The sequence below is a fragment of the Lactuca sativa genome, chromosome 7, assembly GCF_002870075.4.
Source record: "Lactuca sativa cultivar Salinas chromosome 7, Lsat_Salinas_v11, whole genome shotgun sequence".
NCBI lineage: Eukaryota > Viridiplantae > Streptophyta > Magnoliopsida > Asterales > Asteraceae > Lactuca > Lactuca sativa.
The window spans coordinates 34,364,362-34,436,450 of NC_056629.2; the positions used below are offsets into that span (position 1 = coordinate 34,364,362).

At 34.6% G+C, this 72,089-nt stretch overlaps 2 protein-coding genes, 2 long non-coding RNA genes and 2 pseudogenes across 8 annotated transcripts; 5 read left to right on the top strand and 1 right to left on the bottom strand.

Annotated features, from left to right (window-relative positions):
- Nucleotides 1-27,862: 27,862 nt before the first annotated feature.
- LOC128127115 (uncharacterized) lies at nt 27,863-36,605 on the top strand. 2 transcript variants are annotated; one of them, XR_008225166.1, is made up of 5 exons: nt 27,863-27,960; nt 35,823-35,871; nt 36,065-36,126; nt 36,214-36,298; nt 36,383-36,605. It is a non-coding gene; the product is annotated as an uncharacterized LOC128127115 (long non-coding RNA). The 2 variants fall into 2 exon arrangements; XR_008225167.1 differs by having other exon boundaries at nt 27,883-27,960; nt 35,818-35,871.
- LOC111880733 (uncharacterized) lies at nt 28,472-32,641 on the bottom strand. 2 transcript variants are annotated; one of them, XM_052765482.1, is made up of 9 exons: nt 32,381-32,630; nt 31,976-32,302; nt 31,812-31,911; nt 30,543-31,730; nt 30,322-30,448; nt 29,883-30,236; nt 29,691-29,795; nt 28,818-29,369; nt 28,472-28,721 (listed from the first exon to the last, which is right to left on the bottom strand). In XM_052765482.1, exons 4-8 carry the CDS (start codon nt 30,743-30,745, stop codon nt 29,028-29,030), a joined length of 1,131 nt encoding a protein of 376 aa, XP_052621442.1. In that variant the 5' UTR covers nt 30,746-31,730; nt 31,812-31,911; nt 31,976-32,302; nt 32,381-32,630; the 3' UTR covers nt 28,472-28,721; nt 28,818-29,027. The 2 variants fall into 2 exon arrangements, with proteins under 2 accessions (XP_052621442.1, XP_052621441.1); XM_052765481.1 differs by lacking the exons at nt 28,472-28,721; nt 28,818-29,369; nt 29,691-29,795; nt 29,883-30,236; nt 30,322-30,448 and having other exon boundaries at nt 30,758-31,730; nt 31,976-32,641.
- Nucleotides 36,606-42,940: 6,335 nt separating the features above from the next.
- LOC111880814 (uncharacterized) lies at nt 42,941-46,308 on the top strand. 3 transcript variants are annotated; one of them, XR_002846570.2, is made up of 6 exons: nt 42,941-43,299; nt 43,879-44,558; nt 44,641-45,698; nt 45,790-45,903; nt 45,990-46,045; nt 46,129-46,308. It is a non-coding gene; the product is annotated as an uncharacterized LOC111880814 (long non-coding RNA). The 3 variants fall into 3 exon arrangements; XR_002846568.2 differs by having other exon boundaries at nt 44,641-45,903; XR_002846569.2 differs by lacking the exon at nt 44,641-45,698.
- Nucleotides 46,309-46,529: 221 nt separating this feature from the next.
- Nucleotides 46,530-49,725, top strand: LOC111880653 (F-box/LRR-repeat protein At5g02910-like; annotated as a pseudogene).
- A 782-nt stretch (nt 49,726-50,507) lies between these two features.
- LOC111880654 (F-box/LRR-repeat protein 25-like) lies at nt 50,508-51,553 on the top strand (annotated as a pseudogene).
- Nucleotides 51,554-61,613: 10,060 nt separating this feature from the next.
- LOC111880655 (uncharacterized) lies at nt 61,614-63,271 on the top strand. Its single transcript, XM_023877075.3, has 6 exons — nt 61,614-61,830; nt 61,920-61,964; nt 62,718-62,774; nt 62,890-62,959; nt 63,049-63,090; nt 63,177-63,271. Exons 1-6 carry the CDS (start codon nt 61,624-61,626, stop codon nt 63,269-63,271), a joined length of 516 nt encoding a protein of 171 aa, XP_023732843.2. The 5' UTR covers nt 61,614-61,623.
- Nucleotides 63,272-72,089: the final 8,818 nt, after the last annotated feature.

Consider the following 72,089-nt stretch of genomic DNA (forward strand, 5'->3'; position numbering starts at 1 on the left):
CTTCCCCCCCCCCCCCCCCCCTAAAGCATTGAAAAATAGTCAAAACATTGGGGTATGAACTCACCTCTAGCACGTGTTCGGTTTGGATTGAGAAACTGAAGAGATGATCATCGGGCTAGTGTATGTGGGGAAAACGGTATCCTAGAATTAATTAAACACGTAATAGTATTAAATTTAGTGAAATAATAAATTAAAGTGTTAGACAACACTTGATTTATGTGAGAAATTCCTTGAAAGTATTATCGAAAATGGAAGGATGTGTTGAGGATAGTTTTCGGTCAAGGCTCCACCAAAATCCCTGTCTTCGGTCCTAAACGAGATTTCGGTCGGGAACAGTTCTTGGTCCTAGCGTTTTCGGTTAGCTTCAAGATTTGAATATTTGAAGGTGGCTCTTGGTGTTCTTGGTGAAAAATATGAAGCTTTGAAGGATTTTTCAAGAAGGTGTGAATGTTCTTGGATGATACTTGAGAGAGAATTGGGAGTGTTTTCGAGTATATATATATATATATATATATATATATATATATATATATATATATATATATATATATATATATATATATCGGTTGGGTTTTTGGCTGGAATAGAGTTCTCGACCGAAATATGTTTTCGGTTAGAGGATTCTCGGCCGAAAAGAGGCTTTCGGCCCGAGGGTTTTCGGTTCCAAGGGAAAACTTTGATTTCTAAGTGTATTTTATTCCAAATACTTAAATAGAAACATCATCTATAGAACTTAAATCATAATCTAACCCTCATGGAATTAGCGAAATTAACAAAAACCTCGAATTTTATTTATAGAGTTTGACTTGAAAAATAATGGGTTGTTACACTCTATGTGTTTCATAAAATGCACATGAGATGTTCTATTTCATATCAAACATTGTTACACAATAAAATGTATGTTTCTTATTCTCCATTTTTATAATAATTAATATACTCTATATTTTTCATTTTTATAACAACATACTTTTTGTGTATGTCATTTTCGATCATTATGGTTAAACAATATTAACCGATAACTAAAACCATTACTAACTAATACTCGGTGGCTATTTAAATATGTTAACCGCTTGTAATGGTTATGGTTCATTTTTGGCAAAAAAAAATTGAATTAAACCGCTTCATACACAATAATAGCAAAACAATTCAACTCCGTAATACTTTAAGAAACAAAAATACCACAGGAGCTCGGTTTAGCACTCCCAAGTAGCGAGCTCGGAAAGTACATTGGATGTAACTTTTGGCACATAGAAGTATACAAGAGTTTGAGAATTTTGATATTTTGGCTTGGTGGAAAGAAAAAGAATCCCAATTTCTGATTCTAGCCGCTACGGCCCATGATGTACTAATCGTCAAAGCTTCTGTGGTAGCTTGGGAATCCGCTTTTTCTGTAAGTGGCAGGGTTATATAACCTAGAAGATCAAGAGTCACCCTTCTGTTGGTGGAAGTGTGTATATGTTTGAAAGACTATTTAGCTGGGGTGGAATGAATACAATATGTTTCACCACTTGAAGACGGATTGTTGAGGATTGAACATGAAATATCGATGGAAATGTTAGTACCATTTACCATACAAGAGCTTCAATATGAATCGGAATTACGGAACATGGAGGAAGATGACTAAATCCAAACAACAACGACTACAACTACAAACTATATAAAAAAAGAACAAAAAAGCGACGACTAGGATGAAAATTATGTTTTATGTTTGAAGATGCATTAGTTTAGTGTTTATGTATTTCCATAATCAAAAAACCAAAAAAATGAGAAAATCAAGTAAATTGCTCAAAAAATGTTAAAGCCTTGCAAAAAAAAAAACAAAACAGTTATGGTCTTTTTTTTTGGCTTTAACACTCGAAAAGTAAAACAAATGCATGTACATGTGGGCAAACACAAAAACGAAATTCAAATGAAAAAAAAAGCAGTTTTTTGTAAACCGGTTTATACCAAACTGATCAAGGTCTGTTCTATATTTTCGATTTTTTTGCAGTTTGAATCGTTTTCCAACCGAACCAATTTTTGGCCAATTTGGTTTTGACTATGTTGACTTGATCCGAAACGCTTTTAAAATCTAACTCATTTCTGAAAGAAAAAAGAACAAACAAACAGTTAGTGCACCTCTAATTTCCACCCATATGGTTAGACCCTTGATCGGCTATAGCCTATACGCAAATCCATAAATGTTATCGAGATTTATTATGGGAAATAGACTTATTAAGGTAACTAACTTTTTGGTTTGTTCACATTTGGGTAACTATATTTTTTTGTACACATCTAGGTAACGAATTTTTAGAAGAGTTCACATATGACCTTTATGAACGGTTGTAGCATGTTACATCTGGTCATAACCAGTCATAAAGGTCATATGTGAACACTTCAAAAAAATTCGTTACCTATATATGTACAAAAAATGATAGTTACCTAAATGTGAACAAACCAAAAATATAAAATTACATTACATGAATGGTACCTGTGGTTTGGGTAATTTGTGTGTATCGTCCTTAACTTATTTTTTAACTCGGATGATCCATACTGTTTATTTTTCTTGTGCGTTTGGTCCCTGTCTTACTTCAAAAAGACTATATTGTGCCCTTTTTAATTTATTTTTTTAATTAATTTTCTTATTTGTGTATTTATTTTTTATATATTTGAAAAATTAATAGGCCCCACATATCTCTATCTCCTCAACCTAAACCTAAAATCATATTTGAGAAATTTAAGTTGGGTCCTACCAGTCACCATCTCATCTCTCATCATCTTCAACTTCTATTTCCTTTCCATCTTTAGTGACATCGACGCCTTCACCATTCCTTCTTTTTCGATCCTTCAACTCCAGTAAACCAACACCATAACCCATTGTCTCACTAAAGATGCATGGTGAACCAACACAACAATCCATCGTTAATGAGACAGTGGGTTGTGGTGTTGGTTCGTCGACGTTGAAGGACCGAAAAAGGAAGTGATGGTAAAGACGTCGATGTCACTAAAGATGAAAAGGAAATAGAAGTTGAGGGGGATGAGAGATGGAATGGTGACCGGTGGGACCCAACTTAAAATTCTCAAATATGGTTTTAGGTTTAGGGTGAGCATATACAAATATGTGGGGTCTATTAAATTTTTAAATATATAAAAAATAAATACATAAATAAAAAAAAATTAATAAAAAAATAAATTAAAAAAGGCACAATAGTCTATTGAGGTAAGACAGGACCAAACACACATCAAAAATCCGAAATAAAAATAATTTAGAGACGAAAAGCACAAATTACCAAAACTATAGGGACCATTTGTGTAATTTACTCTTATCTTTTCGGTTTGTTCACATCTGGGTAACTATATATTTTTTTGTACACTTCTAGGTAACGAACTTTTTAGAAGTGTTCACATATGACCATTATGACCGGCTATGACCCGATGTAACCTACTATAGTCGATCATAATGGTTATATGTGAACACTTCCAAAAAGTTCGTTACCTATATATGTACAAAAAGAAAGATAGTTACCCTCTTAATAAGTCTATTTCCCATTTATTATTGCCCACTCTTTTTACCATGGAAATAGTTAGGCATTTACAATTTAAATTTATGGACATATAATTATATATCTTGTAGGAACTGAAATGTAAATGTTTAAAGTATAAAGTATAGGTGCCAATGCAAAACTTCATTCCCTCATAGCCATATGTTTACATCAACGACTGATTTGGGTTTTGGTTAGCATCTCACGGGAAAGCGACGAGAGCTCTATTGCCGCGATGGAAATGGCGGAAGAAGTACCAAACCAACCTAAAATTTCCCCAAATTGGAATAAGTGTCAAGAAATCGTGGAGAATGGGGATATGGATCGAATCAACTTGTTGCCAAATTGTTTGCTTCATGAAATCCTATCTTGTTTACCCTCCACAAAAGATGCAATTAGAACAGGTATTCTCTCCAAGCGATGGAAACATATTTAGACTTCGATTCTTACTCTCATTTTTGAAAGTACAAATGATCATCTGCCGTGTTCCGATTTCATTTCGTTCATCGACAAAACCCTAACTTAATGTCGTCATTTGAAGCTTAAGAAGTTTCTAGTATGATGTTGGATTTGAATCTCAAGTCAAGAATTGGATTCGTTATGCTATAAGTTGTAACGTTGAAAAGCTTCATTTACAGTTACCGAATATGAAATTTGAATATAGGTTTCAGTTAGACCGGTTTTTCTTCATCAACAAATGTTTTACTCGTCTGTCATTACAAAGTTGTATGCTTAATCCAAATGAGGCGATTAGTTGGAAAAATCTTAAGAGTCGTTTGTGGATTTCCTCTATGACGGCTTGATATAACTTCAAAGAACATCAAGAACTTGATGTTCTATGGATATTTTGTTCCATTTGATCAACTTGCGCCCAATATCATCGAAATCAATGATCCTAATATTTTATCACCAGCAATCATTGGTGATTTATGGCTATGTAAGCTTTTGTTGGTAAATGTATCTTCTTTAGTCTAAGCAGACTTACATTACATAAAGGCAAGGCGTTACGAGACAACACGTAAAGAAGAAAAGGAATAGATGCTTAAAGGATTTATACTAGCTCTTCGCCATGTCAAGGAGCTTACGATTGGGGTTTTCTGTTTCAAGGTAAAATTTGTTTTGAGTAATCTTAACCGGAAGTCAAATCATGAAATTATCTAACTATCCATACCTTTGATCAGTTGATAAACTGATTAGTAAATATAATATATCCGTTGCATGGTTCTCATTTTTTTTGACTTCTCACTAGTATTCTTGTGTTGGTAGGTTATGTCTTATTTGAAAGCTAAAGGTTTTGTTTCTCCATCAAATATCAAGTTTCCTCCTGATACTTCTTATGAATGGCTTGTGCATGGTATTTGATGTGATAGTGATTCTCATTTTAGATGTTACTCTGATGTGTTTATTGTATTTTAGAAGCTTTGTTTTTGCTCGTAATCACTTTTTTATTGATTATCCACTCTTGCATATAGTGAGCAGGTTTAAATGATTGTTTGTGCTTCTATGACTTATGGCCTCTCTTTAGCACACAACATAAAGAATGAAGATAAGGCCCCTTTTGTTATGCATGGCATGATGGTGTTGTAGTGTGTTTGACATTCATTGACTTGCTCTAGGTCTCTTGTATGTGCAAAAAACGTGAATGCCGTCATTATCATCTGGATAGTTGTACAAATGGTTGTCTATTTCTACCTACTCCAATTTGTTTAAAAACCACAACCTAAGTGGTATGGTTATATATACATTTGTAGTTTGGAGTGTGAAGTCATGATGCATGTTGAGTTCATATTTCTTTTGTAATTGTAAAACTCTAATATGAATTAATAATCTTGACTTTCTAGATCGAGTATGGTGGTAGGTTAGTTCTTGGCACATGACATTAGTCAATTTTTCTAATGAATAAGTGATTGGTCTAAAAAATCTTATCCTTTTTAGAGGCATAAAATAATGGTTGGAAGTGATTCCCAAGTTGTGTAATTTGTTTTAGATTCTTTGATGATTGTGTATGTGCATTTATAATTTACGCTTTGGTGATATGGTGGTAGTTGTATAGGTGTTTAATAGATACCGCTTAGACTGATTTTTACAACATTGCCCACATTTAACCGTTACCCCACCTACAACCCATTCCTAACCTCCACCGCATCATACCCACCACCTATCCACTATAGCCTACCCTACCTCATCCTTGAATACGGATGGAGGGTGCAGGGTGGTAGTGGGAGTGGGTGTGATGCATGGCTTGGGGTAGGGTGGTGGATAGGTCGGTGGTTTGGCTAGGGATGGGGTAATGGTGGGCTGGTGGGGTGGGGGTAGCGGTAGGGTATGGTGGTAGGTGGGTTGGACAGGTTGGCTAGAGGTCGGTTGGATGGGAATAAGTATATCTATGTTTTAGAAAAAAAATTCTGAGTTGTAAAATTTTGGAACAATATTTATTGGTTTTTCAAAGTTTTCAAGTTCTTAGTGATTTTGGGAAATGGAAATTTTTATTTTTTGGGAATTTTTTTTTTTAAAATTTTAATAAACAAAAGTTTCAAAATTCAATTTTTTCTTAGAAACTTTTTCAAGGAAATACCCAAATTTTTTCGTAACTAAAAGGGTTTCGTTTTCCATCAGATAAGATGTTTCCGCATGTTTTTTATGAATTGTTGAAACTTAATTGGCCAGTGCTCTTGATTAATCATGGTCCTAAAGCTACCGAGCTTAACTGATTGGTGATGCTCTAAATTCATGTTTTGGTATTGTAGCCATCTCCTTTTCTTTGCATTTTTGTAATGTTTAGTTGATTCATGTGGTTATGAAAAATTCATAAACTTGCATTTTATGATTAGACGTGTTGTGGATTTGTCCCTGATGCATATATATGATAACTATCACAAAGATTCTAAGATGTGTGTATATTGTGTTTCTTTTACATGTTTATATGTATTTACATTATTTATATGAATTATGAAGTAGTATTGAATCAAGCTTTTTATATGCAACATTGTGTTTATTTTAAACTCCATTGGAAATATACTACCTCAGAGTCCTCAATAAGAAAACTAGGAATTGAAAGAATGATATCGTTATAGGTAGCTTGATATTACATTCCAAGAGTGTTAAGAACTTGGTGTTCTATGGATACATGGATACTGACAATTATAATGATTCCGGTCATTTCACCAACATTTTCGAAATCAATGAGCGTAATATTTTATCTTTAAAGATCAAAGATAATTTATTTATATTTGTAGAAGCTTGTGTTGACAAATGTGTCTTCTTTAGTCGAAAGTAACTTAGAATATACAAATTTTGGGCATTGGGTGACAACACCTATAGAAATAGAAGAAAAGATGCTTAAAGGATTTACACTAAATCTTCGCCAAGTCAAAGAGCTTAAAATTGGGGTTAAACGTTCTTAGGTAAATTTATTTTCGTTGACAAGTTATGTGTTTGTAAAATTCATATGATCATTAGATGTAGTAATATTTTATTGATTATCTTTCGATAAACTTGTTTCATGTATACTTAACTGAAGTAAAGTTTGTACTTAGAGGGTATTTGGAAGAACCGAATATTGATATAAATATAAAATTACCTAACTGTCCTTCGCTTTGATCAACCGAGTTATGTGTTTCATGATTTTCACTTTTTTTTTCTGTAATATTGTTTGGTTCTGTCTCATTTGGAGACTAAGGGTTTTGTTTTTCATCAAATATGAAGTTTCCTCATGTTGTTTATTTATTAAAGCTTAATTGGGAAGTGCTCTTGATTGATCATGGTCCTAAAGGTGATGAGCTTAATTGATTGGTGATGCTCTGATTTTATGTTTAGGCATTGTAGCCATCGCTTTTTGATTGCGTTTTTGTACTGTTTAGTTAGTTCATGTGGTTATGAAAAATTCACAAACTTGCATTTTATGTTTGCATATTTGGTAGATGTGTTGTGAATTGTCCTTGATTTATAGGATAAATATCACAAAGATTCTAAGGTGTGTGTATATTGTGTTTCTTGGTTTATGTTTTTATAGTACGTATATGAAGTAGTAATGAATGGAGCATTTTATATGCAAGTGCATAATGCAATTAAGGCATTTATTTCATTTTTCCATTGAAAATCTACCCCATAAAGAATGCCTCAACCTTATGCACTTCACCTGCTGAATAATGCCTTAACTTTTGCATTTCCTTCAACATCATTCTCATATTATCTTGCTCAAAATAAGCATCTTCGAATTTATCATTGTCTAACACTTCAACATCATCTAAACCCTTGTTTAACTCATTTCTCAAGCAGTTTGTTTAGATCCAACCTACACAATCATCTCTGTTAACTACATTATTAAAATCTCTCATATTAACATCCACTTCATCAATCAAATTGTCTTCATCCACCATGAAATCACTATCAGTACCAGGATCATCATAATCTTCACTATCTTCTCCATTACCAACATCATCTATCTAGTCCGAAAACCATTTTTCACAGCAAAAGAAGTTCTGTAATGTGAAAATAGTTTGTTAGGTTGAATGAGACTTTTGAGAAAAAAAAATTGGTGACAAATGAGGAAAAAATCTAAAACATTTGAATAAGGAGTAATTAGGCAATGGATCTCAAGGTTCTTTTGAAGAAGTTTTTGATTTTGTGGCTATTTTATTAAATATAGTCATTAAAGTTTGGTTTGAATATTAATTAAAAACCAAAAATGTCTAGATCAGAGATTGTAACAAGAACACAAGTTGTTTAGTAAATAACTATTTTACTGATGAACTATCAAGCAAATATCTAGCAGATTACAAAGATCAAAAACTCTCAAAGTACAAAACGGAAAGCAACTCAGGAAACATTTGGTTAAAAAATGAATTAATAGTTTAATCTATCAATTTTGTGTTAAAAAATGAATTTATGGTTTGATAGTTGAAATTTATATATTCCAAGTTTCTAACGCCCATCTTCGCCCCTTATAGTCCTAGATTCCACTGCAACACTTTAAATCCTCTCTCGTTTACCCTACACAAAATACGCAATCGACAGTTTCATTGATGCAAAACAGATAAAGTTTCAAGAAACCGTGGAGAAGGGGGAAAAGGATAAAATCAGCGTGTTGCCAGATTGTTTGCTTCTTGAAATCCTCTCTCGTTTACCCTACACAAAATACGCAATTACAACAGGTATACTCTCCAAAAGATGGAAACATCTTTGTTGTCTTCTCACTTGTATACTTGGTAGGTTCTTTCTCATTTGAAAGCTAAAGGTTTTATTTTTCCATCAAATGTGAAGTTTCCTGGTATTGCTACGGTTGACTGGAGTAAGCTGAAAGAGGATATCGAGAAGTGAATGGTCAAAAAAGTCATTCAGGTCAAGTAGGGTGTTGATTGAGTGAATTAAGGACATACAAGTAAAACTAAAATTAACGGAGAAAAGAGTTGATGAGGACTGGTGTTTCTTTTTTTTTTTTTTTTTAGGAACAGATTGAACCATTGAAAAAAAAATACTTTTTATTTCAAAATTTTGATCAATCGACAGTTTCATTTGTTCTCTATTCAGGGTCCATTCTTTATTTAATCAGTGCAATATTAGTTATTATATTCCAATGTGTTTATTGTAGTTTAGAAGCTTTGTTTTTTTTTTTTTTCGCAATCTCTGTTGCTTTTTCTTTTTGTCTTAGCGAGCATGTTTGATTTATTGTTTGTGCTTGATTCAGCCTTCTATGACTTATGTATTTTCCCCATCAGGTACAGCCGCCATAGAAACAATGGTGGTAGAAGGATAAAATAAGCCTAAACTGCCAAAATTTGAAGATTCGGTGGATGATAGTAGGGATGAGCAGTTAGTACCAAATCCTCATCACGTTCAACACGTACAGACACGAAATTTAAATATATAGGACGTTACTCGGTACTCTAAAATCACAAAATTTGGGATTTTGTATCGTCAATATCGTTGTTAGTATCAAAAACTGGTACCACTCCCGGTACCGGTACTGGAACTTTTAGCTTGGTTTGGTACTTGGTATCGAGTTTCCACTTATTTCGGTACTTGGGATTCTTTGGCCGGTACCGGTTCCATCCATGCTGATCCTTATGTAAGAGGGATGAAGATCTAATCAGTGTGTAGTAAGTTACTTGCTTATTGAAATTCTATCTTGTTTACCCTCCACAAAAGACACTATTAGAACATGACATATTTTATGAGGAATTTAATTCCATTGGGTTCCTTCGAATCCCATCATTCATGGAATTCAACATTCTTTCCAAGACAAAAGGGAATTCAGCATTCCTTCCAAGACTAAAGAGAATTCAATTTCATTCATTCCCTTATTTGCTAAAATACCAAAATACAATCATTATAAAAGAGATGTTAGCTGTATTAAATAAAAAGAATGAAATCGGACTTGTCCCCAGATGCGATATCTTCCATTAGACATAGAATATATGCCTGCTTTTTCCTTAACAAAAGACAATTCTTTTTTTTAGGGGTGAGCAAAAACCAAACCGCAAACCAAAAAAACCGTATAAACCGAAACCGAAATGAAAACCGATGGTGCGGTTTTTAGTTTTGCAAAAACCGAGAATACTCGGTGCGGTGCGGTTTCTAGTCTCACAAAAACCGCAAAAAAACCGAACCACACCGCATATATATATATATATATATATATATATATATATATATATATATATATATATATATATATATATATATATAATTAGGTTCAAATGTTTTCACTATCTATTGTGTGCATATATGATTAATTCTGGACCAATCATTTTAGTTATTTTAACAAAGTAATTAATACATATTAAATGTTGAAGATGTAATTAATATTCATTATATCTTCAACATGTAATATGCATTAATTACTTTCTTAAAATAATTAAAATGATTGGTCCAGAATCAATCATATATGCATAAAATAGTTAGTGAAAGCAAAATAACCTAACCCTATATATATATATATATATATATATATATATATATATATATATATATATATATATATATATATATATATATATATATATATATATATATATATATATATATATATATATTAAGTGTTGATATTTGTAAGAACCAAGAACTTATGACAATTAAAATTTCTATAAATGTAAATATGTATCTTATCTATCGGAAGATGATTGTATATTTTTAAGCATCCATTTAGTGGTATTTACAATAACAAATAATGTTTATGACATTTTTTTAACATTCAAATATGAAGAGTATTAGTGATATAATATCATTTTTATGAATACATTAATTGATATTATCGTATGTCCTTGTGAAATAAATCTTATATTAAATTCGTATTATATTTAAGCATTAGAAACATGTTGGATGACTGGTTAAGTAATTTGATTTCAAACCAAGATGTGATGGTATCAGTTTATCTCCAATTAATGATTAGCACTCCTCATCTGAGTCAAGGTAACTCGCTGAGTTACTTGAGTTTGAGTAAAAAGGCAAAACGAAAAAAAAAAAAAAAAAAAAAAAAAAAAAAAAAAAAAAAAAACTAACAAAAAACCACAAAAAAAAAACCGAACCGCAAAAAAACGCAATAAAAACCGCAAAAACCGAACCACATAAAACCGAACGGTGCGGTTTCTAAATTTCAAAAAACTGAAGTTGCGGTTTTCTGTTCGGTTTTGGCCAAAAACCGCACCGAACTGCACCATACTCAACCCTACTTTTTTTCACTCCTCTTTTTCTCTCAACAAAATCTAGAAAGGAAGCAAGCTTAAGAACTTAGGGATTTTTTTTATTTATTTATTGTTTGATTGTAAGCAATTTTTTGCTTGTTACAACCAAAATTTGCTGGTGACAACAAACCATATAATTAAAAAAATACTATTTTATTTATTGTTTTCTTGAAATAGCCATAGATTCCATTAATTGTAACGATATTAGTTTATTATATGAAGTTATGGAAAGAAAACCCAAATTAGATTCAAAGGCTGTGAAGGATTGCCTTAACCTCTAAAATTCCAAGAATTGGTTGATAAAAATAAAATAAAGGCAAACACACGAAGGGTAATTGCATTTGTTATCGATAACTATGAGAATATCCGCATGTTGTGTATGCTTATTAGTATACTTATCAAAAAAATATTTATATTTTAAAAGTATACTTTTAGTCAGAGCACTCCAGCCCCATTATATTTATAGTTGTATATCTTTTACTGGTTGATATACTAAGTTCACTATAAATAATGCTCTGATACCAATCTGTCACATCCCAAAACCGAAACGGCAGAAACGTTCGGGGCGGAGGACGTCATGTGTAGTATCACAACAATTGAATAATAATAATCAAAGCAACAACAACCATTGTATTAATAGTATAATGTTTACATTGTATTTGAATCATACACGATTGACTCCAAAAGTAAATAACAAGTAAAGACTTGAAGCTACTACGCTCCATCTTCTTGAAACTGGTGCGTGTACCTCTCTATTAGTGTCCTGAGAATACAAATAGGTTTTGAAACAGTATCAGTATAAAGCTGGTGAGTTCATAAGTATTCGTTTTGGAAAACTGTCCTTTGTTCTTTCGAAAAGTACGTTATGTTTCTCCAGAAAACCTTACATTTTCTAATGTAATAAATGTTAAGTAAAAATGATTCTTACTAGTTCTTCCTGCGAGTATTTAGTGTATACAAATCATATACAATCCAGATCGAACAAACAATTGATTGTGTGGTTCTGCCCCAAGCCCACAACCAAACAAGGAACAGGAAATGAGGCGGAGGCCACACATTCCACTGGTTGTCTGATCCTAATGTACATATTCCTGAAGTACTCACTAGATACTTACAAAGTTAACTGTATTGGTCCTTTGATATCTGTTGAAAGTGTTCCTCAAGAAAATCCAATATTTCTTATGTAAAGTATGATTAACCCATTCCTTCTATGACTTCTTAGCTCATACTAGTTACGTATAAGCCAATATCGGATAGACAGTTAGTTGTGTGGATCTGCCCTAAACCCACAACCAAACAAGGAACAGGGAATGAGGCGGAAACCACACATTCCACAGTCTATCATATATTCTTCATACGTAACCCTGATGCATAAATTGAGGAGTCATGGAATTAATAATGAATATTCGTTAGTTGAATAATGAACCATTAGTTTGTAGAGTACTGATGTTTATCCTGAAAATCCTATATTTTCCCTAGGTATACGTTATTGAATTATCTGTTCCAAATCGTAGAGTACAAGTATCTACCATACTTATGTTGTTTAAGTATTGTTCTGTTTGAAAACCTTTGTACAAAAACCCTGGCTATCACCAGTAATGTATAGTAGTCTTACTACATAAATAAAACTAGTTGACAACGTAGTGTCCTTTATCCTGAAAGTGTTGTTAATACTCTTCTGTGATTACTCATTACATACGAGTTATAGAAATTTAGATCGAACATACAGTCGATTGGGTGATTCTGCCCTAAGCCCACAACCAAACAAGGAACAGTAAATGAGGCGGAGATCACACATTCCCACTGCAAGTTAGATGTTAATTTCATATTACCCTAATGTACATACTAAGTCATCACATAGTTACTAACCCTGTTGACTGTTTTTCAAGTACATTATTATGTGGACGAGTCGTTGTTTCACCTCCGGATTCTTATAACCATACTATGGACGATCAACATTATGACATACTCGGACGTACGTCGTGAAAAATGATGTTTGTCACCCTAGGTTGAGTGTAGCTAATAGTCAAGGTGCGGGATTGTCACTCATGTATAGATCTATACACAAACTCACGTTCTCCCTCCAGGAGACTCTGGTTACAAGACTCTGGTGACCATACGAGACCCTACTGGGGGAGTTCTTACGGTTCATGGCGAGGGTACCCGTCCTGGGTCGGCGTTTTGTTCAGCCGCGAGGGTGAGGCAGAGTCTATAGCAGGGTTGTAGTGGGTATGTGGCTTATGTGATAGATACGAGGGTAGGTGCAGAGAGACCAAGGTCGGTCGATGGGGTCCCGATAGTGAGTGAGTTCCCGGATGTTTTCCCCGAGGAGTTCCCGGGTGTACCTCCCGAGAGGCAAGTGGAATTCCGTATCGATTTGGTTCCGGGGGCGGCGCCTATCGCCAAGGCGCTCTATCGCCTTGCACCTCCAGAGATGCAGGAGTTATCCTCGCAGCTCCAGGAGCTGTTGGGAAAGGGGTTTATACGGCCGAGTAGCTCACCGTGGGGAGCACCAATCCTTTTTGTCAATAAAAAGGATGGTTTACACCAGATGTGCATTGATTACCGGGAGTTGAACAAGCTGACGGTCAAGAACCGTTACCCCTTACCGAGGATCGATGATTTGTTCGATCAGTTGCAGGGAGCGTCTTGGTTCTCCAAGATTGATTTGAGGTCTAGATATCATTAGATGAGGGTGCATGATGAGGATATCCAAAAGACAGCGTTCAGGACTCGTTATGGGCATTACGAGTTCGTGGTGATGCCTTTCGAGCTCACCAATGCACAGGCGGCGTTAACGGATCTCATGAACAGGGTGTGCAGGCCGATGTTGGATTGTTCGGTGATTGTGTTCATTGATGATATATTGGTGTATTCGAGGTCCAGAGAGCAGCACAAGGAGCATTTGAGGGAGATCCTCGGAGTTCTGAGATCGGAGAGGCTTTACGCCAAATTCTCCAAGTGTGATTTCTGGTTACGAGAGGTCCATTTTCTAGGGCACCTCCTCAACCAGAATGGGATATTGGTTGATCCGGCCAAGATTGCGGAGGTGATGAGTTGGGAAGTACCGAGATCCCCTTCGGAGATCAGGAGTTTCCTGGGGTTGGCCGGATGTTATTGGAGATTCATTCAGGATTTCTCCAGGATTGCGGTTCCTCTCACCAGGTTGACCCGGAAGGGCGTGGCTTTCAGTTGTGGCCCGGAGCAACAGGCCTCATTCGAGACACTTCGCCAGAGAATGTGCGAAGCCCCAGTGTTGGCCCTTCCGGAGGGAATGGAGGACTTTGTGGTATATTGTGACGCGTCGATATCGGGACTGGGTGCGGTGCTGATGTAGAGGGGACATGTGATAGCATACGCATCAAGGCAGCTGAAGCCTCATGAGACGAGGTATCCTACGCACGATCTGGAGTTGGGGGCTGTGGTGTTCACCCTCAAGATCTGGCGTCACTATTTGTTTGGGGTTCGGTGTACCATATACACTGACCACAAGAGCTTGAAGTATCTGATGGATCAGCCCAACCTGAACATGCATCAGATGAGATGGTTAGACGTGGTAAAGGATTATGAGTGTGAGATCTTGTACCACCCGGGCAAGGCTAACGTGGTAGCCAATGCTTTGAGTCGCAGGGTAGAGAGTGCCCCTTTGCGAGATGTATGTATGAGGTTGACAGTGATGACTCCGGTGTTGGACACCATTCGGGAGGCCCAGGTGGAGGCCATGAGACCGGAGAACCGCAAGCGACAACGGGTGATTGGGCAGATATCAGAGTTCATTGCCGATAGTCGGGGGTTTATGACCTTCTAGGGCCGGATTTGGGTGCCATTTGAGGGTGGGGCACGTGCTATTTTGATGGAAGAGGTGCACAGGTCGAGACTTTCGATCCATCCGGGGGCCACTAGGATGTATTTGGACATGAAAAGAGATTATTGGTGGCCCTGTATGAAGAGGGATGTGGCTTGGTTTGTAGAGAGGTGCTTGACCTGTCGCAGGGTTAAGGCTGAGCACCAGTGTCCGCATGGAAAGTTGCAGCCGCTTGAGGTTCCCCAACGGAAGTGGGAACAGATTTCCATGGATTTTATCACCAAATTGTCGAGGACCGTGAGAGGCGTCGATGCAATTTGGGTGATAGTCGACCGGCTGACGAAGAGCGCTCATTTTCTTGCTATCAGTGAGAACTCTTCCGCAGAGAGGCTGGCAGAAGTGTATGTGAGAGAGGTGGTATCGCGGCATGATGTGCCAATCTCGATTGTGTCGGATCAAGATGTGCGTTTCACTTCCAGGTTCTAGAAGAAATTCCATGAGGAGTTGGGTACTAGGCTGCATTTCAGTACCGCATACCACCCGCAGACGGACGGTCAGAGTGAGCGGACGATTCAGACGCTCGAGGACATGCTTCGAGAATTTTTGTTGGACTTCGGAGGGAGTTGGGATACGTATCTACCTTTGGCCGAGCATGTTTGTCAGACTTCCCTTTGAGTTATTGTATGGGAGGAGGTGTCAGACTCCCATTTGTCGGGGAGAGGTAGGGCAGCGAGTGATGGGAAACACTGAGATAGTGCTCCAGACTTCAGAGCAGATGCAGCAGGTGAGACAGAGATTGCTGACGGCCCAAAGTCGCCAGAAGAGTTACGCGGATAGGCGTCGATCCGAGCTCTAGTTCCAGGTTGGAGATTTTGTACTCCTGAAAGTGTCTCCCTGGAAAGGAGTGATCCGATTCAAGAAAAGGGGCAAGTTGGGGCCCCGGTACATTGGAACGTTCAGGGTTACTGCGAGGGTGGGCAGGGTAGCATATCGATTAGAGATACCTGCAGAGTTGAGCCAGATTCATGATACCTTCCACGTGTGTCAACTAATGAGGTGCATAGCCGACGGGTCGGCAGTGGTACCATTGGAGGATATCCAGGTGGATGCAGGTCTTAATTATATTGAGAGGCCGATCGCGATCTTGGACCAGAAGGTTAAGATTCTGAGGAACAATGAGGTGTCATTGTTTCAGGTCCAGTGGCAGCACCGGAAGGGGTCCGAGCTGACTTGGGAGCTGGAGTCAAAGATGCGGGAGCAGCATCCGGAATTGTTTATCAAGCAGGACTTCGAGGGCGAAGTCTGATTCTAGTGGGGGAGAATTTTTGATGGGTTTGAGCCATAAGAACTTTCCTATGTGCACATGCAAACCCTAATGCTTGGATCTAGTTTTCTCTAATTGAACATGCAATGTATCCAAGACTTTTATTGATAGATCTAGTGTAAACATTCAAATCATAACATATGAAATCAGATCTAAAGGAATACCTTGAATTGCTTGCTTGAATCTTCTTGTCTTTAGAGCTTAGAGTCACAATTGTCACTCCTCTAATGGCTTATAAACACCAACTAGCAAGAGGATGATAATAGAGAGGGAGAAGGGTGAGAAAATCGGCTCTAGGGTTTCTTGAGAAGCATGAGTTCCGATTTCCTCCACCCAATGGGTCTATATATATACTATGAGCTACTAGGGTTACACCTTAAACCCTAATTGAATAACTTAGGCCCTAAGCAATCCAATGATCCCTATAGACTAGGCCTTGGATGATTTCTAGGTTTCTCTAAACCTTAAAATCGTCCACCCTCTTATCCATAAAGATTCATAGCCCAAAATACAACTATCACACATTTGACAGTTTATGTCCCTTTATTCAATTAACCTCTTTAAGTCACCAAATTAATTCCTAATTAATTTATGACTTATATTAATCAAATAACAATATTATTATTCCTTATATTATTCTCATAATATATTAATAATATTTCTTCTCTCATTATAAATCATCCTGTCAAGTTGCTATGGTGAAGGCAACCCAAAAGGATCATGCTCAACCAGGTCGAATACTTGCCAAATATAGTTACAGCCTTAGACACTATTCCAACAGTCTCCCACTTGGATAAATCTAGTAACTATAAACACAAGCACAATCCGATTAGCAATCGTAGCTCTCAAAGACGCTGTCAAACTCTGATCTTATCAGTCCTGTCCTTTAGATAAGGGATCGTACAGTCCTCTGTTCAGATATCATGCGGACACAATCATAGTCCAGCATTTAGTTTCTCGATCTCAGATTTATTCGACATAGAACTTAATCAAACACATCAATTTAGTTCTGACCGGGCCCAACACATAAGTCAAATCAAATCATCGAGCGGCCGAGATATTGCTTTTACCCTCTTAGGATAAAAGTAACAGATAAACTTTGACTTATATGCATTTACTTATTCGCCAATCAATTATACAGAATAATGCGTTTTATAACATCAATTTACTGATGCAGTTTCGCATCATCAATGTACAACCAATTAACAAATAACAAACCATATATCTAGGTTTTAAGACCATATGATATTATCATCTTGTGATCACTTACAATATACATATATACCTTTAAAGTGATTCCAACAAACGCGGGTTTGTTCCAATGCTCAAAACTAGTTCATAAGCACTCATGAACGTTGTAGCAACCTTTTGCTATGTCTAATACCATTCAGACAATCTACATACCAATTCATGACAATCTTCTTTCATATCTACTTCCAACATATGAACGATTGTGGACCATTCGAATAATTCGATTATTCTTAATAACTTAATTATTCAGGAAGTCAAAACATGCAAAGTGAAACAATAGTTAAACAATTAACATAAGACAGTAACTTTACATATAAATAATACTCCTTTATTTAATCATCAAATGTCAATTACATTTATCTATTATAAGTTTCTAAAAACTATCTAATCTAAACTAATATCATCCTTCAGCCCAATACTCCTAGCATGCTACAAGTGCTTAACCCTACTCAGTCCCTTCGTAAGCGGATCTGCTAGGTTATCTTCAGATGATATCCTCTTAACCACGAGATGTTCTTCTTCTACTCGATGTCTAATAAAGTGATATTTCTTGTTGATATGACGAGACCTACCATGATCCCTCGGTTCCTTGGTCAAGGAAACCGCTCCTTCATTATCATAGAAAATTAACATAGGCTCCATTATGGCAGGTACAACTCCAAGATCACCAATGAAGTTCTTCAACCATATTGCCTCTTTCGATGCTTCGCTTGCTGCAATGTACTTTGATTTTCACGTTGAATTAGCTACGGTTTCCTGCTTGGAACTTTTCCAAGTTACTGCTCCTCCATTAAGGGTAAAGACTCAGCCCGACTGCGAACGGTAGTTGTCCCTGTCGGTCTGAAAGCTGGCGTCACTATACCCTCGCACCTTTAAGTCATCACTCTCTCCGAGGACTAAAAACCATTCCTTAGTCCTCCGAAGGTACTTAAGGATATTCTTGACCGTAATCCAATGGGCTCTGCCAGGGTTCCCTTGATATCTACTAACCATGCTCAAAGCAAAGGCTACATCAGGGCGAGTACAAGTCATAGCATACATGATTGAGCCAACTGCGGAAGCGTAAGGTACTCGGACTTTGAGTCTTACTCAACTTGGCATTACTTTGTATCGGTAATTATCCCTTCTTTGAATTCTCCATACTAAAACGTTTCAGTACTTTATCTAATTAAGTGTTCTGCTAAGTCCTATTAGTCTCTTACTTCATTCTCTCACTATCCTTATTCCCAAGATATAGGAAGCCTCTCCGAGGTCCTTCAGATGGAAGCAGATCCCGAGCCAGGACTTAACCTCCTGCAGTGTCGGGACGTCGTTTCCTATGATTAGTATGTCATCGACATACAAAACGAGGAAGCTAACTATACTCCCATTGGCTTTGACATATACACATGATTCATCTTCGCTTCGTACAAATCCAAACTCTTTGACTTTCTCATCAAAGCAAAGATTCCATCTGCGAGACGCTTGCTTAAGCCCATAAATGGACTTCTTAAGCTTGCACACTCTATTTGGATGCTTCGTATCGACAAAACCCTCTGGTTGAGCCATGTAAACATCCTCAGCCAACTTCTCATTAACGAAAGCGGTCTTGACATCCATCTGCCATATCTCATAATCATGAAATGTAGCTATCTCTAGCATCACCCTAATAGACTTTATTTTTGCAACTGGTGAGAAGGTCTCATCATAGTCAACTCCCAGAGTTTGAGTAAAGCCCTTCGCAACCAATCGCGCCTTATATGTGTGTACATTCCCATCCACGTCGGTCTTCTTCTTGAAGATCCATTTGCACCCAACGGCCTTACGTCCGAGCACATTATCAACCAAATTCCAAACTTGGTTGTCATACATGGATTGAATCTCGCTGTCCATTGCCTCTTTCCATTTTTCAGACTCCGGGCCTGTCATGGCTTCCTTATAGCTATTAGGTTCATCTAGATTTATTAGTGTACCATCACTAATATACGTGTCCCCTTCGGTAGTAATATGAAAACCATAAAACTGGGGTTAAACTCTAACTCTTTCGGAACGTCTAAGAGGTAAGGACTCGTCAATTGGTTCAACCGGAGTTCCCTCCTCAGGTTGAGCGCCAGCTGTAGAGGTTTCTTCATCACTCGATTCCTGAATCTCTTCAAGTTCGATCTGCCTCCCACTGTCTCGTTGGCTTATGATTTCTCGCTCTCGGAAAACCCCTCTCCTCGCAACGAAGACAACATTGTCATTCGGTCTATAGAAGAGATATCCAAAGGATTTCTGCGGGTAGCCGATGAAAATACATCGCTCACTATGAGGTTCGAGCTTGTCGTGAGTATCTCGTCTTACGAAAGCCTCGCAACCCCAAACCTTGATATGTGCGAACGAGGGAGCTTTCCCTGTCCACATCTCATGAGGTGTTTTGGCAACCTTCTTAGTAGGGACTCGGTTAAGGATATGGGCGGCAGTCTGTAAGGCATACCCCCAGAATGAGATAGGTAGTGAAGCACGACTCATCATAGAACGAACCATGTCTAATAAGGTTCGATTACGCCTTTCTACCACACCATTCAACTATGGTGTCCTAGGTGGCGTCAATTGCGAAACTATTCCGCATTCTTTGAGATAGTCGTGGAATTCAAGACTTAGGTACTCTCCTCCTCGATCGGATCGAAGCATCTTGATTTTCCTGCCCAATTGATTCTCCACTTCATGTTTGAATTCTTTAAACTTTTCAAACGTTTCTGACTTGTGCTTGATCAAGTAAATATACCCATATCGACTATAATCATCGGTGAAAGTCACATAGAAGCGGTTCGCATCCTTTGTGGTGGATCTAAAGGGTCCACATACATCGGTATGTATGAGATCCAATAAACCCTCACCCCTCTCACAAGTACCAATGAAGGGTGACTTGGTCATCTTTCCAAGCAAACAAGATTCACATGTGTCATCTTCCCTAAGGTCGAATGACTCCAACACTCCATCTTTTTCGAGTTGGGCTATGCGCTTCTTGTTGACATGTCCAAGACGACAATGCCACAAACATGCTTTATCCATACTATTGGAAGAATCCATGCATAGAACATCATTTCCTAGGTTATCTACAATCATAACAGTCTCATAAATTCCATTACAAGGCATTGCTTCAAAATATAAAACACCATTTAGATAAGCATAAATCGAACCATTCTCATTATTAAACGAATATCTAAATCCCTGTCTAAACAAACCATGAAATGAAATGATGTTTCTTGCCACATCTGGCGAGTAGCAACAATTATTCAAATCTAAACTTAATCCATTACTAAGCACTAAAGAATACATTCCAATCTTGGTGACAGGCGACGATCTTCTGTTTCCCATGATAAGATTTATGCTTCCATGCTCCACATCCCTATTTCTTCTTAGTCCCTGCAATTCAGAACAAATGTGGTAACCACACCCGGTATCAAGAACCCAAGAAATAGCATGAGATGAATCATTAGATTTAATTGTGTAAATACTTGCAAAAGACGGCTTGATCTTTCCATCCTTGATGGCTTGCAAATATTCTGGGCAGCTTCTCTTCCAATGCCCTATTTTGTGGAAATGGTGGCACTCTGCCTACTTCGGGTTAGGGTTGGGTTTAGCAGGATCAACCTTGGTCCCACTAGAAGAGGAACCATCTCGGGACTTTCCCTTGCGGTGGCTCTTTGACGGAGCCTTCCTCTTTTTGCCCCTTCCCTACCCTATAGCCAAAACAGGAGCAGCGGGTGGATTGGGAGTTTGTGCAACAGACTTGTCCTTAAGGTTGCTCTCAGCAACCCTTAGGAGCCCTTGGAGCTTGCTTAGGGTGACCTCTTCCTTGTTCATGTGGTAGGTCATCCTAAATTGGTTGTAACATGGAGGAAAAGAGTGAAGGACCATGTCGATAGGCAAGTCTTCCCTAAAGTCGACATTCAACTTGCGAAGAGGATCGACATACCTTTGCATCTTTTGCAAGTGAACGGTTAGAGATTCTCCATTACCCATTTTAGTAGTGATCATGTTTGTGAAGATCTCGTAACGTTCCTGCCTCACGTTTTGATGGTATCTCTCCAATAAGTCTTGATGCATCTCGTACGGATACATGTCCTCATAGGACTTTTGGAATTCGGTGTTCATTGTGGCTATCATGATGCAATGAACCTTCGTTGCATCACGCTCATGAGTCTCAAAGACAGTCATTTCAGCCAGAGTAGCGATTTCTGGATTGATCTTTTCGAGCTTCTCGTCAAGGACATACTCCTTGTCCTCGTAGCGAGCAATCGTGCGAATGTATCTTATCCATTCACTAAAGTTCGTTCCATCGAAAGTCACCTTTTGGCAAAGGCTCATTAACGTGAACGAGCTAGCAGCAGCGTTGTTTGCGTTCGACATATACAAGTAGAAAAGGGCAAAGTTTGATTAGAATTGAATCCCTAATTATCACCCAATATGAAAAATTAGGGCTAGGATCCAACAACATTATTTACATATTAGAAAAGGGATGCCGTAATCCAACATGCAAACAATTTAAAGGTAAGTGAATGACGATTCACTAATTCTCCACCACAAAACATAACCTTAAGTTTTAAATGCATTTAGAATTCCTAGATTTCGATGAGATTCATTGAACTTTTCAATGGCATGTTTAAATCTCAATATTCCCCTCTCGTTTGTGACTGGGATGCCGAGGATCACAAAGTGGGTGTGAATAACCATGCAAATCTACACGGTGCCTTCATTGATACAATCACCTATTCGATGTGCCGGTAAACCACACACGCTCCACCGAATTATGATAAACAATGAATCACCCTTTGCCACCTCTGCTTAGAACCAATTAGTGTGACGGTAAACCACACAAGCTCCACTAAATTCTTAGCAAGGGTGCAAAGTGTAATTTCGTGGGTTTGCATCAATTCACTTTTCCTAAAGTAACTAGGATTGGGAATTTGAAAAACATGTAGTTACTTTGTATTTTAATATTATACTTTTAATAAGGAGATAAGGTTGCCCTATCCTACCCGTTCGACTAACGACCCTCCACTGATCAAGCAAGCGGTGGGTGTGAGTGTACACCCATTAAGCGCCATTTTATAGGCAGTAACCTTATACCCACCTTATAGACCGGCTTCGTGAATGAGGCCTACTAACAGTAAGACTAGCATCTTAATTATATATATATATATATATATATATATATATATATATATATATATATATTAGTCTTGTAATATTATATTAGTATAGGGTTGAATTTTAAACTTTGTAAAATTCTAGGGTTTGAAATTTAAATTGTCCAAATTAAACTTTTAATCACAAAACTAAATTTCAAAACATGAGGATTAGTTTTAATCTTTTCAAAACATAAGGGATCAAATAACAAATAATTTAAATTAACCATTTAATCTCATAATTATCCATATTTGATTTATTAAATGTTTCTTGCAAAACAATTTACCAATTTAATTAAAATAATCAATTAATATCATATAAGGAAATTATTATTCAACTAATATGCAAATATATTTTGTTAGGTCAAGAATATACTCACATATATGTTAAAATTCGAATTTTCTTGACCCATAAAGATTAAGGCAAGTTTCCATAAGAAAAACAACAAGAAATTCCGAAACTAGCTCCATCTGACGCTCGAACTCGCCGAGTACCACAATGGACTCGCCGAGTTGAGGCCTACTCGCTGAGTCCACTATGGAACTCGCCGATTTCATCAGGCAGATGGACAAAAATCGAATTTTGCAATCAACAAGCAATCAACCAATGCATCAATTCAATAGAAACCAATCAAGGCTCTGATACCACTGATGGGTTTGAGCCATAACAACTTTACTATGTGCACATGCAAACCCTAATGCTTGGATCTAGGTTTCTCTAATTGAACATGCAATGTATCCAAGACTTTTATTGATAGATCTAGTGTAAACATTCAAATCATAACATATGAAAACAGATCTAAAGGAATATCTTGAATTGCTTGCTTGAATCTTCTTGTCTTTGGAGCTTAGAGTCACAATTGTCACTCCTCTAATGGCTTACAAACACCAACTAGCAAGAGGATGATAATAGAGAGAGAGAGAGAGAAGGGTGAGAAAATTGGCTCTAGGGTTTCTTGAGAAGCATGAGTTCCGATTTCCTCCACCTAATGGGTCTATATATACTATGACCTACTAGGGTTACACCTTAAACCCTAATTGAATAACTTAGGTCCTAAGCAATCCAATGATCCCTATAGACTAGGCCTTGGACGATTTCTAGGTTTCTCCAAATCCTAAAATCGTCCACCCTCTTATCCATAAAGATTCATAGCCCAAAATACAACTATCACACATTTGATAGTTTATGCCCCTTTATTCAATTAACCTCTTGAAGTCACCAAATTAATTCCTAATTAATTTATGACTTATATTAATCAAATAACAATATTATTATTCCTTATATTATTCTCATAATATATTAATAATATTTCTTCTTTCATTATAAATCATCCTGTTAAGTTGCTATGGTAAAGGCAACCCAAAAGGACCATGCTCAACCAGAAATACTTGCCAAATATAGTTACAGCCTTAGACACTATTCCAACAATTGTAACATCTGGATTCCCAGGTATCTTGTTTTAAGTATTTTCGTTAAATTTTATAGAGGGACTCGGCAAGTAGGCGCTCAGACTCGCCGAGTGGAATCGCACATTCCCATCCTGGATTAATGAGTGCACTCGGCGAGTCCATGCGTGGACTCGGCGAGTCCGCGCTGTTAAATGAAGCCCTAATTTTCGGGGCTTGTGCCCTATTTAAAAGCCCTTATGGCTGTCATTTGCGGCTACCTTGTTCCAGAGAAACCCTAGAGAGAGAGAGAGAGAGAGAGAGGAAAGGCTTGAGTGCAAGAAAGGGCTTATAATCTTCATTTTTTGGGTGATTTTGCTAGATAAAGAAGAGAGGATCCATCTAAAGCGAGAACGAAGCTTGGTTTGGAGCTGTTCATCTTGAGAGTTCACCTTTGGAGGTAAAATTCCTTCTATTTCGTGTTGATATGATAGATTCCATGATTTTAGGGTTTTTATCTCCCCTTTTTATGAGATCTAGGGAGTATGAGGTCTCCTTTGTGTTGATGATATCAGATATGGGCCTTGAGAGGTCCATAGAGTCACTACCCTCTAGCTTTTTGCAAGCAAGTAAGCAATTGGAGACTAGGTTGCCATTTCTAGAGTTATTTCTCCATTTGAGGCTTGATATGGGTTGCATACACGTAAAGGTTGCACCTTTACGTGACTTTTGAGTGTTAGAAGGATGGATCTACTATTTGGTGAAGCAGGTCTAGCCTCAAGAGATCTTTTGAGAGTTTTCATGGGAGAAACTCGCCGAGTCCATAAGAGACTCGACGAGTCGAGTCGGGTTGCCCCGAGACTCGCGACCTGTGATGACCTGGGGAGTATAGGATTGACTCAGCGAGTCAAGAGGGGACCAAGGGCGAAGAGGGCAGGCGTGTACTCGCCGACTCACCCTAGTGAACTCGGCGAGTCCGGTCAATGCTGACCGTTGACTTTGTTAACTATTAGGGTTTAGTCAGTGGTTGGACTTATGAGTCACTAACGGGGTAAGATGGTCTTTTACCCTTCTTACAGGATTTATAGAGAAGGGCTGGCCTAGCCTTTAGAAGTTGTATTAATTAGAGTAACTATTTTGTGAATAGGCGAAGGCTAGTGTAGTATTTCAGAGTTCGAGGTTTACCGAGTTACCCGAGGTGAGTCTTCTCACTATACTTTACCTAGAGTGGTAATTAGAGTTATGAGACATAGTACTTGTATGTTCTTGCATGATTTGATTTCTATGTGCTTTATCCTATGTGTGTTACAGAGTTTACAGAGTTAGGACCGGAAGGTCCACAATGTTAGGGCCAGAGGCCCCACAGAGTTATGGGACGGGAGGGTCCCACTGAGACACATTAACCAGAGGGTCAAACAGAGTTATATCCTCGCATGGCTAATATGTGTTGTGTGTGGTATTTTGGGGAACTCACTAAGCATTTATGTTTATAGTGTTGTGTTATGTGTTTCACATACTAGTGAGGATCACGGGAAGGCGCCAGCTTGATCATTACACACACGAGGAGTTTTTATATTTTGATCTTGAGATGTGATGTTATGTTTTAACTATGTGATACAATGGTGTTTTTATAACGATTATGAATGAAAATGTGTTTTATAAAATGTGAAAAATTATTTTGAAAATTTTGGGTGTTACACATATCTAGTAGTAACTATGTTCATCATGTTTAGTAAGTTCTATATTCAGTGTATACTAATGATAGGAAAATATAATAAACCAAATTATATTTTTAAACACAATATTACTTGTGCTTTTACTTGTATCCCTCCCCCCCCCCCCTGAAAACATTAAAAACTCGGAAAATATAGGGGTATGAAATCACAGTTAGTTGTGTCCAAGCGTCGAATCAATGAACTGGAAACGAAGACCATCGAGTTGTTGTACATGGCACTTAATGGAATCCTAATAACAGTTAAATAGATATATGTATCTAAATTAGCGATCTCATTAAATAAAGTGTTGGAAAAACACTTGCTTTCGGTTAAGGAATGTTACCGGGACTTGATTGAATCGAGGAAATCGGGTTTTTAGCCTAACGTACCACTTAAGGAGTGTGTACGACCGTGAAAGGGAGTTTACGACCGTGAACTGTATATTGCCTTAAAGGGTGTACGGCCTTTGAAGGTGTACGGCGGTGGATGAGTGTACGGTCAACGAGCTTGAAGGTGTACGGCCGTACACTCAAGAACAAGAGTGTTGGAATCGGTGAATACGTGTCCTAGATGCTCAGAAATGAATCCCCAATGGTGTTTTTCGATGTTTTATGGAAGAATAAAGGTGTTTTTAGGGTGTACGGTCAGGGATTCTAGAGAGAGAATGAGAGAGTTTTCAGTCAAGAATGTTCAAACGAGGGTGGGGATCCCGTATTTATAGGATTGGGGTATGGTCAGTGGTGGGGTCCACCTGGCACCAACTGTAAGTGGGTGTGTGGCCGTACACGGGTGTGCAGTCGCACATCGGTGTGCGGCCGTACACTCACTTAGGCCAAAAATTGTTAGATTTTCGAGACATTTCGGGTTTTTCGCACGATTTTGGTTCCGACTCGTATATAATTTTTCCAAACCAAGAATTTGACGGAAATCCAATAAAAATTCAAATTTTTATTAATAGAAATTGGTTAAGTATAACGGAAAAAGTTTCGGGTTATCAAAGATTTTTCAAGCTTTATCTTGTATTCCAACTTGACTAGGTTTATTAAATACAATTTGAACTTTCATCTTCAATCTATCTAAATACGAATTTCTGATTATAACAGATTTCTAAATACAAAATTCTATTCGGGTTAGTTACTTGATCTTTTAACTTTGCTTTTTTTTTTGCTTGGATCATGAGATTGCTTTGAATGGCCTTCCGAAATAGAAGAACAACCTTGGAATACTTCTTATTGCTAAAATTTGCATTGTTTTTTTTTTGCTGAAATTGGCACTGATTATTGTTGTAATCAGCATATTTGTTGCTTGTGTCATGGCAATGTTCCTTCCATACAAAAATAAAATCAAACAGCGGTGCTTTAAATATAGTTTGGATCATGTATTATTAAAACGATTCCACACTTAATGATTTGGATGAGTAATGGAATCACTCCAAAGTCTATGATGATGCTTTTGTATTAGTGAGGCTATTGGTAGCAAAGAACAAAAGATGGAATCATATGTCACTATTTGTCCTCTGTTTCTGGAAATTCATATGGATTTTGAAATTTTTAGATAAACAATATACTATCTATAACTTGTATGAGTGATAATGGGAGAAGATTAAATATAGCATTCATAGTTAGAATAAAAGAAACAACACCATAATAAAATTATCATATTGTCAATGGAAAGTTTAAGCAAGATTATTGAAAGCATAGTTGTTATTGACCAGAACTCATTGCAAATTATGCATAATTGTGTTGTTTATGATTTATCTTATTATTTGATTTTATTGGTTTGTTAGTTAGTTACAGATAAAGATAAAATGTTATCTAAAAAAGATATTTGGGTACTTATCATGTTCTCATCAAAGTATAAGGCGAGTTTTAGTTGCTTGATTATCAATGTTGATCAAATTAATCTTGTCACTGTTACTTTTCACTTTAATTATTTAAATATGTGGGGTTCTAAATATGGGTTCGTTGATATAAGTTATTATATGACATAGATATTGGTGACATAGATATTGGTGTATATTAACGTACACTACTAGAAACATGAGTTTTAGAGACGGAAGTATCCGTCGCTATTCCGTCGCTAAATGTTGTTTGCGATGGATCAGCGACGGACTCACTCCATAGGTAATTTATAAGTGGCTAATTTCTCAGCGAGGGTTTTAGCGACGAAGAGGTTTTTCATTGCGACAAATGTAGCGACAGAATATCCGTCGCTAAATGTCACTCAACACATTTACTCAGGGCATTAGCGACAAAATTTGATAAAGTCATTCTGTCGCTTTTCTAGTGCAAAATTTCAGTGATCAATTTTTTTCCGTAGCAAATCCCTTGCAAAATTCATATATTGATTTTTTTTTTCGTCACTAATCTGTCGCAAAATTTAGACATGATTTTTTCCCATAGCTAATCCCTTGCAAAATTTATACATTAATTTTTTTTTTGTTTCGTCGCTGATCCGTCACAAACTTTAGACATGATATTTTTCCGTAGCTAATCCCTCGCAAAATTGATGCATTAAAATACTTTTTTTATTCTCACCAATCCGACGCGAACTTGTAATATCAGTTTTTTTATTATGATTCTAAAAGAAAAAAAATACTACAATCATCAAATTTTTATACTAAAAAACATCAAATAACAATGCAACCAAACATTACAATACCAAAACTATCAAAGTTTACCAAAGTATCATTCAAAAAACATCCAAAACCAAAACTATCCATATAACATCAAACTCCCAAAGGTTTAACTTCAAAATAACATTTTAGCACCAAGAAATCCAAAGTATGCATCGGGAAATGAGTTTTCACAAAACATAATTTCAAAATAACATTTTAGATGCTCTCTTCATTTCATGTCCATCCAATCATCTTCGGTTCACATTCCTATAAAATATTATTCAAAACAATCAAAAGTATCAAATACAAAAGGTTAACAAGTCATGCAAAAACATCAAATACTAATGGTTAACATCATATTACCTCTAATTTTCAATTTCTCATCATATTTTGCAAGGCTGCATACATCTTCTCCATTGCTTCATATTTTGCATCAATTTGTTGTTGTTTGACATCTATTGCTGCAGCTTTCGCATCCATTTCCTCACGCATTTGTTGATGTTTAGCTTCCATTTCTGCAGCTTTAGCATCCATTTCCCCACGCATCTCATTTCGTACACGTTCATAGACAACCTAAAGTACAATGCCATGATAGGAAACTTTGTAAGTACAATGCCATGATAGGAAACTTTGTAAGTACAATACCATGATAGGAAACTTTGTAAGTACAATGCCATGATAGGAAACTTTGTAAGTACAATGATATGATAGGAAATTTTTATAAAGTACCTTTTGGGATGTTATTGTACTAGACGTTCCTTCCAAAAAGCTCACTGGATCAGACACAGATCCGAATCCATATATTCTTCCTTTCTTGACTCCTCCGGAAACATCACACCATGTTTCATTATCCAAGAGGGGGTGGCAACTAGTATCATCACCAAACTTAGCCACCATAGCACGTTCATAAGCCTCCTATTATAGCAAAAAAAATATGAAACAACAAAAACATGAAATAAGGAATAGAATGGTTCATTCCATTCCATTAAATTCATAATTAAGGAATGGAATGAACCACTTCATAAGCCTCCTATTAATTAATACTCAAACCTTTTATAAAGTTGATTACTACTTACAAAATACTTAATTACAACTAGGCAGAGGATAAAACATTTAGAGATAATAATTTGTTTCTTTTCTTTTGTAAGTTGATTACTACTCACGAAAGATTTGTTTTCTGTCAATTTGTTGCTTTATAGTAGGAAGTTTTGTTTCCTAAAAAAGAATTGAAAATACCTTAACTTTAGCTGCCTTTGGTGTAATGTACTCCTGAGTAGACCGTTTAGTGTGCAACCTTGCATAAAGTTCAACTCCTGTAGGAGGGCGTTTAAGTGTTGCTTGCTACAAAATCCATTAGTAATACATTAAAAAACAAAACAAAAACTCAATAGTCTAAGTGGAAACTAAGGTGAGATGCAAACATCTTACCATTCTTTTCTTATGTTGACGAATAGATATAGATCCCCCTGTATGTTTGGAAACAGAGCCATCTTCTAATTTATTTTTGTTATTTTTACCTGATTGTGATAAACGTTTCCATTTGGATGTGGTCCACACTTCATTAATCATTTTTTCCCAATACTCCTTTTTTATCCAATTTGGGTGATAGTCCTTTAGCAAATTTAAATCACCTTCTAGTGAGGCATTCACATTTGCAGCTTTGGCAAGTTTTAAAGATTCTTCACGTGCTCTTCGCATTATGTCAGGAAATCGTTTCTTCATACAGTCTTCGCATACCTTGCGAGCAAGAACATCAATCGCTTCGGGCCAGACATACAAACCCTACATGTAGATCACGCATACAGTTATCTTTTCCATTTTACACCAAGTTTTACTTTGATAAATCATAAAAATAATAAGTACAAACCTTGAAGTGTTCCCACATTGCATCACGATGTTCTTTGTCAACCTTCTTCCATGAGGTCCATGGGCCGTCAAACATCGTCTTCAGTATACATGCGATGGCTCTGATCACTGAAATCTGATCCGTAAATCTTGCAAAAACTAAATAATTAAAAAATTAGCATTAGTATTATCATTAACAAGTAAATTCATTTTCGTAAACAATTGTAAAATTAACATTAGTACTCCTTTTCAGAATCGACTTCAATGAACTTCCTTTTTGATGGGTTACTTGGAACTTGTTCCAAGATGTTTGATCCTCTAACTGAAGAAGAAGAAGGATGACTTTCTGCATTATTGTGTGATTGAGATGCATTTCTATCTCCAGCATCACGACCACCAATGTGACTACCACTACGACCACCACCACGGGCTCCTCGTGGCGCCATTAGTCAAAACATAACCCTTAAAATCAAGAATTAATAAACTATTGGTTAGAACAAGTATGTATTATAATAGAAAATTTTAGAAGTAAGAGAAGGTAACATGCTATAATACACAAATAAATGAAAGTGCAATGTATATAGAAAAAGAAAACGATCATTTTAGCTAAAAAGTTATTGATAAGGTCCATTAGACAATATATAGTTCCAAATACATTGTTTCATTCCACATTTTTAGTAATTACTCATCATCAGAATTATCATCACATATGTTTTCTTCATCTTCAATATCATCTTGGGATGAATCATCCAAGTTATCATCAACTTCTTCATCCTCTTCTCTCTCAATGTCATTGTCATTAACTTCTTCTATTTCTCCTTCAATTACATGAGAAAGGGGTCCTGCCACCTCATTTGCACCACTACTTGTAGAAGGTAAAATTGCTTCACTTTCTTGAAAGAATTGGTCCTCTTCATACTCATCGTCATCTTCTTCAATAACACATTGTCGTAGATCATATACACCCCTTGGTTTCGTCTTGACGACAGCCCACCAATCTTTCAAATCCTTCATTGCGGGATATGGTGCATAATACACTTGTTCTGCTTATGACGCTAGGATAAACGGATCTTCATTTCTTAGCCTTGATTTGTATTTAATATCAACCAAATTATGCTTTCGATCCACACGTACCCCTTCAGTAGGGTTAAACCATATACACTTGAACAATACTACGATGCAACGCCCTATGCCTTGATATTCTACTTCTAAGACCTCATCCAACAACCCATAATAGTCACACTCAGTCTCATTGTAACAAGTCCCTCTTACACATACACCACTATTGTGTGTGACCCGTCCATCACCATATTTTTCAGTATGAAACTTGTAACCATTGACAAAGTATCCTTTATAGGACCTAACATGTCGTAATGGTCCTCGTGCAAGGCATTTCAGATGTTGACTGATATCATTTGATTGTTGAAAAACCTACATTGATAAATTCATTTGTTAACTAATTCACGGGGGAAGACACTTTGGTAACACAAAATTTTCTAGTATCATACTCACATGATCTTTAAACCACTTAGCAAAATGTTGATCCCTAAACCTTTCAAATGCTCCATCATCCATATCAGGTTGGCTTTGGATCACATAATTTTCAAACAACCTTAAAAAATAACAAACATTTTAGAGATTCACGATATCAAGGAAAAATAGATAACTTGACATACCTTAAAAAAGGTAGAACCTCAACACAATTGATCAAGATGTAATTATGAGCAATACGCATCTCATCATCTATAAAAGGCCTCCGTTGTCCACTTTTTTCGAATAATCTTCGAGATGGAACTTTGAAAATGCTTAATCGAGAGTCGACCATGGTATAACTAGGAATTTCTGGGGCAAAATTACGCGACTCACGATTCAACCGGGTTTCAATTGTAGGCAAAAAGTATTGTGAGCAAAAAGTCAATATTTCTCCAATCATGTAAGCCTCAACAATGGACCCCTCAACCTTCGCATGGTTTTTTATCTTTCTTTTCATTGATCCCAACTTCCTAAAAAGATGTTGGAAAAGACTTATTAGAAATTCCATAGGTTTTATGATAGAATATTTTGTATGGTAAAAAATATACCTTTCATAAAGATACATCCACCTATATTGAACCGGACCACCAAGCATAGCTTCTCGAGCTAAGTGGATAACAAGATGCTCCATTGAATCAAAGAATCCAGGTGGAAATATTTTTTCCAACTTGCAAATGGTTTCAACAATAGTAGTTTGCAAGCGTTGTAAGTCATCTACGCGTAACACCCTTGAACATATTACACGAAAGAATGTACACAACTCTGTAATTGCATCCCATGTTGAATTTGGCACCATACCTCTTAGAGAAATAGGCAACCATCTTTGAAGAAATACATGGCACTCGTGACTCTTGAATTTGTAAAAGCTATTATCATCTACATTAACGCACCCCCCCCCCCCCCCCAAGTTTGAGGCGTATCCGTCTGGGAATTTAAGTTTAATCAACCATTGACATATTTTAGCTACTTGTTCTTTGCTCAAAGCAAACGATGCTCTCTTTTTTATATCCTTATTTCCCTTCTTCCATGTATGCCATTGCACTCGATTGCAATACATTTCTATATCTTTTCTTGCATTCATGTTGTCTTTGCTTTTCGGAGTGTCCATCACGGTGTTGAAAAGATTTTCAAAAACATTTGTCTCAATGTGCATGGGATCAAGGTTATGTCGTATTAACAACTTCCGCTAATATGGTAGCTCCCAAAAGATGCTCCTCTTAACCCAATTATGAGTAATCCCGAAACCAGGCAATTTTGCATTCTTCGCTCTAAAAGGTTTGCCTTCATAAACAGTTGGAAAGTGTCGTACTTGCTCCTAAATCTGATCACTGGTTAATATTGGTGGGGGGCTAGATCTCTCAACCTTATTAGCCAGAAATCCTGTTTTGTCACCCCTATAAGTGTGTTGTTCAGGTAAAAATTTTCGATGGCAGTCAAACCAACATGGTTTACTACCATGGTGTAACCGAAACAACCTCGACTCACCCATACAATACGGACATGCTAACTTGCCATGTGTGCTCCATCCCGATAACATTGCATAAGCCGGAAAGTCACTAACTGTCCAAAGAAGTATAGCTTTCATTGTGAAATTGCATTTAGTCGAAGCATCATAAGTGACAACACCGTCTGTATATAGCATCTTTAACTCGTCAATTAGCGGCCTGAGAAACACATCTATATTTTAACCTGGGCTCTTTTTTCCAGGAATAACTATGCTTAACTGAACATATGGTTCTTTTAAGCACATCCAAGGAGGCAAGTTATAAATTGAAAGGAAAACAGGCCAACATGAATACGGGGTTGTATTTGAGTTATTTGGACTGAACCCATTGGTGCATAGCCCAAGGCGAACATTACGTGGTTCACTTGAAAATTCTTGATGCATTAAGTCGAAATGCTTCCAAGCCTCCCCATCACTTGGATGGACCATCAAACCCGGTTCTATTTGATGTTCATAGTGCCATGTCATTTGCTTTGCCATCTTTTTTGTCAAATACAACCTTTGGAGTCTAGGAGCAATCGGCAAGTACCTCATAACCAGATATGGCAGTCTGCCACTCTTGTACCGATCATGATCACACACTCGACACTTAGTCAAATCCGAATCTGCCCCATAGAATATCATGCAATGGTTTTTGCAAGCATGAATTTTTTTTTCTGGGAGTCTAACTATTTTCAAAAGCTTCTTTGTCTCATAGAAGTTCTCAACTAGCTTCTCACCTTTGGGTAGCATCCGCTTAATTATAGGAAATATGTGATCATAAGCAGCCTCAGATATATTGTATTCTGACTTCCAATGCAACAACTCTGTTGCAGCTTGTAATTTTGAATAATTTTCACATCCATCCCACAAAGGTTCATCAGCGTCTTCCAACATATCATAGAACCCCTTGGCAGTTGGATTCGGGCGTTCCTCCATTACATCCATCAACATTTGTGTACACCCATTAACATCATCATCATCATCTTCCATCGGATCCTGCATTGGATTAGAAGATTCTTCCTCATGCTGAGATATCGTATTTCTTTCACCATGTGCCCACCAAGTTGTGTAATTAGGAGTGAAACCATTTTGTAACAAGTGAAGCTCTACATCACCTCTTGTTTTATAATACATGTTCTTGCATTTAAAACAAGGACATCTAATATAATCCCCATCAACGGTTGCTTCATTAGAAAAAGCAACATCCAGAAATCCTTTGACGGATGCATGATATGTTGTGCTAAGATACCCATGATCTAACCTTTTGTACATCCAGTCTCTATCACTACGTGTTGACATAATGAATAGCTACAACCAAATATATAACTACTATTTAGAAATTAGATAATGTAATCATATCCACATTACTAAAAGCATCCTTGGAAACTACAATTATACAATATGAAATACTTATTTTTATTATAACTATGCAAACATATTCCAAAAACTGTAGCGACTAAAAATGTAATTTTGGAAAATTAAAACTACAGGGACAAGAATTGTAATTCCTGCAAACTAAAAGCTTCAGGGACCAAAAAGATAATTTTGGAAAACTATAACTATAGGGACCAAAAGTGTCTTGCTTATTTCCCTCTTTCATAGTGACCAAAATTGTAATTCCATAAATTTAAAACTTCAGGGACCAGAAATTTAACTTTTGCAAATTAAAAACTACAGGGACTAAAAATGTAATTTTGTAAAAATAAACTACAAGGACCAGAAATGTAATTCCCGCAAACTAAAAACTTTAGGGACCAAGAATATAATTCTGGAAAACTAAAACTATAGAAACCAAAAGTGTCTTTTGCTTATTTCCCACTTTCATAGTGACCAAAAGTGTAATTCCTAAAATTTAAAGCTACAGGGACTAAAAATATAATTCCGGAATATTAAAACTACAGGGACCTAAAGTGTCATTTGCATATCTTTTGTTATCTAACGTAATACTATACAATCTTTTCACAAAAAATAATTTTTCATATATTTTAATTTCTTGTACCTAATTTTTTTTAGTTAATGTTGTTATAAAGATGTTATATCAAGTTGTATAATAATATTATTAGTTCTATGAGATCTTATTTAATTAATAATAAGAGATTAGTTATTGGTAGTACTATTAAATTCGTGTTAATTTTAATACTCAAAAAAGCGATACTTGATTTAATAAATAAAAACATAGAAAGTGAGTAAGGTAGAATTAGGAACAGAAGCTTAAATAACGATGTGGTTTCTAGTAGTTTTACTTTTATGCCAATCCTTTAGTATTAATAAATTGCCCCTGTTGACAGTTTATTGACATTTTACGGACCATTTTGCCCCTCACCTGTATCTATTTCTGTTTAGTTTATTGACCATTTTCCCCTGTTAACAACTTATAAAACCAATAGTATATAGGGAGTACCAAAATGAAAAAAATGATAATTAATAGGGCAACCTATGACTCCTTTGCATGAGGTGAGTCGCAAAATTCCAGATTATGTGACCCATTTTGCCTAAAAGTGTAGGGTTCTCACCAGTTCTAAAGCCTAATAAGAATTCAAGAGAAGCATACAGGTTAGTTTCTTACCTTTTTTCTATCTCTTCTTATTCAAATTTGACATAATGACTTAATGGGTTAAGTCAAAAAACTTGGCTTAATCTATTAAGACACTAACTTTTTAACTACTTACCATTCTTTATCCTCCTGACTACTCTCACGTTAAAAGATTGACTTAACATTGATGAATATTGTAAAATTTGTTTTTAGGAGTGTAAGGGTAAAATGGTCATTAGCGCACCATGATCTCAGTAGTAGCTCAGCAGACTCAGGTAATGAATCTAGAGTTTATCTTAAAGTTGTGGCTTACAAAAATGTTTCTAAATTGATGGCTTACTAATTGTTGCTTTAATGCTTAGGAACATAAGAAAAGAGTTTGGACAAAAGTTGGTCATGGGCGAAGTTCCAGTAATGCAAATAAGAAGACTCAGCATCAGATAAAAGGTAATTATGAGTCATTTTTTTTATATGGGAATTGAGTATTGTTGTTTTTGTCCTAAATTTGTATTTCTTTTTTGAAAATTTCAGCTTCCATGGAGAATATGGTAACGGAAGTCCAAACTTTGGTTCTCCCCAATCTTATACACAATCAAGGCCACCAAAAGATTCTGTGTGTCCCATAACTAGCCATATCTTTAGTGATCCAGTAACCCTAGCAACTGGTCAAACGTATGAAAGAAAGGCCATTGAAGAATGGATAAAGAGGGGGAACACAACATGGCTCATCACAAGACAACCTCTCTCATCCTATTCCCTCCCTAAAACAAATTACGTCTTAAAAAGACTGATCACCTCCTGCATACAAAAAAAGACTTCATGTTTCACAAGCCATGAGAGGATCGAAGAAGAAACCTACCGAAATTAACTTCGGATTGTGGGGGAATATCATTATATGTGCAAGTATACAACTTTGCATTCATTTCTAATAATCACATTAAAAGCATTTGATTGTTAGTTTTACACTTATGGTCCTTTAGCTTAACAATTTTTCTTTGGGTTTGGTCCGAAAAGAAATGGGTTAGCAAATTTTATGCTTCTTAACTTTTTTAGTCCCTGATTTCTTAAAATCCAACTATTCGGCTTTTAATTTTTCTTATGACCATTTTGCCCTTGCACCAAATTCATTAATTTTTTTTTCTAAATTATAAATTATCTTTAAATGTAAGTTTTGTATAATTTTACAATTAAAATGAAATTTTGAACACAAGTAACAAAAATGTAACAAAAATTGTCCTTTCGTATAGGTACGGTTTTGAACACAAGTAACAAAAATGTAGCATGTATAAAAGATTTACAAAAATGTTCCATTAAGAAAAAAATTAACAGAAATAGTTCAATTCAAGCAGACACATTGCTATTAAGAAATAGTTTAATAAAATCAACATAAATTGTCCCTGTGTAAAAAACACATAAATAGTCTATGTTTAAAAAGATGTGACATAAATAGTTATAGTTTTAAAAAATAGCAATAAATGGTTAGTGTTTAGAAATAATAACAAAAATAGTATCGGTTTAGGAAAATGATTTAATGGTCTTTGTTTCAACAGAATTAACAGATAAAAAAAACAAACAAAGCCCTTTTACTACCAAAATAGGTCCTTTCATGTAGGTACCGTTTAAAAAAACAAAGCCCTTTTACTACTAAAAAGGTGTCAGGTCAATTCCACATATAGCAATGTACTTTTTTTTTGTTAAATATGATAAAATAAATTGCAGCAAATAAAAAACAAATTAATTCAAGCGCCATGAAGAAAGTACATTGGTTTTACCACCAAACGTTTTTGTAGGTAATAAAGAAAAGTTTTTTTTATTGGAACATTTTGTGTTTTCTACCAAAAAAACGTGAAAGGAAGGTAAAGTAATTAAGTTTCAACCATAATAACAAAGTGAGAGGAAGAAGACGAAACATGAAAAAAAAAATAGCTAACCTATTGTAACTTCTCTTATCACTGAAATATGATATGGATTTTAAACAGGAAAAAGAGGAATGAAGAGTCAAGAACGAAGATGAAGAATCATTAATAATCTTCATGTATATAATATAACGTATACATGAATAGGAATTTAATCCGTGAATGTGATTTATTGATATTGAAGATAGAAAAGATCGAGTGTCTAGGAATGCTTAATTTTTTATATGGAATTGAAATAATTATCCCTAAATTAAGGGAATTATACATGTGCTTAGTAATCACAGGTAGATATGAGTTTTATTTTATGATTAGATAGTGTTTGTAATGTTAATTCACACAAAATCAGGAAATCAGTTAATAGGAATGAACTGGATAGATGTAATGGGTATTAGGTTAATGTTTGCAAAAAAATAAATAAATAAATAAAATCATTGACAGAATTTGAAACACAAGAATGGCAATATTTAGTGAATTACAGAAAATAATCACCAGAAAAAGGAGGAAATGGAATAAAATAAAAAGTTATTAAAAGAAAACAGTTACATAATTATTTACAATTTCAGATATCATTCATATAAATATTGTAAATTGAAAAGTAGGATGCTATTAAAGAAAAAAGTATAAGCAAACGAATGGGGGAGACTTGGTGATTGACACGTGTCAAAATAGGTTGTATTTATTACATTAGGGGATGAGTACCTACTTTCCACGTAGCAATTGAAGCACCCACTCCCCCCCCCCCCCCCCCCCCCCCAGACTGATTTTCCCACTCAAATACTCAAAGTGAAATTATGCATTTGCCCTTACAATCAAATCCAACATATAAAACACACACACACATATATATATATATATATATATATATATATATATATATATATATATATATATATATATATATATATATATATAGAGAGAGAGAGAGAGAGAGAGAGAAAGAGAGAGAGAGAGAGAGAGAGAGAGATGAGGGAGTTAGATTCAAATTTTCTACTATCTATTATGTGCATGTAGGTTTGATTCTCGACCAATCATTTTAGTTATTTTAACAAAATTTTAATTCATATTAAATGTTTAATATATAATTAATAATCATTATATCTTCAACGTGCAATTTGCATTAATTATTTTAATTAAATAACTAAAATGATTGGTCAACAATGAATCATACATGCATACAATATATAGTTAGAATAGAATAACCTAACCTTATATATATATATATATATATATATATATATATATATATATATATATATATATTCCTAATAAAAGACTCTTTGATATGCCACATGTCTGTCTTCTAAACCTACTAAATGCTAGTTGGCCTCTTCTCTTTCACTCCCCATTTTGTTTTCCGGCTCAACTATTCTTCCCTTAAATTAAGCAATAGATTTTTCAAATTGCGTATTTCCTATACTAAACATCTGATATGTGCTTATTAGGCAACTAATCCTATACTAAATTGAAATCGATGTGACCAATATCCCGAATAATTAGGACAAGGTAGATTTGGTTTCCCTCTCCTTACCTCATGTAATATTATCGTCAATTTGATTTCCCTCTCTAATCATTATCCTTCTCTAAGAATCAAGGTGATGTCTAGGTTGTGAAGCTATGGCGCCATCTCCGCCATCTCCCCCCACTCCCGGCTCCCACAATGAGGTTTGAGATTTAGGTTTTCCCATTCCACTCTTCCTTTTTTACATATTTGGGCCAGAATTAGATTTAAAGACATCTATTGCATTTTGTAGCATCATACATCAAGATTTCAATTCTCAACCTTTTTGATTATATATATATATATATATATATATATATATATATATATATATATATATATATATATATATATATATATATATATAATTTTAGTATTAGATTTGATAATGTGTGGAGAAGGGGACCGAGAAAGCTAGCTATATCTAAATATTAGTTTACCTTTTTTTTCTAGCATGAATTTAAATCATATTGACCATTGTTGGTTAGTTTAGTTTGTAATATGTGATTTCTGTTTTCCAAAGAGTTTCTTTTATTTTTGTCTTGTGTTTTGCTTGTTGTGTTTTGCTACATATGTCTTCGATTATTTAGGAGAAATTAAAGTACCCATTGTTTTTGTATTCTGAAGCTGATATTGCTTCATGGGGTCATGATTATGCTAGGTAATCACCTTTTTCCCCATGTGCGTTTAAATCTTAATTGATTCAAAAACCCATAAAGAATTAAAAGGTACATCCATAAGGAAGAAAATAAATGTTTAATCATTGGTGGTGACATCTCTTTAAGAAATTTGGCTGGTGAAATAGCCTAAAAGTATGCAAAAAGAAGATCGTTTTTTATCATTTGGAATTACATTTACAATAGTTACCAAATAGAAAACGTTCACTAATCATTAACAATCTATACCAATGGAAAGGTAAATTGGTCATTACTGTCCTAATGACTCCTAATGACTGACCATTCGATAGAGAGAGAAACATTATTTGTTTTTGATGTGTTTGTGTATTTTACAAATTCCTATTGTGTTTTATTCCTCAATATTTTTTATGGTTTGTTTTTAGTTTTTGGTTTTAAAAGATTATATTCATATCAGAATGCTTATATATATATATATATATATATATATATATATATATATATATATATATATATATTACAGCCTATCTCCTCATGATGACACAAAAAAATGTAGAACAATTAAACAAGAATAACATGTGTATTTTGACATGATTCTGTTGTTAATGAGGTATCTATTTGTTTCCAACAATTTTTTTGATCTTGATTTCAAAGTATGAACTAAGATAAACCGTTCTAATTTTTCCGACTTTGAGAATATTCTGATTTTAATTTATGTCCTTTGGTTTAAATGGCTTTGTGGAAGTAACGATTGTAGGATTATATGTAGACTTCTTCAAGTTTATTCAAGACAATTTTATGACTTGAGGAACCTTTTGGAGATTAGCCTTCCCAAAATTCAAAGAATGTAAGAAGCCTAAGTATTAAGTTTTTTATTGAGCTCATTTGTGGTATATGTAAGACTATTTGGTGGATTTATCCTCTGGTGTTAGGCCCACTTGACTTAACTTTAATTAGAGAAACAACAAAATCAAAATTTTGGATCTTTTGGCCAAATTCTATAGGTAGTATGTGGTGGCATGTGCTAATCAAACTTGGTGTTTTTTAAAGAACATCGAACAAAATAGGGAAAACTTTATTTTTTGTGTTATTTTACATTCATTGTCCAAGTACTACTCTAACTTGAATGTATGTTTGTGTGTTTCTCTTAAACCGGCCTAGGCTTGGATATAGATATAGTTGTGATAAACTTCGTTTTCTACTGACAGAATATCGTTTTGGCTTTTCATCAAAAACTTGGCGGATGGATTCCAAAATAGGGTTTAGCATAGTTTTGAATAAGTGGATGTCACAAACAATGATCATATAAGAAAATTATAGCTTTATTGATTTGATTCTTCGTATTGATTTTTGTTTTAATTTGCATAAGTTATGGCCTAACACATGATTACCATCTATGGCCCATGCTTCTTCTTTTCCAGCATATTGTAACTTAAATCACCAATTAATTACTTATTTTAGATATCTTCAATTGGAAAATATTATTTAGAAAATCCATATTGTTACACCTTTTTATTTAATATATACTTTTTTATAAACACAATTTCAGTTAACACATCAAACGTTATAAATTTTTTTTTTTACAAATGTATGATGAATGATTATTATTTTTGTAATTGATATGTTATTTTTCTTTGTAAACCGTGGATTCCGGCCACAGGTTATAACCTAATGTCTCTCTCTCTCTCTCTCTCTCTCTCTCTCTCTATATATATATATATATATATATATATATATATATATATATATATATATATATATATATATATATATATATATATATATATATATATATATTCCTTATAATTATTTCCATTAAAAAACGTCCTTTTAAAAACATTTAAATCCTTCCATATTTTCTACATTCTTACCATATGCATCTAGCATTGATGTCAACCTTCATTTTTCTTCGAAATTCTAAGATTCCTGCATACAAGGTACTTTAAAAGCTTGCTAAAATTGTCAAAGATACGAAACTACAATGTTATTTCAGTTTACTACTTTAGCAATAGATTATTATAATTTAATTTACATTTTTTCATAATTCTACCTTAAAACTCTTTGTATTTCAGCATTCTACTTTAAAAAAGTCTCATTTTAGCATTATACTTCAAAATATTTTCTTATTTAGTTAAATAGGGGTTGAATATCATGAATTTTAAATTATCCTTCCTAATAAACGAAGGTTTTTTTTGTCACATGTCACATTTTTATTTAATTTGTCAAATGTCATTTTATGGTTATTTTGAATTAATTTTTTTCCATAAGTTAATTTATGGGTGTTCTTATTTTATTAAAGTTCACATAATATTTTAATATAATAATTATAATAAATATATTAATAAATGAATATCAATTTTATTAAAGAACTGACCTTCTAATTTCAAAATTTTCAAATTAAATCTTATTAGTTTCTTACGTTTATTTGTTTAAATTTAAAATAAAAGAAAGCATTTCAATTTTAATAATTCACTATTTTTCTTATTTTCTTATAAATTCATAATTTTTTTTTTAAATTAATTCATGTAATAAATGAATCTCACAACTAGTAAAATATTGTATAATCGGGCGCAATTGCTAAAAATGAGTATTTTGTCCCATATCTCATTTCCTCTTTCTATTGCAAAAAAATAAAATAAATCCCAAAAAATCAGGGACAAATTATTTAAAATACATATGTGCAATCGTATAATCTGCTAATTGCTACCCTATATCTCATTTCCATAGGGATGTCAAAAACCCTCGCGGGACCCGTTCCCGTGGGACCCCGATACCGTACGGGATTAATTTTTAAAAAAATTTAGGAGCGGGGGCGATTTTAACTCTCGTTTATTTTCGGGATCGGGGGTGGAAGTGAGTATTTCCGTCCGGTACTCCCGCGGGGCCCCGTTTATATATATATATATATATATATATATATATATATATATATATATATATATATATATATATATATATATATATATATATATATATATATATATATATATATATATATATATATATATATATAATTTAAAATACAAATGGGAAAGGAAATTAGGGCTTTAGCAGTTTAGCTTTCCTTGTTCCGTCATTGACTCGTTCAGCGAGTAGGCGACCAACGACTTCAACTGCGACTTGCCGACTTGTCAATTGTCATCGTCTCCAACTCCCACCGGCGACCAGCGAGGTTTATTCAGTGTTTCCGACTTCAAATTCCTCCTTCCTTCCCGGGGATTGACTCGTTCGTTCTTATTCTCGATCATCGAGTAGGAGACCAACGACTTCTCCGACGGTGACTATGACTTTTCATCGTCTCCAACTCCCACTGGCGACCAGTGAGGTTTATTAAGTGTTTCCGACTTCAGATTCCACCTTCCTTCCCGTCACCGCTGCCGACCCCTTCTGCATTCCATGGTAATGTCTTTCCTTCTCCATTTGCGTTTCTGTCTTTCCTTCTCGGATTCAATTGACAATCGATTCTACCACAGTACCACTTGAGTGATTTCAATTTCTCAATTAAGGTTTATTTAGTGTTGTTGATTTAGATTTCTCAAACATTAGTGTGGATTAAGATTTATTTTAATGAACAAATTTCACAGTCTTAATATGATGATTGCTTGCTTCTATCAATTGTGTTTCTCACCAATTCCTGCTCTATCAATTTCTACCACTTTCTGTTATCAATTTCTGCTGCTTGCAATTAAACTCTTCCTGGTTTCATAATTTCATACAGTGTATCTTATCAATGAATTTTGTTTAATGATTTCACACAGTTAATAATTTCATAATTTCTGCTGCTATCAGAAGTTGATTTAATGATTTATATAGAATAATAGAACTCGATTTATATTGTTGTTTGCCGCTATCAATGAATTAACTACAAGTTTCCTTCTAAAAAAGTAAATTCTTATCAATTTTACACTTATAGTCAACTGTAAATTCTTATCAATTTTACATTTATAGTCATTGATTGTTTGTGTGAACCATTTTCAGATTTTTGTAATTATATCTTCAGCAGAACCAAGTCAACCTAATGATTCAAACACGGTTAATGATACCTCCAATTCTACAGTTAACTGTAACGAGAAACAAATTAAATTCACATCTCCAATGTGGCGTCATTTCACCTATGAAGAAGTTAATGGAACCAAAAAGGTTGTTTGTAAGTATTGTAGAAAAGAAATTACTTACACAACCAAAAATGGAACCAAAGGGATGTATTCTCACCATAAGTCATGCAAAATACGAATTGGGCAAAAGAAAATTTATGATTTTCAGAGTCAGTTAACCGGAAAAAAATCTAAGATGGATCAAAGTGGGGGATCAATTTTAGCAACACATCATTTTAATTATGACGATTCGCGAACCGATCTTGCTAAAATGATCGCAAAACATGATTACCCACTTAGAATTGTTGAACACGAACGCTTTAGAGATTTTTGTCAAGGGCTCCAACCACTTTTTAGGCCTATTTGTAGAAACACAGCTAGATTTGATGTCATTAAGTTGTACGGTGAGGAAAAGGCAAGGATGATGCATTTTTTGGAGAGTATTCAAGGTAGGATTGCAATAACTACCGACATGTGGACTGCCAACTACCAAAAAAGAGGATTCATGACAGTGACATCCCATTTCATTAATGATTATTGGCAATTACAATGTCGTCTTTTGAGGTAATACTTAATTTATATTAATTTCTTTAATCTATTAGTATTCATTCTTTAATTAAATTGAATTTATTTTGTTCACTGGTAGGTTTATATATGTGCCATGTCTCCATACTACTGAGAAACTAAGTAATGTGTTGATGAATAGTTTGTTGGACTAGAACATAGATAAAAAATTATCAACTTTAACTTTTGATAATTGTTCAACAAATAATTGCATGATAGATTTGATGGTAGACAAACTACCTTTTGATAGCTTGATTTTGGGTAGAAGCATGTTTCATATGCGATGTGCTGCGCATATTTTGAATTTAGTTGTGAGGAGTGGGTTGGATGTTTTTGGACATGGGATTGAGAAAGTGCATAACAGTTGTAGTTTTTGGACAGCTACACCAAAAAGACTTGACACATTTCAAAAAATGCAAAGTGTGAGAATGTTTCTTGTGAAAAAAAAACCTAGTTGTTGATTGTAAAACACGATGGAATTCTACGTATTTAATGCTTTCCACAACTTTGAAATACAAGAAGGTGTTTTATCGGTTACAACAACCTGAGCCCCAATATAAGAATGCACCTGATGAGATAGAGTGGGCTTTCGCAAGTGAGCTTTGTGATAGACTAAAAATCTTTTATAATGTCATAGAATTATTTTCGGGAACAAACTATCCAACAACCATCATTTTCCCCAAAATATGTGAAATAAAGATTGCTTTAAAGAAATGGGATACATCTAGTTTCATTGAAATAAGCGAAATGTCCGAAAATATGATTACAAAGTTTGATGAGTATTGGAAAGAAAGTCACGGGGTGTTGGCTATGGCGATGATATTGGATCCAAGGTTTAAGATGAAGCTCCTAGAGTATTTTTTTTTTCTATTGTATATGGAGTAGATAATGCAAAAGATGAAATTCAAAAAGTTCGTCAAATTTGTGAAGATGTATATCTACGATATGAGTCAAGCAAGTAATGATGATATTACTAGTAAGCCCACTTCTAGTCGAGATGCAGCTCCCGCAAGTGACATGGACTCATTAGATGCTTTCTTTTCATGGAATTCTTCTACTAGTGAAGTTTTTGTAAACACGAATTAGAAAGGTACTTAGAGGAAGGCACTTTACCCCAGATTCATGAGTTTGATGTGTTAGGTTGGTGGAAGTTAAATGGGATTAAGTATCCTACATTATGTTTGATTAAAAAAGACATATTAGCCATTCCTATCTCCACTGTTTGCTTCAGGGTCTTCTTTTTCTACAAGTGGTAGAATCGTTGGTCCACATAGGAGTAGACTTCTTCCGTCAACAATTGAAGCTATCATATGCACTCAAAATTGGTTATGGCCGGGTAAAAAAGGTATGTATGAGTTTGCTTAAACCATTGTTTTTTAATTCATTTTAATATATTATGCTTATTACCTTTATTTATTTTTTCTTTGTTAGGTTGTGTTATTGATGGTGATGATGTACATTCAGATGCAGATGACGAGGGACTTGAGGTAAAATTGTTCAATTTGTCGTTTTGTATTGAATAAACTAATATAATAATTTATTTTATTACTATTTTTGTTATTTATTTAAGGAGGACATTCGAATGTCAGTGAATGAAGAGTTGAAGGAAATTAATGGATACCGAAGATTTAATGAATTGGTGTTTTATATTTGTAATTTTGGATTTGTCGTATTTTGTATTTGTAATGTAGGATTTGTCTTCATAAGATTGTTGGAATTGTTGGATTTTTTAATTTTTAAGTTTTGAAAATATTAGGTTTTAAGCTTTAAAATTTATTAAAAATAGTATTTTTGCTAAAAAAAAACAAAGTAGTTTTTTAGCAAAAAAAATCAATTTTAAGCCGGGGAACCGGGGGCGATGGAGGTAACCGGGGGCGGGACTGGGGGCTGTGTAAATGGGGGATCCGAGGGCGGGAGCGGGGGCGGGGGCAACAACTAATTTCAGGGGCGGGGCGGGGCACCTATTTTCTCTCCCGTTTGCCCCCGTTGACATCCCTACATTTCCTCATTCTCTCGATCATAACATCGTCCAACTGCATCTCGCCAATACACAACTTCCGCTAGCCACCGCCAGAACTAAAAGGAATGGATAGGAAGAACATAAGAAGCTCTGTTACCACCATAGACGTTGGGGTAGAAGAACGAAATCAACCTAAAATTGATGCAAAAGGGATAAAGTTTCAAGAATCCGTGGGGAAAGGAGAAGTGGATCAAATCAGCGTGTTGCCAAATTTTTTGCTTCTTGAAATCCTCTCTCGTTTACCCTACACAAAATACGCAATTAGAACAACTATGCTCTCCAAAAGATGGAAACATCTTTGGACTTTGCTTCCTACTCTAATGTTCTGGCATAAAAATGACAGTCCCAAGTGGTCCGATTTCATTTCCATGCTTGACAAAACCCTAACTCAACATCGTCTACTGAAGCTCAAGAAATTGGAAGTGCATATCATACGTTATAATGGACTTGCGTCTCATGTCAACAATTGGATTCGTTATGCTATAAGATGTAACGTTGAAGAGCTTCATTTATCCTTACGACATTTATACTCCAAATGTGAGTTTGTGGTAGGTCAATTTTTTTACAACAGCTCGTGTTTTATAGATCAGACATTAGACTGTTGCATATTGAATCCAACTATGAGAATTAGTTGGAAAATTCTTAAGAGTTTGTGTATTAGTAATGAGAAGTTAGATGAAGATTTGATTGAAAACATATTATCTGGTAGTCCTGTATTGGAAACTTTGCAATTGTGTCACTGTTATGGTTATAGGCGTCTTGATATTACTTCAAAGAGCATTAAGGACTTGGTGTTCTCTGGATATTTTGATCATGAGGATTATAATGATGCCGGTAATTTTAATAGTCACAATTAATGCTTCTAATATTTTATCACTAACAATCCATGGTAAACTGTTGTTGTGGAAGGTTTTGTTGGTAAATGTTTCTTCTTTAGTCGAAGCCAACTTAAATTATACACACATGGGAAAATATGAGAAATCACTTTATGAAGTGGTTGAAGAGATGCTTAAAGGATTTATACTAAACCTTCGCCATTCAAGGAGCTTAAAATTGGGGAATTGTGTTCTAAGGTAAAAAAATTTTTGCTTTCCGATGTATATCTCTGTAGAAAAAAAGAAACATAAGTTATAATAGTTCGATAAACTTGTTGCAAGTATCCTTTTGTTGTCTTTTCAATCAATCAATCCGCCTAATATAATATCATTTTTGTTGTCTTCTCACTTGTATACTTGGTAGGTTCTTTTTCATTTGAGAGCTAAAGGTTTTATTTTTCCATCAAATGTGAAGCTCATGGTTGACTCGAGTAAATTAAGGCCATACAAGTAAAACTAAAATTAGCCGAGAAAAGAGTTGTTGTTGAGGACTAGTGTTTTTTTTTAGGAACAGATTGAACACTATTAGTTATTACTCTAATGTGTTTATTGTAGCTTAGAAGCTTTGTTTTTTCTTGCAATCTCTATTGCTTTTGTTTTGATTTATTGTTTGTGGTTGATTCAGTCTTGTATGACTTATGTATTTTCTTCGATCAAAATAGCCAAATGGTTCTTTGTTATACTCATATGCTTTTGTGGTTACCAACATATAGATCAAAGATAAGGCCCCTTTTGTTTGGCATGGCAGGATGGTCTTAAAGTGTGTTCCACCCAAAAAGGTGGGACAAGATGGGGCAAGATGGGACATGGATCTCTTGTATGTTCACATGTCCTCTTATTATAATCAATATAAATTGGCATACAAAGGTTGTCCCTATCTATATAACAAACGCAACTTATGTGGTGTGGTGTGTGTTATATTTACATTTGTGATTTCTATTGTGAAGCCATGACGCATGCAAGATTTCATATCCTATTTGTAATTTTAAAACCGTTAAGATGAATTAATAATAATAGTCTTGATGTGCTAGGGTGGGCATGGATTTAGGTTTCTTCATGGCATGTGACATCAGTTGATTTTTCTAATGAATAAGTCAGAGGCCAAACACTCTTATATTCTTATCTGGAGTCATATAGAAATGGGTGGAAATTTGTGTAATCTACTTAATGATGGTTTGATGATGATGTATGTGTGTGTATTTATGAGTTAAGATTTGGCCACGGGAATGGTGTTGTTATGGTGGTGACTGGTAATGCACTGATGCGGATTTCCAGAGGGGGAGAAGATCGAATCAGTACAAAAGACCAGAACAAGTCCACTCTCCAAACGATGGAAACATATTTGGACTTGAGTTCCTACTCTAATTTTTACACAAATAGATTTAATCACCTGCTGTCGGATTTCGTTTCGCTCTTTGACAAATCCCTAACAATTGAAGCTCAAGAAATTCGGAGTGATCAACGGTTATGATATTTGATTTGAATATCAATTCAACTATTGGTTGCTTGTGCTATGACATGTCAAGTTGAACAACGTAATTTAACGTTATACACAATTTGAAGTTGAGTTTCATTTGATCAGTTATTTTTCATCGGTTCATGTTTTACTGATATTACATTAGAAAGCTGCATACTTAATCCATTTGGAGAGATTAGATTTGGAGAGATTAGCTGGTAAATCTAGGAGTTTGTGTTTTTCCGGTGTGAGTTTGTATGAAGATCTGATTGAGAACATATTATCCGGTAGTCCTCAATTGGAAAGTTTGGTATTGGAATTATGCTATCGTTACAGTTCGCTCGATATAACTTCAAAACAACATTAAGAACTTGGTGTTCTCTGGATACATGGTTAGTGACGATTATGATGATGATGGTAATCTCACCAATATTATCGAAATTAATGCTCCTAATATTTAATGACTAACAATCTAAAATGAGTTGTTGATGTGGAAGCTTTTGATGCTAATTGCTAAATGTGTCTTCTTTAGTCAAAGCTAATCTTGATTATACAAAGGTCAGGCATTGTGAGGCATCACCTAGAGAAGCGGAAGAAGAGATGCTTAAAGGATTAATGCTAAACCTTCACCATGTCAAGGAGCTTAAAATTTGGGATTCTTGTTGTAAGGTAAGCTTTCATTTACTCTAACAGTTTATATCCAAGTAAAATTCAAATGATGATTAGCTTTAGTAGTAGTTTATTCATTATCCTTTAATAAACTGGTTTGATGTATAATATTGGTAGGTTATGTCTCGTTTGGAGGCTAAGGGTTAGGTTTCGATGATATGCCGATTCTATTCTAAATCTATTTTTGATTGCTCTAATTTATTTTGTCTCCTTCTACCACCAAAATTGTCGAACTTTTGTTATAGTAGAACGCCGACATAAGCTAAATTTAATAATAAAATATTAAAAATTGATCTCCATATCAAAATTGTGACATCTTTTAGAGGGTGTTTGGAATTGTTTTCTGAAATAGCTTATTGATTTATCGTTTCTTTTTTTGTTGAAAAAAATCCATAAATTAAAAAAAAAAAAATGGATAAAAGAAAATTATTTTTCAATGGCTTCTTGGAAAGCCTCAAAAAGTAGGAATTGTGACTTTTTAATAGCTTTTGGCTTTTTAAAAATAAACTGACATTTATATCTTTAAACTTCTAATAATTTTTTGACTTACTGATTTATTTACTTTTAAACTTCTAATAATTTTTTGACTTGTTGATTTATTTACTTTTACAACCATAAAAAGCTAACTCAAATACTATTAAAAACTCATTCTCCTAACATCATAAATCACTAAATAATGTTGCCCAAAACTACTTTTAAAGTTAAATAAGCAATCCCAAATTTCTTACTCGTTTGTTGTTCACTTAAAGTTAAATAAACAAATACAAACAAGCTTTGTTTGTGTTTGTTTGTTCGTCTATGGACCTAATACCAATCATATATATGTGTACTGAATTGTATTTTTTTCAAAGCTTAGTGGCTAAAGCCAAACTTCATCCCTCCTCCGGATACATTTAGTCATTTACGCCTAATTTTTTGTCTCGTTTTTCATGGAGGAAAGCAGTGAGGGTTCTTTTGCAGCCATGGAAATGGTGGAAGAAGGACAAAATCAACCTACATTTGCTCCTACACGGATAAAATTTCAAGAAATCATGTAGAAGGGGGAAGAGGATGGAATCAGCTTGTTGCCGGATTACTTGCTTATTGAAATCATGTCTCGTTTACCCACCACAAAAGACGCAATTAGAACAGGTACACTCTCCAAGCGATGGAAACACCTTTGGACTTCGGTACATACTCTTGTTTTTAAACACTCAGATTATCCCATGAATCAATGTCCCCAAAACCCTAAATCAAACTCCGATTTCGTTTCATTTGTGGAAAAAAACCCTAACTCAATGTCGCCAATTGAAGCTCAATAAATTCGAAGTGCTTAACCTTTATCATTCTGAAGTTACCGGTTATGATATTCGATTTGAATCCGAGCTCAACAAGTGGATTAGTTATGCAATAAGTTGTAATGTTGAACAGCTTAAGTTGTATTTTTCTATGGATTTGGGAGCTGAGTTTCTGTTAGATCAATTTATTTTCATCAGTTCATGTTTTACTGATCTTGGATTATCAGGCAGCAAGCTCAATCCAGTTAGGGTGATTAGTTGGAAAAATCTTAGGAGTTTGTGTACTTCCAATGGGAATTTAGATGAAGATTTGATTGAAAACATATTATCTGGGAGTCCTCTATTGGAAACTCTAGAGTTGGAGGATTGCCTTGGCTATAGTCGGGTTGATATTACTTCAAAGAGCGTTAAGAACTTTGTGTTCTCCAGATACAGGGATGAATTTGAGGATTCTGCCAGTATTATCGAAATCATTGCTCCTTATATTGTATCACTAAAAATCGAAGGTCGCATGTGGTTGTGGAAGCTTTTGTTGGTAAATGTGTCTTTTGTAGTCATATCCAACCTTAGATTATTTTAAGCTCAGGTTTGAGGAGACAACATGTAAAGAAGTGGAAGAAGAGATGCTTAAAGAATTTATACTAAATCTTTACCATGTCAACGAGCTTAAGATTGGGGCTTATTGTTTTAAGGTATAGTTTCTTTTTCTTTGGCAATTTATGTCTTTGTTGTCATCATATGATGATTAGCTTGTGACAACCCGAAACTTTTTCCGTTTTCTGTTATGCATTTCTGTTAATGAAATTTCAGATCCGTTAACTTTCCGTCAAAATTTTGGTTTAATAAAATAATCTAGTTATGCTTAAATAAATTGTTTACGAGTCGAAACCAAAAAAAATCGCGCATGAACCTGAAATTCTAAAAAATCAACATTTTTGGTCTAAAGGGGATTACGACCGTAAACTAGGTTTACGGCCGTAAACTCGTTTACGACCTTAAACTGGTTTACGACCGTAAACCCTGTTTACGGTCAGTGATGAGCGGCCCCCGCTTTCACCCTATAAATACGATGCCTTCGACTTCATTGGGACGTTTTTCTGGCCGCATTCTCTCCTCCTCTCTCTAAGGTTCTTCAATCGTAAACTCCTTAAATCGCATTTAAGCTCCGGGAAACAACGAAAAACACCTTTTGGAGCACTTTGGAGTGTCTGGAATCACACCTCGCATCGAAATCAGCATTCAAAACCTCGTTTTTCGAGTTTACGGTCCGAGCTTCAAAGACCGTAAACTCAGTTCTTGAGTTTACGGCCGTAAACTCAGCCACCTGCTGAAACCGTAAACTCATTTCAGAAACCGTAAACCCATCTTCAGAGACCATAAACTCGAGTTCTAAGGCTGTAAACTCATTCCTTCAATTCAAACAAGTCTCGGTAACATTCCTCAACCAAATTCAAGTGTTTTCCGACACTTTATTCATCGAAATCGCTAATTTAGATGCATATATATGTATTTATTTGACAATAGGATTTCGTTAAGTGTCACGTGCAACAACTCGGGAACCTTCTTTTCAGTCAACAACTCCACGCAACAACTGTGAGTTCATACCCCCTACATTTCTCCGTACTTTTAAGGTTTTTAGGGGGGAATACAAGCTAAACATAAATGTTTTCAGCAATATACATAAAACTTATGCAAAATTTCATACTTTATTTCCCTTTTGTACTATGTCGAGCATAAGCGACGTTTTCACGAAAATTGCATAGTTTTTACGTATTCGATATTCGCTTCATTATTCATACAAACTATAATCGGTATAGTTGGGAATTTCTCTAAGAACTTATCAAGCATGAAAACTTTCTCTACTAAACATATGCACTGGAACAGAAACTATTTACAGTTTATATCATTGTTTTATCATGATTTTTCATAACTGTAATTTATCATTATACGTGGTATACACTCGGATTTCCATTACGGTAGAACGCTACTGCTTTACTTGTAAACTAGATTGTACGATACTATGAGGCGCTACTTCATTACTGTACCCTTAGGTGTACAAGGATAAATCCTACCACTGTATAACCAGAGTCTCTTGGAGGGAGAGCGTGAGGTTTGTGAATAGATCTATTCGGGACTGACAATCTCACATCTGGACTACTAGCTACAGTTAGGCGGGCACGCCTGAGATGTACAAATGTCATTTAACATCAACGCCTGAAGAACGTTGGAAAGGTCTCTAGGCATATCAAGCATGGTTATACGACTCACATGATGTATAAATCACCGATAGTTTACCAACCTGGTTTTCTTCAGTAGTTTTATTTCTACCAAATAGAATTAAACACATTATGCATACTGGCCGAGCCAGGGTTTTCAAAAACCGAGTCATTTATGCTATGGTTTTACATTTAAATACGAATACTTCATGATTAGCTTTAGCTAGTCACATGAAGTAGTATTTTTCATATCTATACGATTTTCAGAAACGAACATTCATGGTTGTATATGAAATCGATCACACTATGTTTTTCACAAAGCAAAATATCGGATTTTCTTGAAACTACATAATCATATCGGCTCGCTTATCAATAAGTTTTCATTACAAATTACTGCTTATGAACTCACCAGCTTTATGCTGATATTTTTCAAACTGCTTGTATTCTCAGGAAATCAGTAGACAGGTACTTGTTGGATTTTCAAGGAACCGAAGCATTTAGAGTTTGTAAGTTTTTATTTTGCAAAACTATTGGATGTATTTCAAACAGATGTAAATGTTTTATTCAAATATTCACTGTAATGGTTGTGTTGCTATAATTGCTGTTATTCATTGGTTGTGATGCTATACATGACGTCCTCCGCCCCGGAACGTTTCCGCCATCGGTTTCGGGGTGTGACAGATTGGTATCAGAGCCCATGTTTATAGCGAACTAGTATACCGAACCTTACGTGGTATACAACTATAAACACTAAGGGGCCTAAGTGCTCTATGCTAAAATTATACTTTCAAAATATAAGTATTTTTTTATAAGAAGTATACGAGCATGCATACATAACATGATTCGTGTCGCTAGTAGAACTAAACAAAAGTATTTGGATGCTTGAACGTTGCGATTAAACCTGGGAAGTTATGTAATCATGTCTAGGGTAAATATAGTCTGATCAACTATATTCAGCCGAGACATCACCAACATGTGTTTGGGGGTGACTGTGGTGCTACAGCAAGCCTAAAACTTACCAAAATCATCCCACATAAAATACTATAGGAGTATTTTCGCTAGAGCCAAAATTAGTATGCGGATTCACTCTAAGTATTGCTACCTCTCCTTCCTTAAGCGTTAACTTACTGTGTTAGTAACCTTTCTATGATTATCGCTCGGTAGAATAGTTTCATTATCAGGATGAGATATATTTTGTTCTTTTATATATATCTCGAGGACTTACCATTCTTTTCTTCCTGATTGTTTCTAGAATAAGATGCCTCCCCGACCAAGACCCATCAAAAGGAACAACAACACTCCGCCACCACCACCTCCTCAGTTCGATCCTATCATGTTCTAGGCAGCAGTTACTGCCGCCGTGACAGCAGCAATGGCACAAGTGAACGCTGAAGGAGATGGAGGTGGAACTGACCCACAAAGACAAGATGGAAGTCAGGGACATCAGAAAGAGTGTTCCTATAAGGACTTCATGACTGAGAAACCCAAGTCCTTCGATGGAAATGGAGGTGTCATCGCCCTGACTCGATGGTTCGAGAAGATCGAATCCATCTTCGAAACTTGTGTCTGTTCTGAAGCCAACAAGGTGAAATTTGCCGCCTGTACCTTCACCGACAGAGCCTTGACCTGGTGGAATGGTCGAGTCGAAACCCTAATCCTGCCAGTGGCTAATGCCATGGGTTGGGAAAGGCTTAAGGAGCTCATGCTAGCGAAGTACTGCCCGAGGGGTGAAGTGCAAAAGTTGGAGCACGAACTCTGGAACTTGAAGATGAAGGGTTCCGACGTCGCTGCTTACACTGCTAGATTCTGTGACCTGGCGCTTCTCCGTCCGGGAATGGTCACCCCGGAAAGCAATAAAATCGATAGGTACATCTGGGGACTGACGCAACCCACCAAAGGAAATGTCTTGGCTGCTAGGCCAACTACGTTTGAAAGCGCCAAGGATCTGGCACAAACTTTGATCGATCATGGAATCAATCTGGATGAACTGACAACTGTCCCTAGACCCCAAAAGGATAGCGGTGGGAAGAAGAAGAAGAAGTATGGCAATAAGCAAAAGGGTCAGTCTTCGCAGGAGCCCTCCAAGATACAAAAAATAGTAGCAGTTCATACTGCTACTGCTCCTGCTGCTGCTCCCACTGTTGTTCCAACCTCCCAATCCCCTACAGGTGGTTATGCTGGAAAACTGCCTTTGTGCACCAAGTGTAACTTCCATCATCACGGGCCCTGCCGTGAGTTGATCCACAACAACTGTGGGAAGAAGGGACACAAAGCTCGATATTGCAAGACACCGGCTCAACCAACCAACCAGGCCCCGGGAGCGGGCGCTGGTCAGACTTGTTATGGATTTGGAGAGGCTGGGCACTATAGGAGAAACTGCCCCAAGGCAACAACTGGTGGCAATACAGGGAGAGTTTTGGCTATGGGCCAGAATGAAGCAGTTGTTGATCCTACCGTTGTTACGGGTACGTTCCTCCTTGACAACTCTTATGCATGCCTTCTCTTCGATTCTGGTGCGGAGAGGAGTTTTGTTAGTCGTTCATTTAAACACCTAATCAAATGTAAATCCCAACCTCTAACCGAAACATTTACCATTGAGATGGCTAACGGGGAAAAGGAGAGCACTAACGACATATTCATAGGCTGCACTCTTACTCTGGACAATTATTCTTTTCCCATCGATCTTATCCATATGTCCATCAAGAGCTTCGACGTCATTATCGGCATGGACTGGTTAAGCTCCAATCATGCTGATATTCTTTGCTTCGAGAAGGCTGTCCGTTTCAATCTTCCTTCTGGCGAAACCCTTATGATTTATGGTGATAAGCTCAGTTCGAACCTCCGTATCATTTCCTGCATCAAATCTCAGAAGTATCTGCGGAAGGAATGTCATGCATTCCTAGCTCATGTTGTCAACGAAACGCGAAAACTTAGAGACCTCGAGAGCATCCCCGAAGTCTGTAACTTTCTTGATGTCTTCCCTGAAGATCTCCCAGGAATCCCTCCCGAGCGTCAAGTGGAGTTCCGTATCGACTTGATCCCCGGAGCTACTCCTGTAGCTAAATCTCCATACCGTTTAGCGCCAGCGAAAATGCAAGAATTATCCAGTCAGCTCAATGAGCTGATCAGCAAAGGATTCATAAGGCCGAGTTCCTCACCCTGGGGAGCTCCGATCTTATTTGTGAAAAAGAAGGATGGATCCTTTCGGATGTACATTGACTACCGAGAGCTGAATAAGCTAACCATCAAGAACCGATATCCTTTACCCAGAATCGACGATCTCTTCGACCAACTTCAAGGAGCAAGTTATTTTTCAAAGATCGATCTAAGATCAGGGTACCATCAGTTGCGAGTTCATGAGAATGATGTGCCCAAAACAGCATTCCGAACTCGCTGTGGACACTACGAGTTTGTAGTAATGCCCTTTGGTCTAACTAATGCACCGACATCATTCATGGACCTGATGAATCGGGTGTGCCTCCCTTTCTTAAACAAGTTCGTGATTATGTTCATCGACGACATACTTGTCTATTCGCGGAGTGAGGACGACCATAAACAGCACTTAAGGCAGGTGTTGGAAACTTTAAGGGTAGAAAAGCTATACGCGAAATTTTCGAAGTGCGAATTCTAGATCAGGAAGGTGAATTTCCTTGGACACGTGATTAGCAAGGAAGGGATACACGTGGACCCTTCCAAGATCAAAGCAATTGAGAATTGGTCTTCACCAAAGACACCCATAGAAATCCGACAATTCTTGGGTCTCGCAGGATACTATCTCAAATTCATCCAAAACTTCTCCATAATCGCTAAGCCTTTAACTACCCTGACACAAAAGGGTGTAACCTTCAGTTGGGGAGTCAAGCAAGACACTGCGTTTCAAACATTGAAGCAGGCCCTGTGCAGCGCACCTATCTTGTCCCTGCCCGAAGGGACGGAAGACTTCGTGGTCTACTGTGATGCATCCAATCAGGGCCTAGGTTGTGTGCTCATGCAACGAGGAAAGGTTATCGCCTATGCCTCGAGGCAGTTGAAAACACATGAGGTCAATTACACAACTCATGATTTGGAGTTGGAAGCAATGGTCTTTGCGTTAAAGATCAGGAGACACTATCTCTATGGAACCAAGTGCACTATCTTCACCGACCATAAGAGCTTACAGCACATCATTAATCAGAAGGAGTTAAACATGAGACAACGACGATGGGTTGAGCTACTCAGTGACTACGAGTGCGAAATTTGCTACCATCCCGGCAAGGCCAATGTGGTAGCAGACGTCCTCAGTTGAAAGGAGTATTAAGGGCGTAAGGTGAAGGCACTAACAATGACAATCCATTCCCACCTGTCCACGCAGATCAGAGAGGCTCAGCTGGAAGCCTTAAAACCAGAGAGCATGCCAGGTGAAGCGTTGAGAGGAATGGAAAAGAATCTAGAGATCAAGGGAGACGGAGTCTACTATTTCATGAACCAAATCTGGACACCAAAGTTCGCTGGTTACAGAGAGGTTTTCATGAATGAGGCTCACAAGACTAAATACTCTGTTCACCCAGGTTCAGATAAGATGTATCTGGATCTCAAACAACTCTATTGGTGGCCAAACATGAAAGCAGAGATTGCTACCTTTGTGGGCAAGTGCCTGACTTGCGCCAAGGTGAAGGTCGAATATCAGAAGCCCTCAGTGAATATTTAAATTTTCGAGGTACTTGTTGGATTTTCAAACTTTAAACAGATGTAAACGTACTACTCCACTATCAGTGGACAGGTACTTATTGGATTTTCGAGGAACCGAAACCGAAAAAAACCTTAACCGAAAAAAACCGAAACCGAAAAAACCAGATATCAACGGGTCGGGTTTTGGTCTTTATATTTAGGTATCCGCGGATACCCGAACGAACCGTTTGATTATATATATATATATATATATATATATATATATATATATATATATATATAAAGTATTATTTCATTAGTATTGTTTCGAATGATCTACGAGTGCAATAACCTAAACAAAAATCCATATCGACAAATCCAATTTTGTAATTCTAAATTCATTTTATTTTTTTTTTTTATTATTGTATTTATTATACAATTTATAATATGATATTTGAACTTCATTATGTTTTGACTTACTAATTTTAAGAAAGAGATATGTAAAATGGAGTTTTTAGTTTCAATTGAATTTAATTTTTTATATTTTCCCGGGTACCCGTGAACCGAACTATGGTTACCCGCTTTCAAACGGTTCGGTTCGGTTCGGTTTTTTTGTCACTACGGCTCGGTTTCGGTTAGTACGTATGAGGTACCCGCCCCGTGGTCACGGTTCACAATGTTTTAAACAAATGGTTTATATTTTCCCGGGTACCCGTGAACCGAACCGCCCCGTGAAGACCCCTAGGTAAGACCATTACAATTTTTTAAGTTTGTAGTAAATATGCTTTCAAGTGGAAAATATGTTTTAAACAAATGGTTTGACAAATGTTTTCGAATGATATGGTTCGAAAGGAATATGATTTGAATGACAAGTGGTTTGAATACAAATGGATTTAAATGAAAAATGGTTTAAAGTGGAAATGATTATGAAAGTAATGTTTTGAATTACAAATATTTTTATGTCTAAAACCTATGTATCTCATGAGACATATGTCTTACATATTCTATATTTATGTGGCATGTATCATAAGTACATGTTACCAAGAATTGGATAGAAGAGTTGAAGAGTATAGAAGTCACACTAGACTTTTATATATCTAAATGACGACCAAAAGATATATTATCTCCCTAGATGGTATAGTTATGTCATAATAATGAGGGAGCGTATGTTTGGGTTCAGAAATACCTTTGTAGTTGTATTATAATAGTTTCATATGTCACGGGTTTTTATTTTGGTCTGGTTTTTGTAGAGTCTTCTCATGTATGGATTTACCCTGGTTACTCAATGGTCATGTCGAAATTTTGGTAAAAGTATTAGAATACTTTTAGACATTGGACCAAGTTGACTCTAATTATTCTTGGTTGCATTCAAAATGTGTTTACCTTATCTTTCGGATATCCCAAATGGGATATAAGAGGTAGGGTGTTAAATAACGTTTTAGAGCTTAAACTAGAGTGTTTAAGTTATAAATGTTATTGGATATCATTTTAGGATTAAAGTCAAATTTTATAAGCAGTTGAGGGACTTATTTTGCCAAGTGATCAAAGTTATTTTTAAAAAGTTATGGTGCCATACATATTATACCATCATCAAGATTTCCAATCATGAAGAAGTCACCATTTAGGTATTTGTATGATCTTGAAAAATGTCATTCAAACCATATAAAAGATTGATGTAAGCATCCTTTCTGTTGAAACTCCAAACTTGAAATTAGATTTGGAAAGTAAAAATTAACCCTAAGCAAAAATTTGATTTCAAAAGTTAACAAGCACCAAATTTTGATTTAAAGAAACCGAGCCCCGAATAAAAAAACCATAACCATTAGAACTCGATTTTAAAACTCAATTTCAAAAAAACTAGGCAATCAAACAAAAACCCTATCCACTACACTAATTTCAAGACATGGTTTCAAGAGCCTTTGTCAATTATGAAGAAAATAAGAGACCATATTTTATCCTTCTCAACCGCTTCGGTGTTGTCATGAGTATTACTTTAGGCTTGGTTTCCAAAATGAGGTTGTTTGTAGATGCATTAGATACTTAAATGGTTTTACTCCTTATTCTTTTTCTGGTAATGGACGGTGGTGGTGCCATTTCTAGCTTTAATGAAGACAAAGGAACAATTAACTCCATGAATTTCGAATCGGGTGGTGTCATTTAGATTTTGGATGTGAGTTTACACTTTTGAAAATTTTATGGTTGGAAGACAAGATATCAAGCCTCGAAAAATCAAATTTACGGAGGTGCTCAAAGAAGATAAAACTAAACGATTAATTATATAGGCTAAGTTGATATCCTTAACTTTAATTATTTAACTAACAATAATGAAATAAATAATATTAATAAGTATAATAGCAGTATTTTTTTCCATGGGTATATTTAATATATATATATATATATATATATATATATATATATATATATATATATATATATCATCTGTATGAATGCTATGATCCAGATGAATACGTTTCAAAGATTTTATTTGTTATCAAACCAACGACTTCAGATGTCAAATGGATACCGTTTCCGACCTCTGAATACACTGCAACAAACTTTGCTTTGGTAGTTATCAGTTCGAACCCATTACATTTCAAGGTCATTCGATTGTCATACACAAAGCCATCGTAAGAGTTTATATGTAGTACATTTTATGTTATTAATTTACTTTATGATTTACTTATATGCTATTTTATTTGTAGTGATATGCTTACGGAAAAAGTGGACTATGATTACTACAACATAGAATTGTTTTCATCTACTACGTGGCAATGGAGGGAGTTTCAAAATATTCAGTTACCATCATCTGTTTATCCTGTCTCTGATGAGGCAGTTACAAGTGGCGGTGTCTTATACTTCTTATTATCTAATGATAGCATACTGCGATTTGATATTTATTCAAAAGAACATATACTTATATTTTCACCTTCTACTATTAATGAATTAAAACCGTATGCATCGAGACTAATCAACTTTCAGGGAAAATTAGGATATCTCTCTATAGGTGGAGATACTTCGTGGGCTATTTGGATTTTCATTCACAATCTGTGGGTTAAAGTAGATGATAGTACTTACAATGAAAGTGCACATGAATGGTGGGATTATAAAAACAATACCCTATATTTCTTTAGAGGAAATACAATTGAGTATGAGGTTCCGGCACATCATTCTCAACAAGTTTTTTCAATCCGTTCTGATTTTGATACAGTGACTATGCCAGGTCGATATTATTGATTATATATATTTTAATTTGCATTCGAACATAGTTGTTTTTATTGTAATGAACTATTTTAAGATTTTCTATTATTCTATGATTTATTACTTTTTTTTATTTATTGTTTTAATTGTTATGAAATTAAAATAGCTATTATAATGTATGTTAATGAATTTAAAATAGCTATGGTAAACTACTTTTAATTGTCATGCTTCTTATGATGTAATATAAGTTTACAATTCAATGTTTTTAAATATGCTCCCGCATTTAACGCGGGTTTTAATCTAGTCTCTAAATATTACTAAAACAAAACCTTAAATTCTTCAATGAAGAAACATCAACCCTTGATTGCATTTCCCTCCTTTAATCTCCACCTTAGGATCATTTTGCTGACATCATCCGACCCAAAAAAATACACAAGCCTACAAATAAAAATTCTTTCTTACGATTCATTCCTAATACATGGAATCGATTTTCTCAAGAAGAATATCGGTGCAGGCATCAACATAGTCGATTCTTGAAGGCTTGATTGCGTCAATCGAATCTGTGATTATGTTATAAATTATCTCTCAGCCATGGCTAAATAAAGGTAAAAGATGCTGCTTATTAAGCTTCCAAATCAAATCTGAGATTTACAGCGGCGGATTTAGCAGAAACCCCCACTTCCGGCTATCTGAAAACCCTAGGAATCATGGGGAAGAAAGGGAAGAACACCACTAACGGTGAATCCGATGTTGATCGCACTCAATATTACGATATAACAATGAACATATTGTTCGCCATGGTGTCGAAGCCCTATTATCTCCTCCATTTCCTCACCTTCTTCTCTTATTTCTCCATCAGATTCTCCACTTCTCAATTATTTTCTCCTGAATTCGCCGGACACCTCCTCCGCTGTGTAAGCGATGTCCTTTTCTCAGGCCTCTCTTTATCACTTACACAGGTTTATTAATGTATCGATCTGCAAATATCTTTCATTGATTACAGGAACTTCAAGCGCTTCTTGCTTTTGTTACACTAACCGCTGTCAAGGTATTTAATGTTACCGTGAACTTGTTAAATTGATACGCCCCTAATTTGGTTTCCAATTTTTAATTGCGTTGAACTCCATTAGGTGTACTATGAATAGACCAATGCTATTATTACTTCTGCAACAAATTCCTCAGCTTTGATATCAAAGATCAAAATGTAGGTCTTTCTATTGGAATAGTGAGGGACACATTCTTATGGGAACATCCTAATCTTCTTAAGATTTTGAATTCTGAAATCATGGGAAGGCTAAAGGAGAAAGAGTTCAACTAACAAATTAAGTTCTTTTTCTTTCTGATCACAATCATATAGCTCATATCGCTCCAAGATGCTTTCCATGCTGTGGCAGGTCAAAACAAAAACATTAAATTAAAACATCAAACTCCAATTTAAACACCTTTTTTTTTGAATTAAGATGTTCAGTAGATAAAATCATTGCCTATTGGATATTGTCTTTTCCTCCAAATGATTTCAAACCAGAATCCAAAGGTTTAACATAAGGTGTTATAGAATTGTATTTCATGAGAGCTAAACAGTACTAATACCACAGTAGGAGAACAATGTTCAACTAACAAATTAAGTTCTTTTTCTTTCTGATCACAATCATATAGGCAAAAATAATACGAATCCATCCATAGTGTGAGGTTGCATCTGACATGATGAACAATGTTCATGAAGAAAATGTTACTCTACTTTTTCTAATGATGAATTATTTTGTTAATAAATAGTTTACATCAACTTTCCTGCTTTTTGCAGATGGTGAAAGAAAAAACTTGGGATGGTTTTGTTGCAGATATGTTGCTATTTGCTAAGGTAAAATAACTATTTTACCCTTCAAAATGCACCATGGATCTCCATATCTCCCTCAACTAACATTAACAATTATAGATTTTCTTGCTATTCATATGATCTTATCTACATTTTCCAGATATTTCTTGTTGGCATTTCATTAGTTCTGGATTATCACCTTACACTCTGGTTCATGTTAGCATTTTTAGGTACGTTTCATTTCTAAAAAAAAAAAAAAATTTCTCCTTCATTTTAATAAATTCTTGACACATAACTCATTTAATTGATTTATTTATAGTTATATACATCTTCACACAACAACCTCCCTACACAGGACTAGGTAAACACTCAATTTTACATTCACTTATTCTCTTATTATTTAAAGTTTTGTGTTTACAAATTTCTCCAAAATTTATATAATTTCAGGCTCTTCAGCACAATTAACACCCTTACAATTAGAAGCTTTATTAACCGAAGGTGGCACATCAAAATTTTGGCTGGTTAGCTTCACAATTCTATAAGTTGTCAAATTTTATACAGAAAAAGTGATTATATTTTGGTGTATTTAAAATTGCTTTTGTTACACTAACAGCATTTTAACCTTTTCTTGTCTTCTGAAACTCTGCCAAGAACCTAACCCATAAGTGATAGCTCCCGGAACAAAAAGCAGGAATCTTGTCCATCCTTTTTGCTTCTCTGATACATGATAAATGTTTAGATCAAGGCCCTTTAAAGATGTTCTCAATAGCTTTAAACTAAAGCATAAAATAACACAAGCTATTTCACTTTCTGTACCAAATTTAAGAGTCAAACGGACAGATATTTTGAGAGAAGAGAGGAACCTTGAGATCGAGAAGAAGATGCTGGTAGTGGAGGTGGAGGTGGAAGTGGAAGTTCAGCGGCAGCAATGGCGGAGGAGTATGAGTAAACAAATGAAGAAGATAGCTGTTCTGGGACCCACCTCGATGAAGAAGCTCGAGCAATTCTTCTTGCTGTTAAGAAGCTTTTGGAAACGGAAGCCATGGGAATAATGACAAACTTGGCATCTATTGTGAAGCTTTATCCTCCTCTTCAGAACCTACTTGGCCAAGCATACTGAACAAGCGCTTGATCGCAACCTGGCAATGAGAGAAAATAAGATATCAGAAACAATTAAAAATCAAAACAAAACCAGAAATTGGAATCTAAATAGGATGCAACACTGAGCCCCCATTAATCTTGTATTGATGCATTATTGTTTACAATATATCTGGTGATCTTATCCATGATTTTACAATAGAAGATTACCAACTGAGAGATCTAAGAATAAGTGTATAGCAGAACATACATTACACACACCTTTTCTGTAATATCAGTCTTCTTAGACCAAAGTCTCCATCAAGAACTGCTCTCTTGTTTATGGTTTCATGTTTAATAGTACATTGCTTTTGTTGGATTAACGTATGTCTTACTCATGTGTACTTCTTATCTAAGGATTTGGTTTGTCAAGAGTCGACTATAACATATATTGTTATCTGTTATTGTAGCATGCGTATTGAAGACTTTGTTTCAAATTAATGATTTTGTCTATCATCTGTATTCAACATTCAAATCATAAAATGTAATTATCCAAGAAATATAGGCATACGTTGTTTTGTCACCTTACATTTTTTTTAAAATTTTGTTTGTTATATGTAACTAATTTTTCATAGTACTTAACCTACCAAATGATACATTTGAACGCTAAACAAAATAATAGTAGTTTTGGTTTTAAGTTTACTTAACCCGTTTCATCCAATCTCAAACAAGTGAATTAATTTTATATAAATAAACATATATCTTATCGTGTTGTTGTTTTTTTTGGAAAGAAGGGTCTTTCCTAACCAAAGTCTCAATGTCACCATGATAGTACTATTCGTTGTCGCAACACCGATCAACAACAGTATGAGTGTTCCTTTAAATAAAATATGTTTTTCTTTCTGAATTATTTGTCGAAAGCAATTCAAAGAGATGTTTATAAGGTGATGACAGATTCTTACCATAAAGAAGGGAAGGAGGCTACAACCTCAACTTGTATGATGTAATTAATTAACTATGCCTCTTTCTAAAATGTTTTCAAAGAGATGTTCGTATGGTAATTATGTTATAGTACATGATAGTATGATTTTGTTATATAATTTCCTTATACTACAACCTTTTCAAATTTACAGTTTTTTATATGGTAAAAATATTATCTTAAATATGGTATATATTTATTATATTTTTTCCTTATTCTACAAACTTTTCAAATTTACAGTTTTTTATATGGTAATTATTCTATTTTAAATGATACTATGATTTTATCTATTTGTCTACTTATATTTGAGATGGTATACTGATATTATTTAGGATATCATACCATATATAAAAACATCTTTTAAGTGTGGAAATGATATTACATTCCATAATCTTTATTTCATATCAGCATTAACCAAATATATATTTTCCTATATTTTGTAAATATATTAAACATCTTATATTGAGTGAATCGTCGATATCATACCATATTTATGAAAATATTGTATATTTATTATATAATTTCCTTATTCTTCAAACTTTTCAAATTTACAGTTTTTTATATGGTAAATATTATCTTAAATATGGTATGATTTTATTATTTTTATATTTATATTTGACATGATATATTGATATTATTTTGGATATCATACCATAATTAAAACATATCTTAAGTATGGAAGTGATATTACATTCTAAAATTTTTATGTGATATCAGCATTAACCAATTTTTTTTCCCTATAAATATACTGTCTACGATTTTTCATTACAAATCAAAATTCTCTCTAAACAATTATCCCCTTCCATTGCAGATAATAGTATTCCATGGCATCTAACAATGCAGATCAGGTCGTCTTTGATAAGGTTGCTGAAATCAACGCATCTAAAGAGTCTTGGAACATACGTGTTAAAGTCGTCATGCTTTGGAAGCCGACCTATGTAAACAATCCTAATATGGTCACAAGCCTGGACATGATTTTAATCGACCAGGAGGTACTGTTTTTACACCATTTGTTTTTTAAATTATCAATTTCTTATGTTATCTCTATTAAAAAAAAGTTGAAATTCGAGAGATGTTATGCTTTTTTACTTCTATTCATACAATTTTAATAATCAACTTTATTATTTTTAATAATAAAGTTTAGTCTATGTAATGAAATCTGTTATTGTTCCATTAACATTTTTTAGGAAAAAACTTTAATTTTTGTCGGTACGATTAAGCAACTATGTGTTGAAAGGGAATGGTACTATTTTACTTGTATTAGATGTCAACAGAAAGTCGTGAGACAAATTTTAATCCATCAAGATCAGTCTCAAGATAAAGAAGTTTTTTTATTGTAACACTTCAAGCTGCATAAACAAAGTCATTTCTGTTGTTCCCAGGTTTTGAAACTTATTTTATAAATATTATTATATTGTTCTGTTAAATTATATAAATTTATATTACTAAATATGTTTACATCAATGCTTTCAGTTTTAAAATCACCATTAAAGTTGAAGATATTACCGGTTCAGCGTCACTTACTTTATATGATTCTGACGTAAAGAAGCTTATAAGAAAAAACGCACAAGATTTGGTTCATGAGTTCCATAAGGTTATACATATTAACTTCATTTACTTAAAACAAAATTATTATTTTGTATATGTATTTTTATAAACATTCTTTTTTTTTTAGGTTGGTAATAATGAAATTTATCCATCTGCACTAAATATACTACTGGAAAAAAAGATGGCGTTCAAAATTCAAATTACATATGACAATTTGAATAACAAAACAGAAGGTTATGCTATCTCAAGGATCACGTCTAACAATACAATCATTGATGTATTGGAAAAAAAAATGAAAATGGATCGGGTAAAATTCTTTACCCTCAATGCTACAAACAGTATACTTATTATCAATTAAAATCATATGTCATCAAATAACAAATTTTAAGTTTTTCTAATATTATTATATTATAATTTCTTTCTTTTGCAGTTATCGTTATTGACTTCTGAACTAATTATTGAAATTCTTTCACGAACATCATTACAAACATTTGCTACTGTACGTTGTACAAATACATATTATGGAAATCTAACATACAACAACTATGTTCTTCATAACTACAACCGTAGAAATAATGTGGTTTGTGGAATTATCGTTCAACAAAAAAAACCATGGAGAAATATAGAGCGTCAGTTTCTTCCGTCTTTTGGTAGCAACAATCATGACATTGATTGGCTACCACATACTTGTACTATTTTAGCATCATCATTGTGTGGACTCCTTCTTTATGAATGCTATGATCCAGATGAATACGTTTCAAAGATTTTATTTGTTATCAAACCAACGACTTCAGATGCCAAATGGATACCGTTTCCGACCTCTGAATACACTGCAACAAACTTTGCTTTGGTAGTTATCAGTTCGAACCCGTTACATTTCAAGGTCATTTGATTGTCATACACAAAGCCATCGTAAGAGTTTATATGTAGTACATTTTATGTTATTAATTTACTTTATGATTTACTTATATGCTATTTTATTTGTAGTGATATGCTTACGGAAAAAGTGGACTATGATTACTACAACATAGAATTGTTTTCATCTACTACGTGGAAATGGAGGGAGTTTCAAAATATCCAGTTACCATCATCTGTTTATCCTGTCTCTGATGAGGCAGTTACAAGTGGCGGTGCCTTATACTTCTTATTATCTAATGATAGCATACTGCGATTTGATATTTATTCAGAAGAACATATACTTATATTTTCACCTTCTACTATTAATGAATTAAAACCGTATGCATCGAGACTAATCAACTTTCAGGGAAAATTAGGATATCTCTCTATAAGTGGAGATACTTCGTGGGCTATTTCGATTTTCATTCACAATCGGTGGGTTAAAGTAGATGATAGTACTTACAATGAAAGTGCACATGAATGGTGGGATTATAGAAACAATACCCTATATTTCTTTAGAGGAAATACAATTGAGTATGAGGTTCCGGCACATCATTCTCAACAAGTTTTTTCAATCCGTTCTGATTTTGATACAGTGACTATGCCAGGTCGATATTACTGATTATATATATTTTAATTTGCATTCGAACATAGTTGTTTTTATTGTAATGAACTATTTTAAGATTTTATATTATTCTATGATTTATTACTTTTTTTTTATTTATTGTTTTAATTGTTATGAAATTAAAATAGCTATTGTAATGTATGTTAATGAATTTAAAATAGCTATGGTAAACTACTTTTAATTGTCATGCTTCCTATGATGTAATATAAGTTTACAATTCAATGTTTTTAAATATGCTCCCGCGTTTAACGCGGGTTTTAATCTAGTAAGTATAATAGCAGTATTTTTTTCCATGGGTTTATTATATATATATATATATATATATATATATATATATATATATATATATATATATATATATATATGTATATACTAGTTTATAACCCGTGGGAACCACGGTTATAAAATTAATTAAACTTTTATAGTAAAAACTCAAAATTATTAATCAATTATTTTAAATAAATTATTAATTAAGAGATGTTTTTATTAGTTATATGAAATTATAATCGTTGATTCAAATAAATACGTAAAATTAATTTGTAATATATATTAGACGTTTTTTATTTGTGAATTAATGAAAACAATAATATAAATTTTAATTTAAAATAGAGAATAAATACATTGACAAATAGCATTACATTAATGATGATGTCTAATAAATTTAAAATTGAGAACTAGTAGACTGACAAGTGGCAACACATTAATTAAGAGGTCTAATATAATGACACATGGCAAAAAAACTACTATTTTATTAGTAAATATATATATATATATATATATATATATATATATATATATATATATAAATATATATATATATATATATATATATATATATATATATATATATATATATATGGAAGAAAGAAATGTATTTATTGCAATTTATTATCACATTTATTATATTTAATACATTATATATAGATAGAAGAATTATGTGGATTTTTAATTTTAACAATCGAAAAAAAACTAAAAATTGATATGTGAATATTATTTATTTCAAAAATATCAAAAAATAGTAAGTATCAAAGCTCATTAGAGACTGACATGTGGCAAAAAAATATTTTTATTTATTAGAATAGATATGTAGTCAGTTTACCTGCAAAACAACATTTTTTGTATACAGGTTTATTTTAATATTTTAAATAGTTTCTTACCAGTTTATGGCATTATTAATTTTTTAAAATTAAAATTAATAAATAAAAATGTATATCTAAATATCTATATAAATCTATATTTAGTTATTTACTAAGATAAAGGTCTTTAAATTATCAATATAGTTCAAGATAATTATTTATCTTTTATCACATTATTTTGATTTTTTTATCAATCATATTTTAAGAAAAAAATGATGAAAATATAAAAGCTTTAACTTACAAATCGTATGACCTGACAGTTTTTTTCTCAGATCCCATGTGGAATGGGAGTTTGAAAGGAATATAGAAACAATGTCTATAAAAAGGGGGGATGAAAATATAAAATTTTAAGTTACAATTAGTATGACATGACGGGCATTGTTTGTCACAATTTTTTTAAAATTAGCTATTGAGTTTTATACATTGAACGACTAAATTCAACTTAAATCTTAGTTGGTAATTACAAATTGATTCGACTTAATTACATTGGGTGAACCATATTAGAAAACATGTTGTAAATATAAAGTACATTTATATATTTGTGTCCATGATGGATAGAATTTACAAATATTCATCTTACAAGTACTTAGTATTTTCAACAATATACATATATCAATACTACCGTGCAATCAATTTTATTCTTACACAAAATCTAGATATATGCCTAATACTTTTATGATATTGTTTACCAACATTGCTAGAATGTGATTAATGTATATATCCTCCTAATAAATAATAAAGATCTTTTTGCGACATGTTACATTCTCATTTATTTTGCCACATTTAATTTTGTGGTTATTTTAAATTAAGTTTTATTCCACATGTAACTTTATGGTTTTTTTTTTCATTTTATTATGCAATAATAGATGCATATCAATTTCACCAATGAACTTTTCTTCTAATTTCAAAATTACTAAATTAAATATTCATTAATTTTATTTATCTATTTATCTAAATTATTTGTTTAAATTAAAAAGAGAAAAAAAAACACTTTAATTTTTATAATTCAATATTTTCTCATTTTTCTTATAAATGTATACTTCTCAGATGTTTTGAATTTTATATTTAGTTTTTCTTTTAAATAAATTCATGTAATACATGGGTCTCACACCTATAATTTTATATTACTAAATCATATATCTCCAATTCGGTAATAATCAATATTTAAAAATTGCTTTGAATATTAAAGATGGGGTTGTATATTTTCAAAGCTTAGGGGCTAAAGCAAAACTTCATTCAACCTTCGAGTTTCATGTAGTTTTTCATTTGGAACTCGGCGAGGGCGCTGTTGCCGCCATGGATATGGTGGAAGAAGGACAACCCTAAAAGTGCTCCTACATTGATAAAGTTTGAAGTAATCATGGAGGAGGGGGGGAGAAGATCGAATCAGTGAGTTGCAAGATTGCTTGCTTGTTGAAATTTGGTCACGTTTACCCTCCACAGAAGCGGTTATTAGAGCAGGTACACTCTCCAAGCGAAGGAAGCATCTTTGGAAATCGGTAGAACAGGTACCCCTCACTTTCCCTCTGTATCCTCCCATTTCTCTCCTTAAGTGGAACTCGAGAACAAGGCGTTCATTCGTGGAAAAAAACCCTAACTCAATGTCGCCAGTTGAAGCTTAAGAAATTCAAAATGCTTACCTGTTATCGATTTAGCATGTATGATATTCGATTTAAATCGCATTTCAATAATTGGGTTCGTTATGCTATAAGTCGTAACGTTGAATAGCTTATCTTGTAGTTTTCGCAAACGTGATCAAATGTTTTTCATCAATTCAAGTTTTACTGAACTGAGATTAGCAGGCTGCACTTTTAATCCATGTGGGGCGATTAGTTGGAACAATCTTAGGAGTTTGTGTATTATCAATGAGAAGTTAGATGAAGATTTGATTGAAAACATATTATATGGTAGTCCTCTATTGGAAACTTTGGCATTGAATGATTTCTATGGTTATAGTCGGCTTGATATTACTTCAAAGAGTGTTAAGAAGTTAGTGTTCTCTGGATACTATAATCCTATTGATGTGGTCGGCAACTATATCATGGAAATCAATGCTCCTAATGTTTCATCACTAACAATCAAACGTAAGTTGTGGTTGCCAAAGCTTTTGTTGGTAAATGTGTGTTCTTTAGTCGAAGATAGTTTAGATTATGAAATGATTGTTTGTCGGGAGACAATGACAACGCGTAAAGAAGCACAAGAAGAGATGCTTAAAGGATTAATACCAAACCTTCGCCATGTCAAGGAGCTTAAAATTGGGTCCTTCTCTTTTAAGGTATAATTTATTTTCCTTTCTAAAATCCATATAATCATTAGCTTGTTAATTTTCAATGTTTGGTTAAGAAATGATTATGATTAGGACCTTTTTGATGGTTTAGGTTCGAAATAATGGAGAAACATGTAAGTAGTTGCTGAAATAAATATAAAAGTACCTAACTATCCTTAGCTTTGATTAACTGGTTATCTGCTTCAAGTCAAAATAATTAATGTCAACATGTTGCAGAGTATTTGTTAAACTTATGGATCATGAATGTCTTTGTTTATGCCCTTGGTTTTCTCTCTGTAGTTATGGATTTTCATTGCAAGTTATATTTTTGTTTGTTGCATTCATTATTAATACATACGTGATACATTGCAAGGTTCTCACTCATATGGTTTTGTGGTAGGTTGTGTCTCGTTTGAAAGATAAAGGTTTCAAATTTCCATCAACTTCCTGATGCTTATTATGATTATGATTGATCTGATAGCGATTCAGCTGAAACAGAAGACTGATGATGCTTTAAATTCATATCTATGAGTTATGGCATTTTTTTGTGCAAAATGGACAAATGTATCTTGATGCTTTGAATTCATGTTAAGGCATTTTAGTTTTCGTGAACTATTTTCATTTCCTTTTTCTGTTTGTTTTGGTAAGGTGTACTTGGTTCCATTGGGTCATATCCTTTGGCTTGTGGATCATTTCTTATTTCAAAATAGTGATTGATTAAGTGCTTATGTGTTCTCTCTTTATTTAGCTAATGCATTATTAGTTGTTATTCCAATGCATTGATTATAATTTAGAATGTAATCTCCAATCTTGTATGGTTAACAGAGTAAGG

Coding starts and splice junctions, on each gene's coding strand:
- LOC111880733 (XM_052765481.1), bottom strand. CDS start 32,628: ATGGTGCCAAATTCAACATGGGATGCAATTACAGAGTTGTGTACATTC. Junction 31,912..31,975: donor GAGGTTCTACCTTTTTTAAG/GTATGTCAAGTT, acceptor TTATTTTTTAAG/GTTGTTTGAAAATTATGTGA. Junction 31,731..31,811: donor CTAAGTGGTTTAAAGATCAT/GTGAGTATGATA, acceptor TTATCAATGTAG/GTTTTTCAACAATCAAATGA.
- LOC111880655 (XM_023877075.3), top strand. CDS start 61,624: ATGGGGAAGAAAGGGAAGAACACCACTAACGGTGAATCCGATGTTGAT. Junction 62,775..62,889: donor ATATGTTGCTATTTGCTAAG/GTAAAATAACTA, acceptor TACATTTTCCAG/ATATTTCTTGTTGGCATTTC. Junction 62,960..63,048: donor GTTCATGTTAGCATTTTTAG/GTACGTTTCATT, acceptor ATTTATTTATAG/TTATATACATCTTCACACAA.